General features: G+C 33.5%; 4 protein-coding genes and 1 pseudogene across 4 annotated transcripts; 1 reads left to right on the top strand and 4 right to left on the bottom strand.

The window, feature by feature from the left end:
* Positions 1–19386: 19386 nt before the first annotated feature.
* On the bottom strand, positions 19387–20147 carry LOC120158772. Its single transcript, XM_039169534.1, has 3 exons — positions 20103–20147; positions 19911–19984; positions 19387–19588 (listed from the first exon to the last, which is right to left on the bottom strand). The coding sequence occupies exons 1-3, from the start codon at positions 20145–20147 to the stop codon at positions 19402–19404; spliced, it is 306 nt and encodes a 101-aa protein (XP_039025465.1). The 3' UTR covers positions 19387–19401.
* A 547-nt stretch (positions 20148–20694) lies between these two features.
* Positions 20695–22696, bottom strand: LOC120158770 (annotated as a pseudogene).
* A 6222-nt stretch (positions 22697–28918) lies between these two features.
* On the top strand, positions 28919–53105 carry LOC120158769 (calmodulin-binding protein 60 A-like). The gene is made up of 8 exons (XM_039169533.1): positions 28919–29252; positions 30089–30167; positions 31979–32031; positions 32139–32629; positions 33023–33183; positions 33721–33978; positions 34191–34641; positions 53094–53105. The coding sequence occupies exons 1-7, from the start codon at positions 29155–29157 to the stop codon at positions 34566–34568; spliced, it is 1518 nt and encodes a 505-aa protein (XP_039025464.1). The 5' UTR covers positions 28919–29154; the 3' UTR covers positions 34569–34641; positions 53094–53105.
* On the bottom strand, positions 35237–38847 carry LOC120158724 (uncharacterized protein At5g50100, chloroplastic-like). Its single transcript, XM_039169508.1, has 8 exons — positions 38654–38847; positions 38337–38485; positions 37960–38067; positions 37738–37794; positions 37077–37142; positions 36881–36941; positions 36508–36554; positions 35237–35462 (listed from the first exon to the last, which is right to left on the bottom strand). Exons 1-8 carry the CDS (start codon positions 38808–38810, stop codon positions 35424–35426), a joined length of 684 nt encoding a protein of 227 aa, XP_039025439.1. The 5' UTR covers positions 38811–38847; the 3' UTR covers positions 35237–35423.
* On the bottom strand, positions 49250–67125 carry LOC120158723 (histone deacetylase 6-like). The gene is made up of 6 exons (XM_039169507.1): positions 66541–67125; positions 50385–50825; positions 50148–50290; positions 49905–49995; positions 49691–49833; positions 49250–49459 (listed from the first exon to the last, which is right to left on the bottom strand). The coding sequence occupies exons 1-6, from the start codon at positions 67078–67080 to the stop codon at positions 49408–49410; spliced, it is 1410 nt and encodes a 469-aa protein (XP_039025438.1). The 5' UTR covers positions 67081–67125; the 3' UTR covers positions 49250–49407.
* Positions 67126–72089: the final 4964 nt, after the last annotated feature.

Genomic DNA, 72089 nt, shown 5'->3' with positions numbered 1-72089 from the left:
GAAGTAAACTACGTGCCTATGTGAATATGTGAAATGAAATAAAAGATAATGCCTATGTTATATGATATGAGAGCTAGGGGTATAGTTGGCATGCTAAGAGTCGAGGGTTCTATGTGGTCCTTCGGGATATATGTGTAATCCTTTGGAACATATATGCGGTTCTTCGGGACATATATTTGGTCATTTGGAATATATATGTGATCCTTAAGGAGTGGTCCTTCGGGACATCTATATGGTCCTTCGGGACATATATGTGGTCCTTCAGGACATTTCTATGTGGTCTTTTGGGATAATTCTATGTGCCCCTAATGAGAATTTATACGAGCTGTGGTGACATCATATGTGCACAACCTCAATGTACTCACATATCTTTAGTTCTCATAAGTGTACATGGGCTATTAAAAAGATATAACATAAATAAATTCTATGTGATGTTATGTGTTTTGCTGTCTGAAATGTATGATATGAGGTGTATAAGTGTTAAGTACAATATTAGATGATCAGAGGGGTTAATGAGAATAATATTGATAATAATAAGAAGGTGAATGATGATAATCATAGTATATATGGATGTATGCAACGATTATATGAATTGTTATATGATTTTGTATGATAATATTGTGTGGATTGTTCATGCATGATTACGTAATTAAAGTTCCATCATACGTTTTATATGCCTCACTAAGTCATCGACTTAGCGTGTGCATGTTCACACGTAGGTTCAGTGAAGAAAGAAGTGGAGCTTGGATAGGCAAGTCAGGTCAGCTTCTCCTTTCCAAAGATCAGATCAGAAGAGTATTTGAATATTATGTATTTTGTTATTGGAATGTAGTTGACATGTAATTAAAGAATTGAATTGTATACGCTCTGATAAGTTTTGTAAACCTTTTGATTGAATTTGTATAAATTATGCACTTTGATTTGATAAAAGTTAGAATTTTCAGTCTTTTGTAAAAGTAAATGTTTTGAAAAGTCAATGTGACACCTCAGACTCGTATCCGGGTCGGGTACAGGTTGGGGGTGTTACATGTTGAATATCGAATGATGATTTTTGTCACTACACTTAATTAATAGAACCTTTAATTTTACGATTTACATGGAAAGTACTTAGGATTTCACTATGATGTTAAATATAATTCAACATGATTTTGACTTATTGATTAAGAGACACTTAATAAACTTAGGTTGCTTAAAAATTGGGTAAATTGAAAAAAAAATAAAGATAATAGTATCTCACTAGAGGTGCTAGAAACTGGCTCTAGTTGTTACACATTCGAGAATTACTAGAGGTGCCCGAAACTGGATCTAGTTGTTACACATTCAAGAATTACTAAAGGTGCCCAAAACTGGTTCTAGCCACTAATATTAAAATAAGAAATTGTTAGTACCTACACTAACAAAATAAACATATATTAACATAAAAATTATTGATTATGCAATTAATGCATATTCAATATAAATTCCATTTCGCATTTTCAATACTAACTTTAACACTTTAAAAATACAACTTCAATCCTCTTACTATCCACATCCATTCACTAATCCCAATATTCATCTCAATTTCACATTCTTGACCAATAAAATGAATTCTTTTAGAATTCACCCCAACTTTTCCAATTTATTCAAAATGGTCACTTGCCATTTTTCTTCAATTAACTTAATTAAAAATTCCAGCATAATACCTCAACAATTACATAATTTTGACTTAAATTCTCAACTTTTCCATATTTATGATTTGGTCCTCAAACTTTACCAACTTCTTAAAACGATCTAATTTCACCTTCTAATATCAAATTCAATATTCTAACATTAAATTCCAGCATAGTATATTGATTATTGAACAATTATACTTTAATCCATAAATTTCTTAAAATATGCAAATAGGTCCCTACACTTTCACAAACTTCCAAATTGGTCCAAATCACAATTCAAAGCATGTAGAATCATTCTAATATCATTTCTAAGCTTAGGGAATTTTTTCAATATTTTCCCCTAATTTTTTTCTTCATGGTCGAATATAATAAAGTGTATCTAGTTTGAATTTTAACTTGATTCAAACATGAATTCATCTTCTAAACATCATTCCCACGCAATCTCAAATATTTCCATATCATATTCAATCCAAAATCAATCTTTCCTTCAAACTCTAGCCTTTACCAAATCCTTGTACATGTATTTCTAATTGATTTTATTCATCATACATGCTTGGAAACAACTCAACATCTACTTAATCAAAAATTCATCCTTAAATCATTAAGATACAACTTGTTCTTCATCCACCCTAATAACCAAATAAATGATCCAATAAAAAAATCATGAAGTATTTATACCAAATGATAGACAATTTGATGTAGATTAATTCTTTGTTTCACACTTTAGTCCAAAAACCTAACAAAATGGCTTAAAATGAAAAATAAAATTTTTCTTACCTTAGCTATGGAGGAAACGGTTTAGATGAGGAAGAAGAGAAAATTATTGATTTTCCATGAAAATATCATGATGCACTTGTCTTAAAACTAATTAAAATGAATTAAAAATTTATTTTATGCTAAAAGACCATTTTACCCTTTAAAAATCATTCTAATTGCCAAATTACCATGCCAATTGTCCATTTCTTCATTCAAAGTCAAATATCAACAAAATATTCATTATTTCCAGTTTTGTCATTGTAGTTTTCCCGAATTTACAACATTGTCACTATAATCCAACAATCTTGGTTTAACATGGAAAATCAATTTAAACCCTAAAATCCATGTTAAATTTCACCAATTAAAAATATGAAAAAAGAAATTATTAACCTTTTAATGTCATCCTTCAAAATTTCCTGAATTTTTTATTTGATCCAAATATTTATCGAACTTTATCGCTTTATAGGTTTTTATACAAACTCCGAATCAAAAATCTAATTCCCACGAAAAATATCATTCTTGTGAAGAAATATTCATTCACGAGATAAAACTTATTGTTAGGAAAATTACCATTTTAGTCCTTAAACTTTTCTTAAATTTTTGCTTTGGCCACTAAACTTTCAAAAATTATATTTTTGTTACTTACCTAATTCTTTGGGTATTACAATAAGATTTTAAGAATGATTAGGAACCTCAATAGGGCTTTGAGGGGGTTTATGAGTCAAATTCATGCCCAAATAGGGTATTTTTGGGTTCGAGTATCAGTACTTGAAGAAAAATATCAATATTGTTCATCATATAGCTTAAAATATAAGATTTTAGGAATATAAGTATCGATACTCATCCAAGGAGTATCAATACTGTTTTAGTTTTGATACTCATATGGTAGTACCAATATCAAATGAACTCAGCAAATTCTAATAAACTATTTTGGTATCGATACTCAAGGGATTATCAATACTGAGGGTAGAGTATAGATACTCCCAAATATGGTATCCATATCTAGGTAATTTTCAAAACATCAAAGAAAAATTTGGTATCGATACCTCAAAAAGTATTGATACCCAAGATCTGGAGTATTAATACTAGCCCAACAGTATTGATACTACCCACCCTTCTTAGCCGATAATAATCATATAGTATTAATACTTAAGTGCGACTATTGATACCAGCTTACATTTTTGGACAAGAAGCCCAAGGAACTTAGTGATAATGTTGAGGGACACAATGCCACTAATACAACATCAAATAAGACTACAAGTGAGAACCACTGATAAAATACAATTATAGCTAGAAATAATATCAACTAGCCTTGGTCGATTCTTGGGAAACAGTTAGGACACCCGAGTTATTGTAGTAGACGATGATAGTTTCGAAATATAGAATGTTTGGATATCCTTAAGTAGTGCGCGAGGCACTTGAGACTAACTAGGGGCACAAGGCCCGAACATTCGCGAGGGATAGGTTAGCCGAGTGTTGTGTCCAGTGTAGAGATTTCGAACCTCCCCTAGGTAAACTAGAGGGGTGTGTCCCGATATGTGTAACCCTCTGACCATACAATTATGCCTACCTTAGAGTAGCGTGAAGTATACGAGTATACTCACTTTCCTTATTACACTCGATAGCATGAGCATTTAATTAACACTTCTAGTATGGTTTAGTTGTTAGTGTGACACTAGGATAGTGAGCTCAATTTTTAGAATTTGTTTCCGTGTGCAGGTCTTTAGAAGGAGAATTTGAGGAGCCTATTATGCAACAAACATTCCAAACAGTATGAAAACAAAGTATGTATTAAGTCTTACTTCTTAAAGGGCATGTATTATTCATAGACCTTCTTATACTTGAGTCATAACTTCGTTTTTAAATATCTGGTTGTATTATTTTGACATGCTTATTTTAGGAGCTCCCGATGTAAACTTTATTTATTTATGTTGATTTATTTTCTTTTTGGAAGGGTTTTAATTTATGATTTACAATGCTTTAAATAAAATTTTTGGGTTAGCCACTCTGGTGGTCCCGTGTGACATTTTAGTCAGTAGACTTTGTGTCATATTGGATTAGGATCTTATAATTTTTGAAAACTTTATCTCATGGGGTTGGTTGGACTTAGTTAGCATTCCTCCCAAGGTTAATCCAAACCTTGTATGTGATTTCTTTAGCAACATTATCCTAGTCCATGAGGAAAATAACATTAATAAAGTCATTGGAATAGAGTCGTATCTTATGGAAAAAAAACTTTTACTTTTAGTCCCTCTTCCATTACTACATATTTAAATATAAAAATGATGATGTTCCCTTCAAGGACAAATCATATGTTCCAATGGAAATATTTCCCAATGATAGCCCTACCTCCCTTGAATTACCCAATCATCTTCTTTTGATCCTCATTATTAGTTTTTTGCCCTTCTAGTGGTAAAGCTACTCATATGTACGCTTGTGATCATTGGTTGTTTTATCATATCAAGAACAACATTCGTTCTGATTTTGTCATTATCATATTCTTAGAGCTTGTCGATGTTGTCTTAAAAGGGGTAAATTACACCAAAACTCTTCCCTACTGTTTTATCCTTAGTTACTAGGGAAAAACTTAGAGTGTCAACCACCGTTAACCTTCTCATTCCTCTTGTTAGTGTCATCGATCTTAAATCGGCCCACAAGGCCAATTGGGATTTTGATGAAGATTCTGGTGAATGGGGTCCTTATCGAAGACAACTCTTGGACGACTTTGAGGAATAAGGAAATGAATTGAATGAGCCTCCGGTTCCACACCTCAAGATGAGATCTCTATGAAGATAATGTATGATGACATAATTCAAAACATTGGGAACTTGAATGCTCATATGACTAATATCGATCATCACTTGGAGTCTCTTGAGAATGGCATTCGCTCAATACGTCATCACTTGATGCCTCCCTCTCCTACGCCTCCACATCCAGAAGAATATACATTCTTATATTGTTTTAGGACATTTGCATTTTGACTAAACTTATGCACTCTAAGGATTTTTTTGGTACTTTATGTTATTTTACGTTTGGCACTATTTATTTTAGTACTTTTGTTTGAACTACTCTTATTGATGATTTTATTCTTGTGAACTTCATTATTTTATGTTAAATATAATTTGATCTTATCTTTATTATTGAATATTGTGTTCTCTGTTACACTAACATATTTTCACTTTTGAAGATAAATTTGATTTTGTTATAACAAAAATGTAGAGAAATATGTGTTGGTGTAAAATTTGCTAGCCAACAATTATTTTTACTAAAGGAGAGATTTTATTTCATTTTTCACAAAACTAATTTAACAAATCAATTTTAAAGAAAATTTTCACTAAGGGTTTTGTTATATCAGAAAGGGGGAGATTATTGAACCAACCTTTGATTTTGATATAACATGAACTTTTAAATGGTTCAAGTTGTTAAAATTTACATTTTATGATTCTATAAATAATTTTTATAAATAATTTTCAAGTGTTTTTAAGTGTGAAAAATAATAATAAGTGTTATTGATTAATTTCATATTTTAAAAATATAAAGCTCAAAACACTTGATTTTAGCCAAAAAAAACCCCTTTCAATCTTGAGACTATGTCATTCTCGATACCAATATTCCAATATGTTTTATGGTATCGATATCATGGTGTTTGTATCGATACTGGTAGGTGAGTATCGATACTCACATGAATAATATTGATACTTGTTGTTCAAAGGCTATAATTTTGGCCGTTAAGATGGTTGATATTATTGAATCCAACAACTCTCACTACAACAAATTTATCAATTTATGACAAAATTTATATATGACATTATAAATAATGTCACAAAATATACTATAAACATGACATTTCTTTGTTTTCTTCATATTTAGTGATCAATGATATACATTTCAACGACGTTTAGACAAATTAGTGACGTTCTAAAATTGTCTCCAATGAAATAGAAGTATTAGTGACGATTTATTATTATGACGATTAGATTTAAAATAGTGACATTATAAATTTTCACCAATAAATTTTATTTGTGACAATTTGATTCGTCTTATTTTATAATAAATAAAATGTGATGTTTTATTTATGTCACAAAAATTAAGTTTAACCTGACTAATGCAATTATTTTTCATTCATTGTTATATATCTTGTTTTTATATGGCGATTTAAAAATGAGATAATATGATTGTGTCATTCAATGTTTAGCACCAATAATTATCATAAAAAAGTTGTCAAAATTCTTTTAGTTTCATATTAGATTTGTCACTAATTCAAAATTTTATTAGTGAGAAAATTTAAAATATTTTTAGATTTTAGACTCTAATCTCGATCGCTCTATTAGTTTCCTAAAATTTGTGTGGTCTATAAATATTTTATATATGTATATATATTTAAGAATTTTTAATATATATATATATATATTCAAAAAGTCCCAACCATACGAAATAAAATTAATTCAATCATTAAATTATTATTAAAATAATAAAATTATTCTTTTGAAAATTTTGAAATTTATTCAAAAAAATATTAGTAAAATTATAAAAAAAATGTTTTTAACTAAAAATATTACAAAATTATTTTAAAAATCATAAAATAATAAAAAATTATTATAAAATATTAAATAATTATTTAAAATATTTAAAAACAATATAAAATATAAAAAATTATTAATTTTTAAAGATTAGTTTGCAACACAATGCGGTCTTTTATTTTACATAAATGTCACGTCTTGATTTTAGGGTCAAAATTTTGAGTATTAATTATGTTAAATTATATGATAATTTTACATTTGAAGGGCTTGATTGTTGTAAATTGGATATTAGTGGACTCAATTGAATAGAAAATATACTAGTTAAAGACTAAATTTAATTATTTTGAAATATAGTGTCCAAATTAGGACGATAAGGATTGTTTTAAATGCGTGATAATATTAAGGTTCCATTTCGTGAATCCTAAAAACATATAGGGTCACACCCTAAAATATAGCCATTTCATTTTATATTTTAATAGCCCTTGTTTCATTTTGGTTTTCTTTAGTTTTTTGCTCTCCCTCCCATTCTCTCCCTCGTTTTACTCCGGCAAAACTTCATTTGCCTTGCTCCGACGTCTCCGTCATTAATATCCTCTTCAAAGCTTGAAGTTCTCCATCGTTGTCACCAACCACGTTTTCACCGTTGTATTTGTTGTCGTCGTTGACACCTTCTATAGCCCTAACTTGTCCTTGCCGCTGGTGATTCACTTCAGTTGCAGCGTCCTTGTAGCCGTGTGGTTCAACAAACAACAGCGACCATCACCTCACTTAACCACCTCTACTAATTCGACGCTTGCTTTAATTTGTAACCCAAGTTCCCATAAATTGTGAATCCTGATCTGCACACCAAAATTGTTGCGTGCCTTCTGAAACGTTTAATTGTGAGGTAAAGAATTATTATTATTATTATTTATGAAAAATATATATGTTGTACATGTATCTGTTCGATGATATTATTGATATTGGTAAGTTTGATGTTCTGTTTCATGGGTTTTGCTCAATCTGGATTTGGTTTTTTTTAACAATCTTGAGCAGTGAATATGATTTAATTCATTATTAGAGTTTTGAGATAGTTTGTTGTCTGAGTATGTTGAATTAGCTTCTGGGTTTTTCGTTGTAAGTTCCAAATTCTTATACAACATTGATTTCTTTATAAATGAGAGGGGGAATCATTGATCAAATAGATATTTTTATGATTAAATTATAAGCAGCTTTCTGTAAAGTATACTTTTAGTCTTTTGTGTACAAATCAGACTTATCTTTTATATCTTTTTTCAAAGCCGGACCATTTGGTTTTCTCTCTATTCCATGGAGTTGTGCAATTGGACAATGTGTTGATGACTAGATATAATAAATGTGCCAAAAAAAAATGCATTCTGCAGTGATAACCTTATGGTCTGTTTACCAGAATTGAAGGACCAAATGCTGTAGTATGAATTTGAATTATGTACCATTGAGGAATGCATTTGATTTGAAACGTTAAAACTCACCTGCAGTTGAGCTGTTGAAAAAGGTTAGAATGACCACAATTTCATGGATTTGTCTTGCTAATTCAGACTATAATTACTGTCAGTTTGAGCTAATTAATCTTCAGTGTTCAGTTAGAATCTATCAGATATCCTACATCCATTTGAATCAGAACAGTAAAGCCTTTTTATTATGGAAACCTGCTTACAACGTAGACAATTTAGATCCACCATCTCCATCGCATTAGATCTAGTATTTCCTTTTTTGTGTGTGCATTGGTAAGTGGGTGTTGTCGAACAGAGTTGTTATATTTACTTGGATTACAGACAGAATGAAAGGGGAAATACTAATTGGCCTTCGATTAATATATTTATATATCATTACTTTTTATAATAAGTGGTATATGGTTGAGAATAAGAAAAGCATTAGAAGTTTGACTGAGTTGGCATATAGCAATAATGATATTTTAATAGTATTTGATGTAGATGTTAATTTTGGAGTTATACCAATTTTTAGTATTATTTTGAAGGGATTAAGAATTTGATTGAGAATTACTAATTCGATGATCATTTCTGTAGGATATGGTCGAGTTGGGCTAGGAAAGTCTTAAACCCTCGGCTCGAAGGAAAGTTGATTGAACCGGATCATTTATGTTGTGGTTTTTAAAATATTTTTATTGCACTTCAAAAGTTGTATTGTGGTTTTTACTGATTTATTCTAGAAAATGAATTTGGTTTTAAAATATGTGATATCCTTTAGTTGTACGTCTAGTTCGGATTTTAAGTGTTATAGTAACCCTCTGATGGAATCGAGCCAGGGCACCATCTCCGCTTCACCCAACACATAAGTCTCATACTTGCTCCTCATTAATTCCAAAATCTGATAGCTTTTCTCCGGTAATGCCTCTTGTCATTTTTGATAACTTAAAACACACATATTTCGTTGTCTAGTATTATAAATAAATATAATGAAATTTGAGGTTTTTCTCCTTTTTATACTTTGGCTAGGCGGTGAATGAAGAGAAGGCAAGATTGAGAACACAGATAGATTCAAGGCTGCCAAGGTGTGGGAGAAGATGTAACTCATGTATAATATAATGAAATTTGAGGTTTTTCTCCTTTTTATACTTTGGCTAGGCGGTGAATGAAGAGAAGGCAAGATTGAGAACACAGATAGATTCAAGGCTGCCAAGGTGTGGGAGAAGATGTAACTCATGCAAGAGCTCTGAATCCATTCACAAGCAAACATGGATAGTTTTTATTTTAATTGGTAAAAAATATAGGATATTATTGTAATTTGAAAAATGTAGACCTTTTCATGTAATTTATAAAAATTATAGGTATTATTGTAATTTATGAGAAGTTTTTTCTTTGATTTTAATTTATAAATAGTTTTGGTATTTATTGTAATATTAAAAAATTACTTTTATTGTAATTTATATAAATATTTAAAATTTTATTGTAATTTTATAAATTTTATGTCAATAATATTTATTTTAGAAATTTACATAAAAAATTGTGATTATATTGTTTTGTCATTTGTACAGTAAATTTTAATATTATTAGTGATGATATAAATAATTAATGATAAAATTTTATTTTATTCAGTGACACAAGTAAATGTCACTGAATTTAAATGATAAGGAAATGTTATACATAAATGTAATTATATGTTTAACAATGTGTGACGATATAAAGATACAACGTCACACTCACACTAGACATTTAGTGATACTAGGGTGACGATCATCGGGACATTGAATTTTATGTCACAAAATACAAATAGTGACGTTAACGTAAGTATTAATGACAATATTTTCAAAGTCAAAAATAAACAAATTTGTTGTAGTGTCTAAATGGCTAGAATGATATTAGAAGACATAAAAGGGACCAAGATTCAAATAATGAACAACAAGAAAATCAATTGAAAGATCAAACCAACATCAAAAGAGATTTAGAGCTAAAATTTTCATATTCTTTGTAGCACACTTATGAGCTTCTTTGTTTATTCTTGCTCAAGTGTGAATGGGTAAGTGTTTAATTTGTTACAAACTTATTTACTTTTTTTGAAGTTTTCTTTTGTTTTCTAAATTTGTAATTCCTCTTGTGGAGAGAGTGTAAGTAAGGTTTTGGAGTATATACCTTGTGTGTTGTTGTAAGGCTATACTTTATCCTCAAAAGTTAGCAAATCTAGTGGATTTGATAAATCCTTATTGTTGATGCTAAGGTAGTGGATGTAAACTTAGTTTTAAAGTTGAACCACTCTAAATTCCTTGTGAAAAAGTTTTATTTTCGATTGTTTCCACACCAAAAATTTAAAATGTCAATTTACTCCCCTCTCGGTATATTTTGGTTGTTCGTAAAAACTAACAAAACTATCTACTCTTATCTACCATCTCACTTAAAAAGGTAACTACCCAAGTTACAATTACCCTTCAATGGTAATTACTTCACATATATAAAATTATTTAGTTTATATTATAAAATTAATTACAAAATTCTCTAACTTATGGATAAAGACCACTCTAGATAGTTTTTTTCATTAGTATAGATGATTCTATGATAATATCTTTTCATAATTTTTTTAATCTATTGATAATGTATACACATTTTATAGATACAATTGTTTAAACCAATGACCTTTAAAGAGAACAATCTTTTCTTACTGAAATCACTTGATGGATTCACGACTCTAAATTGTTTAAGTATTATATAAAAATATTTTGATATTTTCTTCATTGATATGAATTTTACAAGACTCCTCATAGCTTTATACACTATATGTTTAAATAATATATACACACAAATCATGACAATAGATCCTCGTGTTTCCTTTTTTTTCCTTCTAAACAAACTAATATACTTTATGAACAATTTTTAATGTTGGATCATTGTAGTACCATATATTTATTTTATTTAACGAAATGTATACAATTAAAATAAGAAAATAAATAAACAAAAAGTATCAAATATTTATCATATCTCAATAAGTTTACGAATAATATCATTTCAACCTCAAGATTCTTGAACAACTTAATTGGTATATTTTTGTGAGGGAATTTAGTATCATCCGCATTTTAGTATTTGTTATACTAACCCATCATAGATATAATGTTCTCTCTAATCGTTAAATACTTAAAGATTGGTACTGCATCAATAGTTTATCAATACACATAGCTTGGTATTAATACCATCAACGTAAGTTTGACTAAAGTAAACCCTCAATCATGAGAAGTTGTGATACGAACTCTAATCTTGTATTGTCAATTCCTATTTGTGATTGATATATATATATATATATTGAAAAGTAGTTATTATTGAGAATCATACAACACAAGACATATGTATGACCTCATTAAAAAATTTCCTTAAACCTAAATAAAAAAATTACATGATATCAGTATCATGTCAGTTACAAACATTTATAATATCAAACCACACATAAAAACAACCCTCTCACTGTGATAAATCCCGACATAACTGTATGACTAACAATTTGATATCACACAAACCATGAAAACCCCAATACACCATCTTTCAACACGCATCCACTCCCACCAAAAAACAACCCTCTCACTGTGATAAATCCCGACATAACTGTATGACTAACAATTTGATATCACACAAACCATGAAAACCCCAATACACCATCTTTCAACACGCATCCACTCCCACCAAAGATATACACGGGACATGTCTTGAGAAACAAAGCCATAGAACCTTACCTAAGGCTCAATGCACTAAAGTAGGCTTGCTGTCCCCTACATCATCATACCCTTCAGGATTTACAATCGATCAATCCCAGCCTTTGTTATACCATCCGTAGCACAATTTTGTTCCCTATTCACCAGATCAATCAGCCAACACACATGTGGAGCAATACGCAAGCAGTCATAGATGATACTTTTGAATGCAGCAGAGGCTAAAGAAGGATACTATGAATGTCCTTGTTTGAAATCGAGTTAAACATAGTTTCAAACAATGTGACATCGTCAATCCGGTTTATGGCTATATCGAATTGGGCGTTACACTTCAACTTTATCTTCTCCTTTTTTCTACGATAGTGATTTTCGACTTTTTTTTAACCTTTTTTTTTTCATTTTCTTGTAGGGTCAGTTCAGGATATAAGATTTCCTAAAAAAAAGTATTTTTATGGCAGTTTAAAACTTGAAAACTTTTTTTTTCTAGGATTGTTTGGCAAGGGTTTTTATCTCATTTTTATAGAAGAGGAGATAAGAGAGATTATTAGGGATTGTGATAAAATTAAATTTGAATTTAGGTATGGTTGATTTGACACATATCTCAAGTGAAGAAAGTTTTCTAACATTTTTTTTCTCTACTTGTTCCTATCTTCTTCTCTCATTCCTTCTTTCAAGAAGTGAAGTAAATAAATCTCATTGTTTCAACAATATATTACATTTTCTCTTTGTATTTTAAAAATTCAAATTAATTGTCTAAATTTTTAAATTTTAATTATTTTAAAATTTTTCAAATTGATTTTTTATCTTGATTTTTATTAACAATCATTTTCACTAAATTTATTTTCATCAATGTCTTCTTGTTTTGTCATCTTAAGTCGAATTTTACTCGGATCAGGAAGAGTCGAAATAGATGGAAATTCTTAAAAACTCAGACTCCCGACTAGTTCAGGCATGATCTTGGAGTGTTAAAAATTTCACACCACCTTGTTTAATAATAGAGTAACTACTACCTACAATAATTAAAATTTCAATTTTTTAGTAATAAAAATAAAATCACACTAAAATTAGAACATTATATGAGGGTTTTCCTTTTAGACTAAATGATTATTTTTTTAATAGTATATGGTGATTATCAATGATTTATCTAAAAATATTTTTAACAAATAAAATTTCAAGGTAAGCAATTTCAGTCAAATGAACTATTAATATTAAAAAAGTTCAAATTTTATGGTAGGCGAATTTCAAGGTAAGTATATGCCACTCTGAACAAATCCTACACCCATCACTAGTGATTAAAATAATATATGTTTATAATTTTTTTTATCTAATAATAACACACATATATCTCACAAACATAATTATTCAAACTCATAACCTTAAAAAAAATAACATTGACCATCGAAATATTCCATGAGTTTTAGTCTAAATGATTATTTGATAAGAAAAACTTCTAAGTAAAATACGGAAGAAAATGACAAGAAGCATGAAATCGAGGAATATTTGGTGAATCCTTAAAGAATAATGTCATATCATGTAGAGCCTTTCTAATTATTTTTAATGGCCTCTCATTTGAGGCACGTGGATTTTGCTTTAAGATATTAGCACAAAATTTGTGGTTACATCTTTAGTTGGCGAATTTCCCCAAAAAATCACCCTAACTAATTTTATTTTTCAGTCAGACACCCATGTAAGTATATTTCTCGATCTAACACCATTTGCAGAAAGGCGCAGTCCATGCACCACGCCTTACGCTGATGTGGCATCATGTGAGGTAAGGCGCGGCCATGCACTGCGCCTTATGCCACGTAGGGTTAGGTGCGGTGCATGGGTCGCGTCTTCCTGCCATTTGACACACGCGCCAGATAGGCGCAGTGCATAGGTCACGCCTTGTATAATTTTATCCACATTTCTCGGCTTTAAAACATTTCCTCTCGACTATAAATAAACGCTTTCACCCCGTAAACATTCACACAACAATCCTCTCAACCAAAAACATCAAACAATAATCCTCTCAACCCCTAAATATCACCCGACAATCCTCTTATCTTTGATTCAGAAGTTCGTTTGATCTTTCGTTGTAAGGTAATTTTTTTATAATATTTTTTATAATTATATATGATTATTTTAAAAAATATTGTACTAATTGTTTTCAATTAATTTTTGTGGTTGTAAAATTGGAAAACGGGAGCATACGTCGAAATATTTTTGCCGATACGGTAATAATATAAAATTATATTATTTAAATTATTTACGTTTATGTATACAAATTTTATTGCGTTATATTTTAATTCATATATTATTTATTTAATTAGGCTTGTTTCAGGTTTTTTTTTGTAGATATAAGATTGTCTTACTTTCAAACTCTAAGAATGACACGAATTTCAGCTATTGTTTATTATGATGGAGAAATTCGGGAAGATGAAATCGGCGTTGTTTTCGTATCAAATCATTATGTTAAAATATCCTTCAAGAGAAACATAACTCTTGAGGAGCTGATAACGAAGATTTCAAGGAAGGTTCATGTTGGAAGTACTAGAAGAATGTCGTCACTTCAGTACAGATTTTCAACATCATTGTTTCCGTTAACTTATACAGCGTTCGAACTATCGAACAATGATGATGTTGAAATGATGGTTGATTCTCAAAATCATTATTCAGACGTTGATATGGGGATGTATGTAAAGTTTGTTGAAGTACGTGTTGTTCGGGGTCTGTCATTAAGCTCCCACTATGGGCTGACTGAACAAGCTGATCAAGTTGACAGCTCAACTACATTAATGTGTAATGATTTTAATGCCATAATGGGAAATTCGCATCATGGTGTCATCATCCCATCAACTTCAATGAGGAGACATTCATCAGTAACTCCTTACGATCTGTATCGAGGTATGTCCACGAACAATCCGTATGGCAACATCGTGTCCAGTTCAAGGGGAAGGCATTCATCTGCCAATTTCTTGGACCTAAATATAGAGATGCCCTCGACGCAACAATCTGTGCAGTTTCCATTTGACACGATGACTTCAAGCTCTAGGGGGAGGCATTCTACTGCGAGCTTTTTCGATCTCAATATCGATATGCCTTCTAGTTCAAGGAGAAGGCATGCAAGTAGTAGGTTCTTCGACCTAAATGTGGAGAGCATGGAGGAACCATCATCTCCACCAGAAGAACCACTTCGTGAGCCAGGTGCGGATGGTGCTGAGATTAGACTATTCATTCACCCAGAATCACCGCAGTTCAACTCCGATGATGATGTAGATGAAGTTCCCACAAATGTAGCACAAATTAAACCTCCAACACACATGTATGAAGCTGACTATGGTGCAATGTACGGGCCATAATTTGCATATATGCCTAATATTGATGACTATGGATTTTACTCGTCAATAAATAATGGTGAGTTATCTTTAGGCAAAGGAGTTTTCAAGCAAAGAAGTGATGATGGCTATAAAAAAATTACAATATCCGTAATTCTGTTCAGTCCAGAGTCGACCACTCTACGACAGAAAAGTATGTATGCCACTGTGTCCGACGTGAAAACGGATGCAATTGGATGGTTCATGTATCGAAGAGGAAGAGGAAAAACAATAGATGGGAACTAACGGTATACAACGATCCTCACAAATGTTGTGCTAGAGGGATCAACCAAGATCATCCCAACTTGGACTCTGAAGTGATATGCCAAGCCATCATGCCCATGGTAAAAGCAAGCTCCCATATAGTTATTGTTGTGTTGATTTCAGCTATACAATCGCAGTATGGGTATTCCGTCTCATACAAAAAAAGTATGGAAGATAAAGCAGAATGCCATTAAAAACTTCACGGCGAATAGAACTTCCAAGTTGGTTTAGGGTGGTGCGGAGGTTGAATCCTGGGACAATTGTGGACTTTGAAACTTGCCATGCATACCATAATGATCAAGTTCTTAACGATCAATGCCAATTCTACCGGGTTTTTTGGACTTACCCACAGTGCATTAATGCTGTGAAATATTGCAAGCCTGTGGTCTAGATTGACGGGACTTTCTTGTATGGAAAATATAAGCAAGTTTTACTATTGGCAGTTGTCCAAGATGGTAATCGCAACATTCTTCCAATTGCTTTTGCCCTTGTTGAATGAGAAGATACAGATTCTTGGGTTTTTTCCCTCCTAAACTTACGTTCACATGTTATCACAAGGGAAAAAATATGTGTCATTTCATATCGTAGAGCTGGGATCAAAGTAGCAATGGAGTCTTTCGGTCCAATGTGGCAACCACACTTTATCCAACATAGGTATTTTATCCGACACATTGCTGAGAACTACCATGGAAGGTTCAAGAAGAATGATGAGCGCCAATTACTTGTGCGCATGGGTAAGTGAAACTGTTGTAGTTTTTTTTTCTTTCGATCATTTTTATTTTTTAAAGAAACAAAGTTAGTAAGTTCTACATTTTCTGCTCAGGTTATGAACTACTACCTCAAACATTTGAATCCATGCATCAAGATATGCGGGTGAAGAACAAGGAAAGATACGATTACATCAGCCTCATCAATAAAGAAATGTGGGCAAATGCATATGATGGTGGATATCGATATGGACACATGAAGACCAACTTGGCTGAGGCAATCAATTCGACCTTAAAAGGGGTACGTCACTTACCTATAGCGGCTTTGGTAAAAACTATATATTTTCGTTTGGGGGCGCTTTTTGCGAAGCTCAGGGGACAAGTTTAAGCATGAATGCAAGGCGGTCATGTCTATCACCCTAGATTAGTTACAGATCTACAAAAAAAATTGCTACATTAAATGGAATGTTTGTAACAAGCTTCTCTAGAACGCATGAATTGTTTCGTGTCACAGAGATGTCGCGACCTCTTCAAGAGATTGAAGCTAACTCGTTAAGAGTAAATCTACGGGACAGATGGTGCGACTAAGGGCTTTTTTCAAGCTCTGAAGTATCCATGCTCTCATGTGATAGTAGCTTGCTCGCATACCCGTCAAGACTATAATCGTTTTTTGGATCCCGTATACTTACTATCAGAAGTGTTTAAGGTATATGAATTTGAGTTCCCCATAGATAATGAGAAAGACCCTAATGAGGTTCAGAATTGGATTCCGATTGTACCAGATCCGACTTTATTGAGGGACTGTGGTTGGCCAAAATCCACTCAAATTCATTGTAATATGGATATTCGAGAAACATCTAAACAAGACAAAAGATGTGGGCATTATAGAAACCCAGGACACACTAGAAAAACATGTCCACTTATTTTGTCATCAAGTAACCATTGATGAGGAACTGATGTGGTTGTTGTTTATCAAATAATAGTTCTTGTAATTTAATTCACATTTACTTAAAGTTAATGTCATTTGATAACCACTGAATAATTTAATTATATTCATTTGTCATTATGCTCTAATCTTACATTGTACTTGATGCACAAAAGCATGCTTTTGAACCATTTTCAACACGATTTTTACCCCACTTAGAATATCTTGAATGTGGCGATATTAGGCTAACTTAAAGATAAGTTGCAATACTAGTCCTTTATGCTTAAAAATTAGGAAAAATCTCTTATTTACAATCGGAAATAACACTTGAACATGCCTATGAAGCCATTTTACCTTATACTCGTTGCACATAAGCATGTTTTTGAGCCATTTTCAACGCGATTTTTACCCCACTTAGAATATCCCGAATGTGGCAATATTAGGCTCAACTTAAAGATAAGTTGCAATACTACGCCTCTAAGCTAATAAATTACGAAAAATCTCCTTTTTTACAACCCGAAAATAACACTCGAGCATGCCTATAAAGCCATTTACATTGTACTTAATGCACAAAATCATTCTTTCAAACCATTTTCAGGGCGATTTTTACCCCGCTTAGAATGTATCTAATGTGGTGACATTAGGCTCATATTAAAGATAACACTACTAGAAAAACTCCACTTTAATGACGTGCATTGCGCGTCATCTATGGGTGCAGATGACACACAAATACGCGTCGTTAAAGCCACCGACATAAATCTCAGATGACACACATCATTAAAGCCAATCTCAGATGACACCAATACCCCTTTCATTGCACGTCATTGAAGCCCCCGTCATAAATGAAGACGACACACATTTGTGTGTCATAAATTTATGACACACATTTATGACTTACATTGCGTGTCATTGAAGCACACGTCAATAAAAAAGATGGCACACATTTGTGTTTAGTGATTGTATGTCGTAAATTATATATATATATTATAGATTGACAAATAATCAAACTAAATCACATTTAATGCCTCATAATACTAAATATATATATTATATTATATATAAGCAATCCATTTGCATACTATATATTAACATTAAGTTATCAACAATATTGTAATCATATATCAATACAAAATATCTCGGCATAATAAAGTTTTCCACATAAGATACCCATTCTTTGTGAATATCATCAATGTCATCATCGTGTATTATTCTTTCCCATCGCCAAACTAAGTAAAAAATATGAAATAACTATATAATTTATACTTATTTAAAGTGAAGTATATTTCAAGTACAGATAGTTTATTAGTACAAATTTGCATGTTATTGGCTATTAGCATAATAATAGTAGAAGATTGTAACCAATCTGCTGCAAAGTTTCTTTACATAAAAGAGGTAAAAGTTTCAATACATAACAAATGTACCTTGGGACTGAGATCGGCTGAAGCCACCTTAAATCATCCCCGCTGAACAACTGTTCCTTCTGAAGCATCCTCTGATATGCAAGAAGCAAAGATAACAAAACAGAGTTCATTTGATTACAAATAAGTTGCATCCCTTCTAAGCAGAAATGAAAGGTAAAAAAACCAAGCTATACCAGATGTGTTATTTGCTTCTCTTCTCTGGCGGTACAATGGACCACTGTAGTTGCGTTCAGATGGAAATTTAGGTTGTGGGAAGTCCCTGCAAAACAAAGTTGATAAAATTGAATATAAATTGGCATACAAATCTTTGCCATTAAAATTAATGGTAATGGTGACAGACAATTATTCCTTTTAACTACAGAATATAGGAACAATAACCAAGTAGAAAAGTCCCAGTGTACCACATTATACATCTAGGATTCCTCTAGACTTGCAATCCACATAATCCAGAAACTCATCATATCTAGAGCATGATAATGGGGAAAGAACATCCTATATTTCACAAAAAGTCATTTCAAGCAATGTATGTTTGGTGATAACAGTTTAAGGTTCAGGGTAACTTCACTTAGAAGAAAGCTTACCTGTCCCCATCTCCAGTAACCTTGTTAAGAGAAAAGGGTATTAGTGTACCGCTCAAGTCTTTTTAAGCTCTGGAATAACCTGGCGTGTGAAAGAGCCACTTTGCCCGGAATTTTCACCCTCGTGTCTTCCAGCATCTTGGTCCATGGGTCTTGATGACTTTGTATCACTTTCCAATGGCATAACACCTTTCCAATTTGGACCATTTGCACCCTCACCTTCACCAATGTCAAAACAGCCTCTGCACCAATTAAAAAGTTACAAAAAAGGAAACTAATTACCCAAAAACAATTACACTGACAACCTTCCCTTTTTCAGAAAAAAATAGTTTTTTGTCTAATAGATAACACATATGTTCTTAAACTATATGAGAAGAATATGGCAAAAAGCATATAATTTTAAAATTAAATGACACTTGTGACAAGAAATTGCTTTCTATTTGAGACAATTACGACTTGGAGGTCCTTTGAATGAGACAGATGCTAATAAAAATGTCATCTTAATTATGTTATAATAATGAATTGTTTAAATAGTAAGATCATGCAAGCATAAAAAAGCCATACTTGAGTGCCTGAAGTGGCTTAATAGGAAATGAAGCAAGTGAACTCTCCAAATCATGAAGATCATTAATCCCATCCTGAAACAAGTAAAAGGGGATGTAAATCTGATGTACAAGCTTAACCAAAGCATCAAGTAACAATGGAAAGGATGACAACTTAATTATACAGAAAACATTTTAGGGCTATAACTGGTACCTCCTGGCTGCTTGCAGCATTGGAATTAGTAGTTTCAGAAGACATCTTCTCAACTGAAAAGTTATTTTTACATCTTTTCTTATCTGGATGAAAATGATAGAACAGTATAAGAAAATCCAATTTTTTCGTCCAGTAAAAAATGGAAACTAAAAAGTTAAATAATAATCCATTCTACCTGTAGGTTTCTTTGATTTGGATCCAATAAATCTGTTATTTGCTCATTGTATATCTGCAAAAGAAAATTGAAAGTGAAGTGATAAGGAAAAAGAATAGTACAACGCTAAGCAGTCCAATTATGTCAAAACTAATAATCAAAATAATTCAATTAACTCTACCTCAAGAAAAGAACAGCGGATTTGATACTTGAGATGTTTATCAGCCACAGTTCAAAAAGAGAGTAAACAAGAATAATTTCAGTTTACACAATGACTGCGGTTATACGTAATTACATATGTAATTATATTAGAGAAACAACAACATTTGGATTAGACTGAGAATACATGAAAGATATATAATCCATTCACACATTTATATGGTTGCAGACTTAACATAGCAATAAAATCACTACAAACAAAGATGATAGGCTAACTCCTTATACCTCTATCTCTATAGCCTTGAAATCCTCTTGAAGAACAGATTGCAGAGCCAAAATAGCAGTCTGTACAATAGTAGGAAAATAAAACATTAGACAAATGCGATAGTGTTAGCAAATGTTAAACTTGTGACATTTAACAACTTCCTTCAACATATATAAAGGATAAAATATATATATACCTGCATTGTTTCCTCATAAGTAAAAGTAGAGTCATTCTTCATCTTCTTTTCCAAGAAATTAATTGCCTCTTGTTCTTTCGATCCAACACTGGTTGCATGCAGAACATCAGTAAAAAAATCAATCTAGATGGATAATACAAACCCTAAACCAACTAAAATTTAACCAAATTATTGTGGTCGCATCTTGTACTGCACTCTCAGCAAAAACAAAACTTCCATATAGAATATAGTCAAAAAGACCGAGTTGAGAGAAATAGTTATGAATCATAACCATAGTACTAATATATGGCTTCTGGAACCAGACATTTAGAACCAAAATCAAGAATCCAAACAAGATGAGCGATAAAATCAACTTGCAAACTACCTTGTGACCAGAAAAAATGGCCTGCTGGATCACACTTGTAGAGTTGGGGTCCCTTTTCTTCGTCAATACTCAAAACCATGGCAACTTCACATAAAAGGAAACAGAACATAGCAGAGTAAGTTATCTAGAATACACAATTACACATAAGCATATATCTGCTTGCATGTGTGTATTAACAACTCAAAAATTGCAAATCTCCCAGGGAAAAAATAAAGATAGAAAAACTTTTAAAACAAAATTGTAGGATGTTGAAGAAATCATAAGTTTACCAACTCCAAGAGGCCTCATATAAGCATGTTGAGTATAAACCTGTGATTTGTCTACAATCCTATACCAATAAAGCATGAGAGGCTAAATTAAATGTATGATCATCAAAATGGACGAGAACCATAAACATCAAAGATAGATCAATTTTCAATAAGGAATTCAAAATAACAGTTAAAATGTGGTTGGTCGTGTGTATTAATTTTGGAACCAAGACTATACACATGAACCAGTAAATAAGGATGATAAAGCCGCTTCAACTTTGATGTTAAAACGAGAAGGATCTTAATATTTTTCAAATATCTACTAGCAGAAGTAAAAGCGCATAATTTTATATCCAGTGTGTATCCAAATGAATGATCTCTTCAAGTCATTAAGCTTGATCAAACATTATCCAGATAAGATATACAGAAAATACAAAATCCAAATTTTCTAAAACAACTAAATATTGTCAAGTTCAAGAGAATATAATACAAGTAACTATACCATTTGGACAATACATCCACATGCATCTCATATCCATATCTGAATCGAAACTCAGCTGCTTCATTCATTGCTTGTTGGACCAAGGTCCTTGCATCAGTTGAAGAGTGGAAATACCAATTATCATCAGTGTGAAAAGAGATATATCATTATAGCCCAAAATCCCTTATATCCACAAAACCCTGATTCACTAGTCAACAAAACAAAGATCTTGGCAATTCGAACAAATAATATCTAAGAAAAATATTTACCAAAATAAAAAAATAGTATTTAGCAAAAAAAAATAAACCTGTCATGCCAGTAGCCAATAATCCAAGGAACTTGGTAATAGGGAAAAGATGAGTGACACTAGTCTAATCTAATAGCTTGTCCTGCATAGCATTATTCAAAATTAAATACCCAAATCGAAGAAAACCTTAAAATCAATTTAATCCCAAAAATAAAGAAGTAAAGGAAATGTAAATGGGAGAGTACGGACGAGAACTTTCTTCTGGGTAACAACACAGACGAAATCTTTTCTTCGAACACCAATGGATGTGATCCCATATGCTTTCACTGCCTTAAACGCATACTCTTCTCAGTTTATTCCAAAATCAAAATTTAAAAACAAATAATAACAATAATAAAGTTCTTCCAGATTCCAGAATAATAAAGTTAAAATAAACATACCAACTTGGAAAATTCGACCTTCAGGAGAGAAGATACACATACAACTGAAACAAAAATACCTCCTTTATGTAACCATGAATAATCATCAATACCCGCCTGCAAAACTTGCAGAATAGCATATATGTTGGGGAGGAAAAAATGGAAATAAAAGAGATGAAAAAGGATTCGATGAAATACCCGCTTGCCAGCGTATTTGTTGATGTGAATGGGTTCAATGAAAGGTTTCATGAATCTAAGCAGACCTTTGATTCCCATTGTTTATCCCCTGTTGTTGGTTTTGGGGATTAAGGTTTTTTTGGGGAAGAGGGAAGGGGGCGTTGAGAAAGCGGGAAAACATGCATAAGTTAAATTATGGGGGGAAATTAAAAGACGACTTTTATAGAGGACACACAATGAAAAGTGTACTCCATGTTTTTGCTAAATTTTTTAGATTATGACTATTAAATATGACACTCATTATTGTAAGTCATAAATCGTTCAAATTTTAAGAAACGTGATATTTTTTATGACACATTTTTTGCAAGTCATAAATTAGCGTGTGTCATTAAAGGTATATTTTCTTGTAGTGTAAGTTGCAATATTGCGCCTCTACGCTTATAAGTTACGAAAATTTTGCAGTTTACACCCCAGAAATAACACTCGAACACGCCTATAGAAACTGTTGTGTGGGGTGGAAATACAATTATTAAATTTTATCAAACTAATAGCAATTTGGTATTTGAATATAATTTTAAATACAACAAATTTTTAAAAGACAAATGTTTTTGATACATAAATTTACTATTATTATTAAAAAAAAATTAAAAAGCACTAAATGATCATCATCATTCGCTTGAATTAAGTAATAAACAAAATTAACAAAATAAATTAAGTATTAAATGGTAAATAATAAAAATATTACAATAAAGAAAGTCCAACAAACAAATAAATACAAATATAATAAAATATCAAAAACTATCGTATAACTGGTTCTGACTCCTCACTGTCATCATCGTCGTCGTCGTCGTCGTCAAGAGCATATACATTTTGTTGATGACGATGACGATGTAGCACCTCTATAGAATAAAGACCCTGGAGGTATATGACTGATTATCCCACCGCTCATAGAAAACTAGGAAAACTCATAAAACACATACATCGATGAGTAAGAAAACTGTACAGGAGGTGTCTATACGGCGGCCATCGGTGCTGAGGCTGCACCCGCCAAATAACCAACATATGAACCCTAAGTCAGATCTACAAACATAGAACCATAATATCCTCTAGGAGGGGTCATATAACTCTGTGACGGTGGCGGCATCTGGTAAGGGAAAGACGGTGGCGACATCTGATATGGCGGTGGCAGTATCTGATATGGTTGCGGGAAGTACGTCGTTGCAGACGGTGGTTGCTGTGAAGGTTCTGGTGGTGCAGCTGCCGACGAACCGGAAGCACATGCTCTTCGTCCACGAGTCGGGGGACGATGGGGTTATGACGGTGTACGTCTCTGTCGACGTTGATGAATGATTTGTCCTCGTACATCCTCGAAAAGTAGAAACAATTTCCTGTTACTGTTGAACCACTCATAATAACCATTTGCAACTGTCAAATAGTCAACATAAATGGGTTCTCTATGGGGAATACGCCAATGTCGATCCTTTCATATCATGACCCATTCATAATGCTTCACCAGCCAATCTATATCCATCTTAACTCGTTGATCTGTGTTATGCAACTGGTCAATATTTTGAGGTGCTTCTGGAATTAGTTGTACAAAACCAAATTACCGGAGCAAGCGATCAGTGGGGTGCCACTCGACAATCGCATAACAGATCAAAGGGACCATCACCATCCAAACATCTAATGGGCCCTTTAACTCAGGTGTGACGCACATCCTCATATCATCATTATAATTAGGAGCTCATTCAAACTAAAACAAATATATATAATTCTTATCAAAATAATAATCTAATTATATAAATATAATAAAAATATATTTTCAATCCTTAAAATGCATACCTCTGTGTCAGCCTTCTGATCGATTAGTAGCCTGATTATTTCTAATTCATCATGTAGATCCCGATGATTTTTCATGTCAATAGACCACCTATTCAAAGAAATAATTTTTATTATACACTGGATAAAATGAATAATATACGAAATCAGTTTTGTAATTACCACAATAGTTGTGGGAATACGAACGGGTTCTTCACAACAGGACATAAAAAGGGCAAGCGATACCATGCCCAAGACTGTAGCAGAATGAGATATCTGCCGATAGCATTTTTCTTGTAGTCAGTAGCTCGACACATCTCCCTATACAGGAATGCCAAAACTGTCGAGCCTCAACTTAGTGATCAAGCCAGATGAAAATCGCTAAGATGCCGCAACCACGTACAGTGAAATTGGTTGCGCGATTTGTTCGGCATCAGCAACCATCCTATCAGATGTAGTATGCATGCCCGTGCATACTTTTTAACTTTATCCTCTGAGGCGTCTTCACTCAAATTCTGGAAATTTGCATGTAACCAATTTAACGGAATCCGACCACCGTTAAAATTTCGCGGGACACCTCCTAAATATTCCTGGCACAGAGTATTCCAGTTACCGTGCGCCATCCCTGAAAGTACATCTCCATCCACCGAAAGCCCCAAGTGCATGGAAACATCCTCCAACGTAATCGTGCACTCTCCGCACGGAAGATGAAATGTGTGAGTCTCCGGTCTCCACCGCTCCACTAATGCAGAAATCATGTTTGGTTCTATCCTACAATGGCCTTCATATCTAGCTATGTGACCGAATCAAGCCTCGACTAAATACGACCAGACACGGATTGGTATCGCTAACTTAAGGTTCTGGATAAAAGGATCTAATATACAGTCGCTCTCCTAAAAATATTAATAATTACAAAAATTAATTTATAAACTAATAATAAAAAATTAAATAAATAAATTATTATTAATAATTTAAATTAAATTAAAATGTAAAAATGTTACCGTGTCAGCAAAATATCTAGATATATGATTTCCATCCAAACGAAGCAGACCGCCTTCCATTTTATAACTGTAAAAAAATTAATTAAATAAAATATTAAATAATTTAAATAATTGAATAAAATACTATTAAAATATTAAATAGAATAAAATATACCTTATAAATAAAATTTAACGAGCTATGAGAGAATTTAAGAGTATTTGAGAGAATTTGAGAGAATTTGGTGTGATGAAAATGATTGAGAAAGGAGGTATTTATAGGGTGGGATGAGGTGTGAACGGTTGGGGTGGGGGCCAAATTTAAAGCGAAGGCACGACCCATGCACCGTGTCATTCTGACGCGTGTCAGCTGGCAGGAAGGTGCGACCCATGCACCGAGCCTTACCCTACGTGGCATATGGCAAGGCCCATGCACCGCACCTTACCCAGTGTGGCACCACGTCAACGTAAGGCGCGGTGCATGGGTTGCGCCTTTCTACAAAAGGTGTTAGATCGAAAAATATACCTAGTGTTTGACAGAGAAATAAAAACAATTAGGGTGATTTTTAGGGAAATTCGCATATTTCCTTTGGGTATTGTTATTTAGTTCTCTTCGAAATGAAAGTAGATTTGTTATGAATTGGTAAAGGACAAGTATTGGTTAAGTTAGGTTGCAGAAACGAAGATCCGAGGAAGTAAGAATAAGACTTCCTTCTGATTTTGACATTCACCCACCACTTTCTTTTATTTTCACCATGATACCGACATAAGATATTATGTTAAAGCACCAATCAAACAATTATTATAATAAAATAATTATTATTATTTTTTGATATTTTAAATTTGAGTACTAGAAATGTTAAATGTGTGAACGTTTAATATCAAATAATTCATAATTTTCTTTGAACAAATATTATCTTGTACGTATCCCAAATTAATTAAAAACGACCATTATGTTAAAAATTATGAATTTATAAAATTTTAAATAAAAATAAATTTACAAAATTGTATGGACGAAGATAGATTATTAAAGGGAACAAATACTTCAAAGATTATTAAAGGGAACAAATACTTCAAAGATTATTAAAGGGAACATATACTCCAAATTACATGTCTGATGATATTAAGGTAAATTATACTGTTATTTATTCCTTTAATGTTTAGAATATTTGACTAAATTTTATCGTCGTCTTCTGATACGTTTACGTGTCAGTTTCCTTAATCAATTAATATATTTCTTAAAATGGTAATAACATTTGTCATGATTTTATTAATAAAAAATTAAGAAAAATGTGTATGATTTTGGAGAAGATCAAAATCGAAGATCTTAAAAAAGAGATCTAACCATTAACCACTAGGTTAAATTAATTTATAAAATAATAATTATATCAAATATTAACTTCTAAAATAAAAAATCCTATTTTTTTTTGCTTTGAAGCCGTTGTTATCGTCGTCGCTGTCGTCATGATTGTTGTCGTCACAACCATTGTTGTTGTTGTTGTCGTCGTTGTCACTGTTGCTCTCACCGCCGCTACTGCTATCATCATTGTTGCCACCGTCACCATTGTTGCCGCTGGGCCAAAATAAGAAAAAAAATTAAGATTTTTAATTTAAGGATTAACATTTGATCTAATTATTATTTAAAATAAAATTATAAAAAATAATATAATTAATATTTTATTTTAAATAATTTATGTCTAGATTTTTAATTAACTTATAACACGTTGAGTATTTATAATTTCATAAATCAAATTAATGGTGTATCGATACTCATAGATAAATTAATTTTTATTACATAAACACTAGTAACAAAAGAGTGTTTTTGAGAATGTTTTTCTGGATGCTAAAATCACTCTTCACTCCTGGGTTAGGTCGAGCACTTAACTTTTGACTCTAAAATCGTGGTTGAAAAAATTACCTTTTCACCTAATTTTAAAAATTAAAAATTTCAGTTTTTAACCCTCAATTACTCAACTTTAGTACACATACATGCATAGTTATATATTAGTTGTTTTTATTTAGATAATATTAATTATAATTATTTAATTATGACATGTAATGGTTATGTTCATATATAAATTTAATATTTAAAATGTGTTCTATATTCAAATTAAATTTTATAAATAATTTAACCTTAAATGAAAAAAATTAACTTACACCGATAATAAGAATTGATAATTTATTGGGACCAAATATTATTCAAATATAATTTAAAATCTAAATTATTTTAATTACTTAGAAGTATTTAAACATATTATGTTGTTGTAAAAAAATATATAATTTGAGCAATAATATTTTTATTTAACTCAACAATTTATATTAATTATTTAGAAATATTTATATTTTATATATCAAAATACTACCAACGAGTTGCCATATATTTTTTATATTTTTATAATAATTTATATATTTCCTATATCATAATATTAACAAATTTAAATATTACTTAAACTGATTTATTTTTAATTCATAATGTTATGTTTAAAATAAATATGTTATATACAAACAATAAGATGTTCGCAATACTGGATTTCTTAAGTAAGGTTAAGAGTTGAACCCTGACATTTATGAATGAAACAAACTGGATTAGGAGGGACGTCCTTGCCTATGCAGTAGTTGATCTAGATTAATTGTTCAATAGATAAAATACTAATGATTAATTCAAAAAACAAATATGTTATTTTATTAAAAATACTTTTTGATAACCAACAATTAGTTAGTCATTTGATCTAGTGGAATGAGCTACTAGATCATTTGTCTTAGATTAAGAATTCAAATCTTAATGCTTGTGAACGAAGTAAATTAGATTAGGAGAGTCGTCCTTATAATATGTATTTGCAAAACTTGAATCGTAATAGTTTATCAACTTTAACAAAAAAGAATAAGAGTGAAACATATGAATAATTAAGTGACAATTTTATAATTTTGATAATCGAGAGACTCAACAAAATAACATATTATAATTAATTACTATATTTTAATTTTTAAGACACAATAAAATAATATCATATATACTATACCTTTTGTATATAACCTTTAGTTATTCAAAAACACTATATAAACATCATTTTTTTACTAACATTCTTAAAAAAACACTTAAAAATAGTGTGAAACTCGCCAAAAAAAATTAAAAACACAACTAGGCAGTTAAAGTTTTAAACCCAGTCAGAGTAAAGAGGTGGGCGAGAGAGAGAGCCAAAGAAACAATCAAAGACAATGAAAGAGATTCAAGTTAAAGTAGCATCCCAGAAACAGCCAAATTCAGATATTGGATAGGAAGGTGAGCTGGGAAACATGTTTCCATTGTTGGTTTCCTTTCTCCTTTCCATTTTTGGATTTTACTCCTCGGTTTAACATTTGTTATTGATGAGGTGAATGAATAGTGTCTCCTCTTGGCGGTTCCGTTTTCAATTTAAGTGCCGCATGTTGGGTTCTTCTTCTGTCTTCTTCTTAGGGTTTCTTAATGAACCTCACCGCCATCGTTGCCCATCATCCAAACGCCTTAACTCTCGGGGAGTTTTCGTAGTTAGGGTTAATAGTTTTAATAATGTCACAGAAGAGGCCCCAAGAAGATGGTAAGGCTCGACCCTCAGAGGCGTTTAGTCCTGATCAGGATAAACGGAGAAGGGTTCCCACATTGAGAAAGTACACGCCTTTCCTTTCTTACCTTGATTTTTATTTTTATTTTCCTTATTAGTTCATAATTGGGGTTTATGGTTAGGTAAAATTAATTTCTAAATTTGTTTGGTTGGTCCTCTGTGTTTAATATGGTTGAAAATTCTTAAGCTGAAGTGATTGTGAAGACATGTGAGAGGATATTCGTATTGAGTTTATTTATTGGTTAGTAAAGTTGTTATTGGCAATTTGTAAAGTGATTAAAATTACCTTTACTTATGTTGAAACCAACTAGAGAATTGAACTAGGCATTTGGTTTTGCTTAATTGATTACGGTTTGCTCTCATGGACTTCACTTTGTTGTGATTTGTTATTGTAAACTTCAATATGATTTTTTTTGTTAAATGGTGTCTTTTTTTTTTTGGATTGAAGTTCTATGCGGTCATTTATGGGTTATTTATTCCAATTTCTGAATGATATGTTAGCACAGTAAGAGATGGTCAAAAGTTGTTGTCTTATATGTACATGCTTTAACAATAGGTCCGAGGTTCCAGAAACTCTTGGTATATTACCATGGAGATTTCACTTGGCACTGTATGTTCCCAGAAGGAAATACTTGATTTTTATATCTGAAGCGATAAATATGAGAACAAAATGATATTCATGGTCATGGATATAAATTTTGTTCTCTTGGTGTTGGATATGGTGTGTGATTTTTCTTGAATACGTTTTCTTTATCTATTAGTTGAATCTCACTTGCACAGCTATGCATGTTTTGTGTTGAACTGATAATATAGTCAATCTAATATTATGCACCATTTTTACAGTGTTTATTTTGGTTGCTAATCTGTTTTTAATGATGGTAGTGTGGTTCAAGAGGTGATGAAGCTGCAATCAGTCCAGCACTTGCTGGAGCCAGTTTTAGAGCCACTAATTCGTAGGGTGGTATGTTTTCTTCCCTTCATCATGTTATTTCAAAAGTGCTCTTAAAGTTTTTATCATTCTCCACCATAAAACAGGTTTAGATTTTTATTTACATGGTAAAAGAGAGTATTAATGAGCTTTCCTTTCCATCCAGCGTGTCATATTTTCTCATTTAACATTAAGTTACAAGTATATGTTCATAGTAGATATTCTCATGTGATGGTGCTTCACTGCCACGAAAAGGGGACAATGCCTTTATCAAGCTTTGAAATCACACAATCTTCATGTCCCGTGCTTAATGAGGTTTACTTCAGCAGTTATTGTTGTCTATGTACTTGGACTCGGGAGTGAATAATTCCTGATACAATTTTGCATACATCATTGACATTGTCATGTTCAGTTTTTTCGTTTTTCCTTATATTTGGTAGGTGTAAACTCATTACCCATTGTTGGAGAAATAAGACAAAGCTTTAGGTCTTCAAGGGAGCACATCAAAGGGGTCTATACATACATGTTGGACACAACACAACTTGAACCCATAAACCTGAGGTTCTTGGATCCTTCATGTATATCTGTTAATTTTACGTCCAACTTCTTAAGTGGAGTGGAATATTACTCTCACAAGTGAACCTCAAAACGCACGTCTTCGAAAAAGAAAGTGTAGGACATGTGTCTTTCAAGAAAATACGGAGTGCTAGAACTTTAACAACTTCGAAAATGAAGTGCTAGAACTTTCAGGTCATTGGATCTTGTCAATTACACTTCTGTCCTTTTGGATCTTAACAGATGTCTGGACTCCAGATTCTCTCACTTAAATCAAGAACATGATCTTTAATTTTTAAAACTGTGATCTTTGAAGTTATTTTATCAAGTGGTATTATCCCACATTTTCTGAGTTCAAATTTCTTGTAATCTTATATTTGAATTTGGGTCTCTTCACCTATTGTCTACTAATATTTGGCTGGGTGTTTACTATGATATGAGAACCTAGATGTGTTATGTTTATTCCTGTCTAAGTCCATTTGAAGTTGCCATCTTCATAACAGGAGTGTTTAGTGGTGTTAACCCCTTAAGTCTAGGGTTTCTTAGGATCTTATATTTAGGTTGGGCTCTCCATTTATGCCAATTAGTTTTATGTTGGATGTTTAACAACATTATTGAAAATATGTTTTCACTCTATGATCATACCTTAGCCGTTACCCCATTAATATTTGTTGGGCTATGTGGACCTTAATGGTTAGCAACAAAATGTTTGTGCTTGCCACTATAGGGAATATTTACTCAGCTTAGCTGTCTTTTTTCTTTATTTCTTCACACAAGCTTTGAGATCAGATAACAAGAATGATAAAACAAAACCAAAGGTGTGAATTGAATTTGTCATAGTAAATAGACAGTTGCCCATTTTAAAATGATTTAAACTCTTGATACTCGATTCTAGGTCCGTCATACAGAATTGTCATTTATTCTTTTCAGTTCTACAAATTCTTTTGGCATCTTCACTCAACCTTTCTATGAATGTTTTTAATGAATTATTCTTGAAGCATGAAATGTTATACCAATGCTATTTTGCTTCATTGGATGGCCATTCTGTCAAATAATGTTGCGTTCTTATTTTTTTTTTCTAAAGTTCTAATTCTTTGTAAATGGCAACGCTATTGTGTCTTACATCTAGTTTCGGAATTTCTTTTTTAGGAAAAGCAAGCAAAAACTTCTATTATTATCTATCGGTGGCAAGCTCCCATAGTTTTTAACAGTTCTTTCTGCACAATAATTTTTAAAAAAGATTGAATATGTCAATTATCAGATGTACATTAACTATCCATGTTTTGTAGGTCAGAGAGGAAGTTGAAGCGGCTCTTAGAAAGAATTTGAATAATATGAAAAGGTATTTTATTCAATTCAAAGAAGAATAGGGATTAGAAATATTTCCACCAGAAAGCCGATTTAACTTCATAGTCTATGCTAAACCATACAGTTCTTTATTTTTTTAAGGAATGGAGGGAAGGAGGTAAATTCTACTGAATCAAGAAGTTTACAACTCCAGTTCTTAAATAATCTATCTCTTCCAGTGTTCACCGGAGCTCGAATTGAAGCAGAAGAATGCTCTGCCGTTAAGGTGGCCATGGTCGATGCACTTACTGGACAAATAGTTTCCTCTGGCCCCGAGGCTTCTGCCAAAGTAGAAATTGTAGTCCTTGAGGGAGATTTTGATGGTGATGAGGGGGATAATTGGACACTTGAAGAGTTTAAGAATAATATTGTAAGAGAGAGAGAAGGAAAGAAACCTCTTCTTGCAGGAGATGCATTTCTAACTCTTACTGAGGGAATTGGATTAGTGGATGAGATATCATTCTCAGATAATTCAAGCTGGACGAGAAGCCGTCGTTTCAGACTTGGTGCAAGAGTTGTGGATGGTTCTGATGGAACTAGAGTAAAAGAAGCAAAGACAGAATCCTTCATTGTCAGGGATCATCGTGGTGAATGTAAGTATTTATTAATTTGTTTTTGAAAAGTAGGTACACGTTTATTGTATAGAACAAGATATAGAATTATTCAGGCTACAAAATCAGATGATTGACTTTTAGTAGTGTTGCTTAGCACAGTCACTAATTGATGATGACACAAGATGTTGGATAAATTTTATTATCATTTTACTTAACTTTCTCCCCTTTTTAATTTATTCTTAAACTTCAAAGATCAAAATAAGCTTCAGGATTCCAATCACAAGAAGAAAAATAAAGTTAAATCGACTTCTTTTTTCTTTTCGTTGGCTGTTTTCTTCAGAATTTCTGTATGCCTTGACATGGCTGCTTTTAAGTCATTATGAGAATGAGATAGAAGCTAGAAGGAACTAAACTTTTGGTTTCTGGTTGCAGTATACAAGAAGCACCATCCTCCATCTCTTTCTGATGAAGTATGGAGATTAGAGAAAATTGGCAAAGACGGGGCTTTCCATAAGCGCTTGAGTCGGGAAAATATCAACTCTGTAAAGGATTTCTTGACCATGCTCTTCATAGATCCTCCAAGGCTGCGGCATGTAAGACTCAATGACTCTTTCTTTTTGTATGCTTAGCATCAAAATTAAAAAGAAGACAAACTGATTCAGTTCAGTTACGTGATTGTGCCCAATAAGTTGGTAGCTTCTTTATTGTTAGAAGGCTTTAAATTTTATGGTTTTTAATCAGTTTTTAGCCAGCCCTTAAGTTTGAGCATGCTCGAGTAGCTTTCCAAAAAGGAATTCTGTTGTGTATGGTATGTTGGATTAGACCACAGGAATATGTTCTGAATTTTATACCTTAAAAAGTTCCATAGTTGGAGATGTATCAACTTAATCTTTTATTACATTTAATTTCAAACGTCTTGTAGTTTCTGTGCAGTAGACTGTTTGTGTTCATCTATGTTCAATTTGTACATCAGTTATAATTAATAAAGATGTGAATCGGAAAATTAAATGAAACCTAGCATCGGTAGAGATCCATGTTTTGAGTTCTCCAGGTTTCATGTTGTTTATTAATCAACAATCAGGATTTTGATGATTTTAATATGCTAATTGCAAGAATATATGTTTACGCAGATCCTCGGCACAGGTATGTCTGCTAAGATGTGGGATGTCACCGTGGAGCATGCTCAAACATGCGTGCTCGATAAGAGAGTGTACTTGTATTGCTCTCCTGGTTCTCTACAGAAATTCGGTGTAGTCTTCAACATTGTCGGACAAGTGACAGGTCTACTCTTGGAATGCCAGTATATTACACTAGATAAGCTATCTGAAACCGAGAAGGCGTTCTCTACAGAAATTCGGTGTAGTCTTCAACATTGTCGGACAAGACAGGTCTACTCTTGGAATGCCAGTATATTACACTAGATAAGCTATCTGAAACCGAGAAGGCACACTTACTCTTATCCGATTTTGTTTTATCTATTTATTCATTTTGCTTATGTCATTAATGGCATCTGATTTTCTACTACATCAGATTGAAGCCCAAACCTTGGTGATTTCTGCATTTCAACACTGGGAAGATGTTCTCTCTTTCGATGATGAAGTTCTTCACCGTTTTCGACCACTATTCGTGGGGTATGAGTGGCTTAGACGATTATACCTGCATGTATCGAAACATGTGTCTTAGATCATATGACCCACTGAGATATCCTGGACGAGTCACTAATTCCCTAATATGTGACACAGATATTAGTCAGTCTTTTTGCGATGAAGATCATCTTCGTTTTTTCGATAATGATCTCCAGCAGCAGAGCCTTGGTTTGGAATCACAAGTGGATCTACAAACTGCCGTCGACGGATTCCTTCTGCAACGTAATGTTGCTGTTAAAGCACAGAGGAGATGGACCAAGGTTTTCAGTGTGCTGAAATGGTTCTCCATTAAAAGAAAAGTTAAAGAAAAATTTCGAGGTCTTCAGATATAGCCATGGACTGCCATATTTTTTACTGATTCCATTTTTCTTGTGGATTTCAGAGAATGCAACCTTATATATAGCCGTGCTACGCAGAATTTGGCTAATTATCTGTTGTATATATATATATATATATATAGTGCTTTGGTTGAGATATAAGAAAAATAATTATAATACGAAAAGATATCCAGAAAACAAAATACAGTACCTTAGATTATGACGTGTAAAAATATAGGATTAGAGATACGATGCAAAGGATTGCCTTGCCTGCTCTATTGATGTCTGCCTCCGTGAGCATCAGCAGCAGAAGATTTTGAATGGTAAAAGTTTTCTGAAGCATATGCAAGTAGGATGTGTTAAAGTAAATTCTGCTGTGCTGATTAACTGAATGTGCTATGTTTGGATATATAAAAACTATGTGCTATTTTCTAATTCATATTACATATATTTTATTTATACTACATGAAATCCATATAAATATAATATATCCATATTCAATCGCTTCATTTATATATTTATCAACCAACCACTAACCGAAGTAATATATTTAAAAAAACCTTTGAAAAAAAAAGTCATCAGTGCCAGGAAGATGATAATCCAAAAATAAAGAACAAATCTGCAGGTAATCAAAGGCTAACTACCAAGTCCATAATCTTAAAAAGCAGTATTCTCAAAGCACGTCTTTATAATTAAATATGGCAATTACATGAACCATATACAGAAGTTTGGGGTTTTAGATTTGTACTGAATGTTTGACCGATTGAATGTTGTGTATTATGTGTGTGTATAATAGGGAAAAAAGTTTCACAAATGATAAATATGCAAATAGTTACACTAAGACCTATCATCAGCCATTGAGAGGAATCTTTATATCTTGCAATTGCTGTTGTCATTGCACATGTCAGCCTGTGAAGAAAAAACAAAACAGATATGTGACACTGTGAAGCACATAATACAAGGCAATGACATGAAAAAATCAGAAAAATAAAATACAAACTAGAATCTCTTCTATTCTATTTATGCATTTCTTTCTTTTTTCTTCTATTTTTTTTATATATTCTTCACCTTTATTTGGCAAAAGATGAAAAAGGTTAGAAAGGATTTTAATCCACTGCCTGAGATTCATCATAGCAAGGCATGCTAGTGTAAATTATTATCATTTCTCTGTCTTCCTCCCTGATAAACCCTATGTAATTAACCTTTTAGTTTGTCAATTTAATGGTCTTAGAATAGTTAGAACTTAAAACTTCAAATCATTTTGTCGCCATCGATAGACTGGACTCGGAACAGGATGTTGATAACTTCGGTTGTCTGGTTTTCGAAAACACATCAAAGGAACAAGGGACCACCCGGTAGCTTATACACAAAAGCAAAGAATATTCACAGCATAGCAAGAGAGAAGTTTAACTGCCACAGGCCCAGGTTATCACCAGCTACAGTAATGTTTCACATTTGTTGTGTTCATAGCATTTGCATAGGTTAGCTTTTAATATATCTAGCAATTTTGGGCAAGAGACAAAAACATGAAAAGAAAATAACTAAATTTTTCAAAACACAAACACATGTCAAAATCTAAATAACACGGATTACTAGAGTCAAAACTTATGCAAGTATATGATACCTCAAACAATTCAATGATGCTAAAAGTAATATGAGCGCAACTTGAATACATGGATTATCCAGTCTAGCTTAATAAGCCACACAGTTAAAGGATTAGGACATTTTTACTTCCCGAAGATAGGATTAACTGAAAATCTGAGAAGAGTGGATATGGGAATAATAGCAGTCATGAATTCATGTGTTTCAAAGACATCTGTTTGTTTATATGATAAACAAACATAGAAAGGCAAAACCTGATAAGTTTGCCTAGTAGACATGTATGCTACTCAGCTTATCTATTTTGTTGTCAACAGTAGAACCTTGAAACCTCATACAGTAACAGAATGCATACCTTGTTCTTTCTTCTTGTCTCCAAGACCTCTTCTAATGGTGGCCGGCCTGAAACAAGAACAGGAACCATTAAAACATGAGATACCGGTAAAATTTACAAGCCAGCATTTGAAACTTTCAACCAAAGAATAAAGAATCTAGAGAAAGAATTGCATTAGCTTCCACTCTTAGTGCATTCATTTCAAAAGGCAATTGAGTTTGATATGTAGGATAAGATGCAAGTGCAATCTGTAACCAAATATTAATGGCACAAATTAACTAGACTTCACAAACGAAAGCTAAGAACAGGGGCTCAGAAATTCAGTTCCATTTTTTTATCTGAATGGAACTCAAAGTATACAGAATAGAGAATTTCATGTGCATCATATATTTACCAGTAATTTGAAGACGATACTTAGCCCAAACACCGTAGATGGAATCAGCAATTGTTGCAACCTGCAAATTATGGCATGGATTAGGATTAGACACTGTGAACACAAAAGGAAATATTTTCTGTTTGTCCTGAAACTACTAGTTCCAGAAAGGCAGGAGCAGATAATAGAACTATAAGATAAGGAAGCATAAGCTTACAGGTTCATATTTGGTAATGGCATAAACCCATCCAAGACCAACTTGCTCATACAATTTTCTAAATGCCTGCGAGCCATCAATAACATAAACAATGTTTTAAATTTATTCACGACCAAACTTCTATAGAGGAACATAACTAAAAACTAAAAGAAGGAAATAAGGGGAAAAGGTGGTCGGATTCAATTAAAGAAATCTTTTTTAAGGATCAATTAAAGATATTTTAAAACTACTCTTTTCAACTTGTGCTAAATATAATAACACCAGATAGCACTTCAATTAAACTCCTTTTGTACAAATAAGCACACCTTTTATGCCTATAGACTATGTTGACCCTACAAATACAAAAAAAACTGTAATTTTTTCCAATGCTCCTACGTCATACCATATTATATATTATAATCTGTTTCCAAATCTAACAGTATTCAGGACTCCAAATTATGAAAAGAAATCCTGGTTTGCAACTTCTCAGATTCAATGCTAGTGTACCTAAGTTGTTTTTAGTTTTACCCACTTTATTACCATATTTACTTCCATCTAGATTACAGTCTAACAACTTATAACTCTAGACACTAGAGAACATTCTTCTCATTGCAACATTCAGCAAATTAGGCTAAGTATACTTCCAATACAGGAGAGCCATTGTATAAATTAAGAAATATACCTCAACATCTGTGACAACAGTTCCATCAGAGAGAATGGCATGAATTCTTCCCATAACCTAAAAAGCAAACAGAAACAATACAAACCATGTTCCTTGAAAGAATAACCCTTGAAATTTATGGAAAAGGGGTTCAATAACCTTGGAAAAATAGAATAAAAAGGTAGACTACACAAAGTAGCTAACTTCTCATGTGGATAAAAAAGAAGTACAATGTGAACATACAGTTTTGTAGTCCAATCCTTGATTTTCTTCAGGAGAATAATCATCAGAACTAATGTCAACAAACTTGATAGTGCCATATTGCTTATTCCTCTCCCTTAGCATATCAACCTAACAACGAAAAAAATGTTAAATCGAGTGAAAAAAAAAATCCCACCAAATATTATCTTAGTATTAAATTGCGGCCACAATGCAGTGTAACGGCTGCATCATAACGGTTACCGTGACTACAACATAAAAACATAGTTATTTTTAGGTAATAAATCACGTCGTACCATTCGCAACCACGAGGCTGCAGCCGCAATGATGACCGCAACCGCAGTAATATGAATATTACCATAAGCAAAACATACACAAGAAATATTTGCAGTATGATATACCTCACGCATGCAAAGCGGACAATCGCCATCATAAAGCATTTTAATCTTCCAATTTTGCTGGGATTTTTGTTCATCATTTTCTTTTCCTTTCTGGGATGTTATAGTATCTGCAGTTGCCTTCTGTACCGCCCGAATCTGATTCGTAAATCCTGGAAAGAAAATGGTACAGAAGTTGATAAAAGAAATCAAAATCCCAAACTCTTTTAAGAATATGTTAACCAAAAGGAATCAAAATTAACATGCATACATACATGTAACTAGCTATAAATGAAACCCCAAAAAAGATGATGAAGCATCAAAATGAAGGGCATGCATACCAGTTTTGTAGTTGGGAATAGGTTCAAATCTTTGGAGAGGAGGGGAAGCGAAATGATGGGATCGCAGCCTGGAAAAAGGAGAAGATGAAAGGAGAAATGGGGTGGTTCTTTGTCTTCCGATGCAAGTTCCAGCAATGGCAGCCCCTCTTAACGCCATACCGCCTATGGAATTTGCTTTTTTGGTGTTCAAAATTCAAGGCATGGGTTCGTTTCTTCGTCGATATTAAAAGCGACCTCCAGCTTCTGTTGTAACGTGGCAATCGCATGTTCACCAATATTACAAGACAGAACCCAGGAAGGCAACGACTATAGAACAAAGCGAGCCAATAGAGTCGGATCCAGCTGATTCATATTCTTTAGGCTTTGGTTCAAACTACATGAATTTACATTTTAGAATCCAGTTTTTCTATATTTTAATTTTTACAGCTGGATTCTTCTGAATTTAAATATTTTGGATATAATTTGTAATAGTTTATAAATTACACAATTTACCATATCAACTAACTAATACCATGCTTTTGTTTTAAGGGTAAAGTATAGTAATAATCATTGAACTTTTCTAAAGCTTTCATTTAGGTCTCCCAACTTTTAAAACTTGCAATACAATCCTCCAACATTTAGTCCGTTTGCAATATGATCCCCGCCATTACACTGCCATTAGTACGTTTGCAATATGATCACTGAACATTCAAACGCTTGCATTTAGGTCCCCTAACTTTTAAAACTTGCAACATAGTCCTTAATTTCATTCTAAACCCTAATTTCCTTTTCAATCTTGAATTTTCTTTTTCGCTCATTTCTTCTCATTTCCAGCTAACTTTTCAGTCGGAGATGCATGGGAAATTCTAATCTAACTTTGAATTATGTGGAGGTGTTGACTTGAATAAGGGTCTATTGAGAGAAGATCTAACCAAGGGACTATCGGGACAATCAACGATTCAAGGTGTAATGTTAGATACAAGTCATCTCAGGTGAAGCATAGATGTTCGATGAAATGCTTGTGAGAAAAAAATGGGGTTAGAAATGTAGAGTTGATAAATACTACTAAGATGAACTAAGTATCATTGTTGAAAATCACCAACAAAGCTAGAATTATTTTGTATAAATGACATAATAATTTATTCGTTTGGTCCTTGTGGTTAAAGATTTTCCAACAGATGATCAAATATAATGAAATCCCAAATAGCACATTCACCTCTCAGTCTCTTTCGCTCACATGCACTCTCGTTTGGTTTTTATTCTTCAATTTTCCGCTATGTAAAATTGTAAATCTAAGTAGTGTTCTGTCTTTCAGCTTTTTATTTACAAAGAAAAAATGGAGGAATAATTGCTGGAACACAATACCGACTGCGTTTATTTCTTATCCTATCCCCTTACTTGCAAGAAGGTATTTATTTTCTCTTTTAGGCTATCTGGAAGTAAGCTTTTCCTCTTTCTCACTTTCCCATTTTCAGCTCGCATTGTGTTTTTTTGTTGGAATTTTTATGTTTCTGGAACTGCATATCAATGATCTGGATATTCAGTGTTAGTTTTGAACCAAAACCATTTAATTTTCTTTGTTTCTTCTTAATCAAAAATTTTAGTACTCCGTATGAAAGATATTCAGTCCATCAGAATAGAAGTGAAAGATGGTCCTAGGCTAAATTGTTTTGATCTTCTTGTTTGGTTTTTCTTTAAATCAGGGAATTGGTTGTGAGTATCGACATAGTGAAATCGCAAGGCTCAATCCGAGAGACTACTGGTACTAGTTTACTGGGAATTGTATTGATTCGACCTATGGTTTTCGGCGGCCTGTGAGCTCGTATTTTTTTAATAAGTTCATGTTGATTATGGGACTGTTATATTGTGAACGAATTGGGTTTTTTATACATGTTTTGGAAATTTTACAGTTGAATTGTATTGAATTATAACTTTAGAAGACAATTCAGCATGCACACAACTTGAAAGGCATTATGACATGGTAGTATATTTGGAGCAGCTACTTGACCCTGTCATGATGCCTTTCAAGTTACGAAAGAGACTGAGAGGTGAATGCACTGTTTGGGATTTCATTATATTTGATCATCTATTGAAAATCTTTAACCACAAGGTTTAAACGAAAAAATTATCATATGCCATTTATACAAAATAATTCTAGCTTTGTTGGTGACTTTCAACAATGATACTTAGTTCATCTTAGTAGTATTTATCAAGTATGCATTTCTAACTTCATTTTTCTCTCACAAGCATTTCATCGAACATCTATGCTTCACCTGAGATGACCTGTATCTAACATTACACCTTGAATTATTGATGGATCCGATAGTCCTTTGGTTGGGTCTTCTCTCAATGAACCCTTATTCAAGTCAACACTGCCACATAATTCAAAGTTAGATTAGAATTTTCCATGCATCCCCAATTGAAAAGTTATGCTGGAAATGAGAAGAGATGAGGGAAAAAGGAAATTTGAGATCGAAAAGGAATTTGGGGTTTAGAATGAAATTGAGGGCTGTGTTACAAGTTTTAAAAGATGGGGGACCTAAATGCAAGCACCTGAAAAGTTTAGTGACTTTATTGCAAACGTACCAACGACAGTGTAATGGTGGGGACCATATTGCAAATGGAGTAAATATTGGAGGACTATATTGCAAGTTTTAAAAGTTGGGAGACCTAAATGAAAACTTTAGAAAAGTTCAGTGACCATTACTATACTTTACCCTTGTTTTAATTATTAAATTAAAATTTTAATTTAATTATAAATACTATAAAAGCTTATCATTTTAATTGCTCCTCATTAAATTGATGTGATGATTTTTTAAATTAATATAATAAAATTTAAATTTTCACCATTTATATATTCTATTAATTTGATCAAAATTTTAAATAATTTTATAAATTTAATATATTTTTATAGTGTAGATCGTTATTCTAACAACTAAGAGTAAAATAAATAGTAAACTATATTGATGATCATTTTTATTTATGGTTTGTCTTATTTTGGTCATCTATTTTTAAAACAATACATTTTAGTCATTTTGTTTTCGATAGGTCTTATTTTAATCATTGAGATAATAACTTCTGTTTTATAATGTGAAATGTTAATAAAAATGTTATTATTAAACTTGATAAAATTACTAATTTAACACCTAAAATTTAAATAAAATTCAAATTTATTCTATTTCCTTTCAAATCCATCCCTTCATGAATAAACTTCAATAGTTAGAAATAGGGGTTTTAACTTCTTGATTTTAATCGAATTAATAGATCGAACCATATTAGTTTCGTTAAACGATCGACCACCAATATTAATTTAGTCGAAGAACGATTATTTTTTTTATATTTGGTTAACAATCAGCTTAGTTCGAAATTGATTAATTAACAGATTTACTCAAAAATATTAAATATTTAATATATTATATATTAAATATATATTTTAATTTGAAAGACATTGAAAATTAGAATAAACTATGTATTTAGTACCTAAACTATTAGTTTTATTCTGTTTTAGTAACTAAACTTTCATTTTTTTAAAATCATACCTAACATTCAATTTTCCTTTCATTTTAGTACTGACGTTAAAAACTTAACGTGTTTAGTACCTAAACTATCAATTTCATTCCGTTTTAGTACCTAAACTTTCATTTTTTTTAGAACTTAACGTTAAAATTTTGAGCATGGTATTAAAATGGAAAAAAAACTAAAAATTTTAATAGCGAGGTACTAAAATGAAACAAAAACTAAACGTTAGGTATCGTTTTAAAAAAATTAAAGTTTAGGTACTAAAACAAACCAAAACTTATACTTTATGTATTAAATACGTAATTTACCCTAAAAATTAATACTTAACTATTTTTTTTAAACCATACGAGAATGTGATGATTGAGATAGACTAGAGAAATAGAGAAGAAGAAACATAGAATAGAGCAGCAGAAATGAGATGAAGAAAATCATAATTCATTCAAAATATGCTTAATTCCTCCTTTACAAGTACTCGTTTTATTTGTATACACAGTACTATAGAATCTAACTAAGCCAGCTGACTGTCATTGCATAATTGTTTCTGTTATCCTCCTCAAGTATTGGGCTTCCAATTGAGCTAGCTGTTCTTCTTTGGATTACTGCTCTCCTGTTGGGTGATTTTCTTCCCCGTGCCTCTCACATGCTCACTTATCAAGTAATTAATCCCCAAATCATTTTCAATCCCTAACCCTTGACTCCCTCTTTCCCCAATTTTCTCTTCGCTTTCTCGTTCTTCTCCCCCAACTGAGACAACACCCGCCGCTGGAGATGATCATTGTCCTCAAGGATCAAAGTTTGGAAACTGGCCTCTAAGAACGATGTAATCTTCCCAGGTATCACTCGTCTCGTCGAGGTTTGTCCATCGCACTAGTAATTGAGTAACATGTTTGTTTTGTTAATTCACGATTCGTCTGCCTAATATCTTATATATGGCTTGATTCGAAACTGACCATCTTCATCCACTGTAGGAGGATCCTTTGAGGATATTGCTGAGTCTCCAACGTGTTTCTTCAAGAGACTCATATGAAAAACCGGATGCAAACGTGATGTCTCTGGTAAGTCCAAACGGTATGCAACCTTTCCAATTTTCTCCTTAATTTTGTAAGGTCCATAATATTTGGCTGATAACTTCAAATTTTTTCGCAGGGCCAAGGAAATTTGTCGATAAGGTTACAATTTCAGGTAAACTTCATCCCCGACTGCAAATACCCTCTCTGAGTTTTTCTTGTATGCTTGTTGTTTCATTCTATTGCTTGCATTTGCTAACTGTAATTTCACTAGCTGTCGAATATATTCTCTGCTGCGCATTAGTTCACTGACACACTATACTTGAGTTTTTGTTTTCCATACCATTGTAGGAGGTTTGTAGCCATATAATGCTTGAAAGAGTGTAAATTTTAGGGCAGTGTGGTAGGTGGTATTATACAACCACTCTGCATGAAGCAACCATTTAGCCTACTGCTTTGGTTGAAAAAAAACATAAGCCCCTTAGATATTGTTCCAAACACTGGTTAACCCTTTCTGTTTGGCCATCAGTCTCTGGATGGTAAGCAGTACTAAATTAGGGTTTTAGTACCTATTTGCTTCATTAGTTCTCTCCAGAAGAGACTAGTGAATGTCTTGTCTCTGTTAGAAATGGCCCTTTTAGGCTGGCCATGAAGCTTATAGACATTATCCAAATACAGTTTGGCTACATCAGCTGCAGAGTAAGGATCTGGCAGTGCTAAAAAATGGTTGTATTTAGTAAACTTGTCAAATACCACCAAAATACAATTTTTCTTCAATGATATAGGTAAACCCTCTATAAAGTCTATAGTAATTACCTCCTAGGCCTGTTGAGGAATAAGCAGTGGTTGTAGCAGTCCTAGTTTAACAATATGCTCCACTTTAGTCTGTTAACACACTGTACAAGACCTTACATAAGTTTCCACTATAGCTTTAAGCCTGGGCCAATAGAAATAAGCTCTAATCCTTTGATAGGTGGCCTGGGTTCCTGAATGACCTCAATGAGGTAAATCATATAGGGTTTGAAGGATTTGTAGTCTTAGAGCCCCAGCAGCACCAATATAGATCCTATCCTTAAATCTAAGGATACCCTTAGAATATTTCCACCTAGGATCAATATTGGGATTAACAGTTAATATAGAAATCCATTCAGTAGCCATTAGATCCTCATAACTTTCCTCAACTTCCAGAACCCAGCTAGGAATGACTAAGGTAGTTCCCATAGCAAGAAACTGACCTTGGTCTTCCCACTGTCTAGATAGGGCATCAGCTATTACATTTAACTTGCCTTTCCTGTATTGAATAGTGTAGTCCAATCCCAATAATTTAGTTAATCCTTTCTTTTGAATTAAAATAGTTAATTTCTGCTCCAATAGGTACTTTAGAGGTTCATGGTCTATTTTGATGACAAAAGGATTGCTCTCTAAGTAATGTCTCCACTTAGAGATTGCTAAGAGAATAGTAAGATACTCTCTTTTATATATTGAGATGGCAACATGTATAGGACTAAGAGCCTTACTAAGATAGGCAATAGGTCTGCCATCTTGAGATAAAACAACACCAATGCCTCCTGAGCTGGCATCTATTTCCAAGTAAAAACTCTTACCAAAATCTGCTAAATCTAAAACAGAGGCAACACACATAGCTTGTTTCAGGTTTTCAAAAGCAGTTAAAGCTTCAGTGGTCCACTTAAAATTGTCTTTCTTAAGCATATGTGTCAAAGGTTTACTGATTGTGGCATAATCTTTTATAAACCTTCCGTAATATCCTGTTAATCCCAAAAACCCACACAAAGATTTTAAGGATTTAGGCACAGACCAGTTCCTCATAGTTGCCACCTTATCAGAATCAGTAGATACTTCAACAGTTGAAATAATATGGACCCAATACTCTACTTGAGTCTATCCAAAGAAACATTCGGACATATTGGCAAATAACTAATTAGTTTTCAAGACTTCCAAAACTAGTTGTAAATGAGAAATATGATCTGTCATAGAGGTTATGTAGACTAGGATATCATCAAAATACACCAAGACAAATTTTCTAAGGAATGAACTAAACAATTCATTCATTAGTTCTTGAAATGTAGCAGGGGCATTAGTGAGACCAAAAGGCATTACCCTAAATTAATAATGGCCCTGATGAGTTCTGAATGCTGTCTTGTATATATCCTCAGTCTTAATCCCGATTTTCCAATAACCAGATCTTAATTCAATCTTTGAAAAATAGACTGCTCCATGTAGTTCATTCAGTAGATCCTCCACAACATGAATATGAAATTTATTCTTCACTGTCATGCTGTTTAAATTCCTGTAATCTACACAAAAACCTCCAAGTACTATCATTTTTTTATTAGGAGACATAGAGAAGCAAATGGACTTTTGCTGTGTTGAATAATAGAGGAGGAGAGCCTATTAGCAATCTGTTTTTCCACTTCAGCTTTTTGATTATGGGGAAACCTGTAAGGTCTTAAATTAATAGGAATAAACTCAGGTTTGAGAGGAATATCATGGTCATGGTTCCTTGTAGGTGGTAGACCTGTACGCTCATAAAAAATAGAGTGATATCTTTCTAAGAGAGGTTGGATAGCTGTAGGAATAGACTTTGAACCCTCGGACATATTTAACAGTACCATATGTCGCAAAATAGCTGAATCTGAGACTGTCATCTTCAATAGTATAGCCCCTGAAATTTGTTGCAAACAATTAGATGGTTGTTGACCCTGTATGACAATTTGTTCCCCTTTATGCACAAAACTCATTGTCATTTTGTTGAATTCCATCAAGATTGGACTAAACAATTTCATCCAATCAACATCTAACATCATATCACTTCCCTCCAATTGAAGGAGTCTGAAATCATGTATAAAAAAAGTGCCCTTGCATCTTCTATTCTAACTCATTACATCTTGTTGAGCTGTAGAGTTGTTGTCCATTAGCTACTGCAATAGCCAAAGGATGAGGAGTAATTACTTGAATACCAGCATCGGCCCACTGAGGTGTTAAAAAACTGTGGGCACTACCACTGTCAATTAAAATATTTAATGGTCTACCTTGAATGGTCCCATGAATCCTCAATGTATTATGACCAATGCAACCAGTAATAGCATTCATAGATATTTCTAGGTTCTCATCTTCTTGTAGAATTTGCTACTCTGAATCAGTTGGTAAAATTTCTGAAGGTATAACAGTCTCATCCTCAATCATCATGTTTAATTGTTTTGTTTTGCACTGATGACCTGGAACAAATTTTTCACCACACTTAAAACATAAGTTATTATATCTTCTGTAACATATTAGGTTCTACTTCGGTGGTATAATGGCTGAATTCTTTTGTGGTAATGGTAGTCGATTTGGCTTAGAAGTAGGTAGAGGGTTTGGGTAGGGTGGGTTTCTAAAAGATGGTCTCAATCTTTTATTCTCAAATTCAACAGAAAACTCATATAATTTAGCTTACCTGTATGCCTCAGAAAGTGTCTCAGGGTCTAAAGCCTTGACTTTGTGTTTAATAACATCTCTTAACCCACTAATAAACAGAGAAACAAAGAATTCTTCACCTAAAGTGGGGTTTTGTAAGAGCATGTGAGACTGTAATTCTTCAAATCTGTCTTGATACTCTTCAACAAACCCTTTTTATACTAATTTTGTAAACTCCTCCACTATATCAACAAAGGACCTGTCACTGAATCTATGACAAAGGTCTGCCTCAAACTCATGCCATGTCACATGATGTTTTTGCATAATATAGTCATCAAACCTAATTTCAGCTTTACCTGTTAAATACATCGTAGCCACCTCCACTCTTTGCTCATCAACAAGACTACAAAGAGAAAAGTTACTTAAGACATTTTTTATATCCAACCTCGTGGATTAATTCCTTCAAAAAATGGTAGCTCAATTTTTGGTCTATGCCACATTGTTCCTGGAGTATTAAAAGACCCCCTGTGCCTCTTTTATCTACCTCTAAGCCCATTATATTATTTCTAACAGCACTGTTCTCACCCATTTGCTTATCATTTTTAAAACTAGTCAGATGAGCAGGCAAATCATCTGGTTTAGACTTGAGAATCCCAGGTTCATCAGGTTTATAAGTAAACCTAGACTTATCAGTTATCACTGTAACCTTTACAGGTTGTTTTCCATACATGTTAGATGAATTAGGGGTCTGTACTTGGTCATTAGCAGACTGGTTCTAATCTTCATTTTCACCAGTCAAAATCCTCAAAAGTTTCTCCACATACCCTTGATTCGTGGCCATTCTAGACTCCAAAGAAGTAATACGATTCTCCTGGTTCTCCCACCATTTAGGAGTCTTAGTTTCATCTTGGGATTATTTAACCAAGGTTCTCAAATCCTCAAGTTGTTTCTGTAATGCAGCAAAATTGGGTGTTTCAGACATTGTTTGGTTTTTCTTTGGCATTCCCAACGTCGATTGCCAGGAAAAATTGGATCTGATACCAATTTGTGATGATTGAGCTAGATTAGAGAAATAGAGAAGAAGAAATGTAGAATAGAGCAGCAGAAATGAGATGAAGAAAATCAGAATTCATTCAAAATATGCTTAATTCCTCCTTTAAAAGTACCCATTTTATTTGTATACACAATACTATAGAATCTAACTAAGGCAACTGGCTGTCCTTGCATAACTGTTTATGTTATCTTTCTCAGGTATTGGGCTTCCATTTGGGCTAGCTGCTCTTCTGTGGATTACTGCTCTCCTGTTAGGTGATTTGCTTCCCCGTGCCTCTCATGTGCTCACTTATCAGGTAATTAATTCCCAAATCATTTTCAATCCCTAACCCTTGACTCTCTCTTTCCCCAATTTCCTCTTCGCTTTCTCGTCCTTCTCCCCCGATTGTGACAGAGACCCATTAAATTGTCAGTGCCTAATTAAATTTTAACTCAAATAGAAAAACATATCTATTAAACTCAAGTTAATCCAACTTAAAAATATAAAAAATATAAAAAAATTATAAATCCTGTACAAGTGTGTTCTGCTAGTGTTATTCTATTGTTCTGGTTTATTTATTTGAATTACTTTGAATGCATGATTATGTCATATGATTTAAAAGCATGATTTTTGGTTACCGAAACGGTTATGTATTTTAACAAATTGGACCATTGTTTTTTCTTAAAATACATGCATATTTACTTTTATTGTTCTAGGAATGATTATTATACGAGAGATTTATTTTAAGGACAATCTATATTAAACTAGTACTTTTTTACGGTATGTAACTCTGCTTTATGCTGAGGATAATTTCTTATTGTAGATCCTTATACTATATAAAGAAAGTAATTCCTAACTAGGCGTACAGATGTGTATAATGTTTTGAAAAACCTACACATTTCTTATTATTGGATGAGGATAGTGTTTATGTTTTTACAATTTATATTTTAAATGAATTTTCGTTGTATTTTTAAACTCTTAATGATTCATTACACTTTAATTAGTTTATTGGCTTTCTAACTCATCCTATACTTTTACCTTTTTAAATGTTACTGGATAGTAAATTTTAGACTTGGCATTTAGAGGATCAATCGTTTCCCCTTAGTAATCTATTTGCCACTTTTTTATTTTGGTAAAAAATGTACTACTAGATAATATATTTATATATTACTTCAGATATATCTTATATAATGGATATTTTATACATGATATTTATAAAAAAATTCTAATACATATATATATATATATATATATATATATTATTTTATTGATAAATAAATATTACTCAATTAATTTTTATATGTGACTGACAAGATCTGTAACATCTTAAATGAATATATGAGACTACATATACATTGAAAATCACCTCTTGTTAGTATTGTTATCATTGTGAAAGAGTTTGATATTAAACTTATTATATTACTTAAACTTGATTCAATATCAGCTTCAGGATATACTGTGTTCAGTTTCAGCTTCTCATACCCAGTGGTTAAAAATATTAAAATAAATAAATAATAAAAGTGCACGCCAATTAAACCATGTTTAGGGCCAACTAAAATCGACTTCAACGGATAAAAAATCATTTAGTAGAGTCACGTCAAGTGCCACTTTAGTTCTAACACGTCATACTTGGAACACAAGGAACCTAAATGATCAAACTTTCCTACCCTACTATACCTCATCAAAGAATACGCTTGCTAACTTGATGTCAAAAAATGACCAAATTGAACCAATATAACTAGCTCAAATTATACAGACCAAGGAACTAAATCCAAGCCTAGAAGCAAAGCGTTCCTTCCGTCTCAAGATAATGACTGTTCTGCTTTCACTTCTTTCAGATCTTGTGATACCTCCCTGACAAATTACAAATTACAAATTACAAAACAAAAAAGTAAAAATAAAAAACTGAGAAGACAATCAGATGCACGGGGTTGCCTATTAATAATGGAATTTGATCTCATGAAATAGTGATGGTAAAAGAATACCTTGTACAAAAGCATTTACTTTCAACTATGGTTAATGAATTAAATCTTGGGCAAGAAATGGTTGATCTATAGTACAGCCAGTCAAAAGACAAACCCTTACATCATATCAACATCTGTTGTATGTTGTTTAACATCAGAACTGGAGAATCTGTGTAGAGGTTTCTCATCATCTTCAGGGTCTGACTCATAATCAACCCCATTCCACATGCGAGGTTTTGGTCTTTCATCCATGTCCTCCTCTGCCTACAGCCAAAAGAATCTTCCATATAAGATACAAAACAGAGATAATCAAGTAATTGTTGTTGGCAACAAACCTCCTCAGGTGGTTGGATGGTTGAAGGTGTAGTTTGAAAAGGAACACTGGGTGCATGAGACAGTCTGGAAAGCTGCTCTAATAGCATGTTCCTGAAAAAGAACAAATTAACATTCGATTAGAACAAGGTTACAAGAGTGAGGAAAGATTTATGGACATACTAAACTAATTACTCAATAAGCAAGCACAAGGTTTGGTTAATCCTTGTTTTTTATATAAAAATAATAATAATTTCCGATCTTACCTTATCTTCTCCATATCTCTAGGTGCATTCAGGTTCTCCATGCTTCCCACTTCAACATGAAGTGTATAATCTGGACCAAAATACTCATAATATTCATTATAAGGCAGCTTATTATCAGGCTCAACCCCAACTGCAACAGCTGTCTGAGATGAAGATAAAAAAACAATTTAGAGGAACACTATTTCATCAGCAATGATATTTACAACATTTCACTAAAACTGTGTGAGAGAGAGAGACCTCATAGCACCAGCATCGGGCAACATTGCGGATAGTATACCCTCCCCCACCCAAGACCATTAGAGGAACATTGAAAGATCTAAGAAACCGCAGACAATCTGCATGACCCTTCACAGACAAGTTAAAGCAACCCAATCTGTCACCAGACAATGAATCTGCTCCACATTGGAGAACAACTGCATCTGGCTGATACACTTCCATGACCTTTTGGATTACAGGACGAAACAAACCCCGGAAATTCTCATCATCCATCCCATCATTCAAGGGAACATTCAAAGCATAGTATTTGCCATTACCCACCCCAACATCCCTGATGTGTCCAGTCCCAGGGAAGAAATCCCCAAATTTATGGAAAGACACGGTCATAACTCTGTCAGTGGTGTAAAATGCCTCTTCTACACCATCACCATGATGGACATCAATATCTACATACAGTACACGCTGCAAAAGGACATTGAACTCCAGTATTTAAATGCAAGTCCATTAAGAACATCATCAAAACTCTGGCATTTGTGGAAAATAAACATAATGAAGGTACAAAATTCTGCTCTTAAAGTTGAAGTATTCCTTTGGATCAGTTATGGAAGAAATTTACATAAATAAGTTACAATTCCGTTCTTGCATAATAGGAAATATGTTCTATAAACAAATTGAGCGGCTAGATAAGAACAACAGTACAATCAAAGTGGAACAATAAAAACACAGTATTATGTGTTTGCATTTGGCAAGACATTGAAGCTTTTTGTGTTTGCACTTCCATCACAGAATTCAGCTATTATTTCAGTGAGAAGTGCCAATATTCCCTTGAGAAAACACAACTCAACAGTATAATATAACCCAAAAAGACAGTCAACTGCCAAAATCACAGTGAAAACCTGGATTACTTCCAGGAAAACATGTCATGCAAATCAGACAATAGCATGTAGATTAAATTTACTAGAAATAATAACATGAGTACCAAATTGATCAATAAAAGAAAAGAAGCCAAAATTTATCAAATTTGTATGGTCCCCATCGCACCTACATAACCACCTGATGACTTGTAATAGTGGAGGGATCCTAGTCAAAGAAACTTCTTTCTAACCAGGTGAGGAGAAAGTTGTTGCATAAACTGTAAGGTGATACCAGTAATGTAGCTACATAACATCAACTTCTGGTTTTGGATGTTCATTTTAGAAAGACATATCCCAGACCCTTGAATCAAATGGTGGAGCATGATGGGTTGGCATGAGCATTTTTTTATACACTAATTGGAAAGATAAGGTCAACCTAGTGTGCTTTGGAATAAGATAAGACAATTTTATTAGATAAGTGGCTAACGATGACTCACGTGACTTTAGCAAAGGATGCCAAGAAAGCAATAAGGGAGATTAGATCAGAAGTCTATAAATATATATTTGATAAATTGAACTCAAAAGTCGAACATGATGATATTTATAAGCTTGCTCAGATGAGGGAGCAGAAGGCTAGATATGTTGGAACTTGTCAGAATCAGCCTTATAGAAGTCTCATTTGTTTAGGAATATTTTATAATAAGAAAGGATATGTCTTAGGACTCTTTGTAATCTCTATCCATAGATAGAATTTTATCTTTACCATAAATATCCTATTAGAAGTCAGCAACTCAGTATATTTAAACTATTTTAATATCCTAATTCAATAATAAGATTTCTCTTGCATTACTTCTTTTTTCTTTGCCTCTCATTCAATTTATTTTATTAGGTTATAACATGGTATTAGTTTAGGTTTTATTCGTTGGTAGAAAATTCTTTTTCATCCATTAAAACATGTCGGAAATACTAGGAGAATAACCAGCCCTATCACACATGAATCTACCGTCGACAATTTTGCTATTACAACAGGTGAGTTGCAAAAATTTCACCCAGCCTATAGATTAGAAGGGAATAACAACTTAAAGTGGTCCTAGTTGGTTTGTACCTTTTACAAAGGCAGAGGGAAAATAAGCCACTTACTAGGAAAAGGTCCTTCACATGGAGATCCCAAATTTGCAGCTTGGGATGAACAAGACTTACTGGTAATGTTCTGGTGGTGGAACTCGATACTACCAGAGATCAGTGACACTTGCATGTTTCTTGGGACTGCTAGAGATATTTGGGAGGTTGTTCGACAAACAGACTCTAAGGTCAACTGATGCTGCACAAATCTATGTGATTAAGAACAAAATCTCATCCACCAAACAAGGGTTATAGCAGGAGTTGGATCATTATCAAGGCATCCAGATGGGTTATAGCGATGATGCAGCAACTCTAAAGCGGTTTGTGGAGAAAAACTGTGTCTATGAGTTTCTTATAGGTTTGAATGTTAACTTTGATGTTGTGCGAGTGCAGATTTTGGGCATAAAAAACCTTTCATCCTTGAATAAAACAAATTCTATTATAAATGCAGAAGAAGGCCGTCAAGGTGCTTAAATCGCAGGAGGAGATGGTTCTACATTTGTTACAAAATCCATTATCCACCCCCTACATACACTCGAGAAGGCTTTATCTGAACATAAATCGTGATTCTCTATTTTGCACATATTGTAAAAAGCCACATCACACAAAGGAGCAATGCTGAAATCTTCATGAAAAGTCAATTGACAAACCTGCTCGAGGTATAAATGAACATAGTCAAGCACATCTGATAAGCTCTTTGTCGACTGATACAAAAAAGAAGTCCTCTCCTACGTTTAACGTTAAGGATATTAAGAAACTAAAATACTTGTTGGGATCTCTTGCTAAGTCCTCTTCGTTAGGCACTTGTTCATTGATGTTTTAAGGTATTTCCTTTACCTCTTATTCTATTGTCTCATAAAGAGTCTCTCCTCTCACAAAGGTGCTAGATTTTGGAGCCACTGACCACATGACCTATTCCTGTAAACACTGTCCCACTTACACTCCAATCAATAGCCATTACAAGATTACCATAGCTGGTGGAACTGTTACCACTATAGCTAGGAAAGGGGACATTTATCTTACTAAAGACCTTGTACTAAAAAAATATTCTACATGTTCCGAATCTCTTTGCCAACCTTATCTCTATTCATAAGTGTTAAAAAAGGCGCAAGGCTCATAGGGGTTTTATAGCCAAGGCAGAAGGCGCGCACCTTATTGAAGTGAGGCGCACATTTAAAAAAATAAAAAATATACAAGTTTTTTCCAGTTGTATAATCAAACAAAAAGAATAGTTCATGCAATATAAATAGCAAAGAATATTCATTATCAACATTTTATGTATTAAACATCACTTTTGTTTCATTAACCATTGAACCTTGGGAACCCAAGCAAAACCTCCCTTCCTTCCTTGGTCCACAATTCCACATAAGAAACTGAAACAATAAATAAAAGTCTAATAATGAGTTGGCGTCAACTTCTTACTTGTCTCCTTTTTTCCCTTCCACCTCGCACATCTCAACAAACGTGTTTTCCTCCTTGTTAACACCACCTACACCCTAAATCCCTCATCTATCCACCCTATTCCTCCATTTTAGTATGTCTAAATTGTGTTTCCAAGATTTTCTTTCTTTCTCATGGATTCAAATTTCACCATGTGCTAAATGTGTTGCTCAAGAACCTATTACTATGCAACGAAACTCATTACAACCTATCTTTTCCTCCCTTGATTTTCAATTCATGCATTCATGCCTCTCTCATTTTGCCTGCTCAGTCGGTTATCTTTTTTAAGACCAAAAATAGCCTCTATTCATCCCCCTTTGTTTCTCTCTTTCATACAAATAGTAATTATATAAGGTAAAACACCCCCTTTTATCTGTATTTCAAGCCAAATTTTCATGTGTCTTCCATGAAACTCTCTTTTCTAATCACCCCCACCATATTTTTCTCTTTTCTTCATTGACATTTCATTTTTACTTCTTTTTTGTTGTTGATATATAAGTTAGTGTGCAAAAAAAAAAAAAAAAAAAAAAAAAAAAAATTGAAAAGGCGGCACCTTTCTGCGCCTAGTGCGCCTTAGGCATGCCTTGCTGCACTTCATTGAAAGCGCCTTGCCTAGACCTAATTAGGCGCTTCACCCTCGCCTCGCCTTAGCGCCTAGGCACACCTTTTTATATACTGATTCATAAATTAACCACCAATTTGAATTGCAGTGTAACCTTTTTCTTTTGCATTGTATTTTTCAGGAAATACACAAAGAGGACAATTGGACCTACTAATCAAAAAGATGGTCTGGAGAAGTTCCCATATCTACATCATTTCTTTCTAAGTCTATTACGTCAAACCAGAATAAAATATGGCTTCAAAATCATCGTTTAGATCATCCTTCTTTTAGGTTATGTTCCCTTCTTCATTTAAAAGTATTGTTGTACAAAATGTAAGTGGGCCAAACACAAACATATTTCTTTTCCTAAAAGAAATAAAAAAGTTATTGTTCCTTTTACTCTAATTCCTAAAAGAAACATATTTGGAGTTCATCTACCATTCGAGATGTTTTTGGTGCCCAGTTATTTGTCTTTTATAGATGATTGTACACATTCCACATGAATTTATCTCCTCTAAATTTGATGTCGACATCTTTCCTAACTTGTATAAATATAGTTCATACTCAATTTTTTGTAAAATTAATAGATTTAGGCCAGACAATGCAAAAGTTCTCTTAATCAAAATTTTCCAATTTTTTCAAGGATAATTATTCATGAATCTTCATGTGTTACCGTTCCAAAACAAAATAGGGTAGTTAAATGTAACAATTTTAGTCTTTTAGAAGTCACTAGAGCCTTGTTATTTCACAAATATGTTCCTAAAAACTACTACGGAGAACATGTCTTAACCGCTGCCCACCTTATTAATAGGCTTCCCACACGTGTTGACATGCAAAGTCCAATTGATATCCTCAAGTTTTTTTCTTAACTTCTCTGCCTCGCATAATTTAATTCCTCGTGTTTTTTTGTTATTGTGTTTGTTCATGTTCGTTCTCATCTTAGGGAAACGTTAGATATCCATGCTATATTCAATTTCATTGGCTACTCATCTACACAAATTATAAATGTTATCACCCACCTTTCAAAAAAAATTGTTAGTGCTAATGTTATGTTTATTGAACATAATTATTTTTTCACTCTAATTATCTTCAAAGGGAGACTTTGATTGAATGTAATATTATGAATACATCTTTGGCTTGTCCTAGTTATTTTTCTAAATCTACATCATTACAGTTAACGCCTATTCTTGAGTTTGCTCTTGAATCCATTCCTGATTCAGTTATCGAGCATGTTCTTTATAAGCCCATTACTTCACCAAATAAGTCATTTATGATGAAAAATATAGAAAATCAACATAATGTTCAACTGCGGGATCATTCCAGGAAAAAGACACCAATTTCTCTACTAGTACATGTACAATCTCTCATTTGTACCATTTCTTACTCACCAAAAATTGTTTTCAAACAGTTACATTCACCTACTCATGATCACTTACCTAAAATCAACTCCAAGCCAAATGATGAGCCAGTTGAACCAAAAAACTGAGAACTCAAATATTGAAGACTTATGAATTGCCCTCAAGAAGGGAACAAGAACTTGTTCTAAACATCCCTTATACGTTTTCATGTCCAACAGAAACTTATCTCAAAACCATAAAGTTTTCCTAACCAATCTCCATACAATAATCATACCAAAAATCTAACTGAGACATTGAGTAGTAAAAAGGTGAAAGGCTGCTATGAAGGCAAAAATGAAAACCCTTGAAAAGAACAGAACATGAGAAATAATTGAACTACCAAGTAGGAAGAAAACAATGGGATGTAGATGAGTGTTCTTTTTAAAATATAAGGCGGATGGCACAATTGAAAGATACAAAGCAAGGCTTGTGGCCAAAGGATGCACCCAAACCTACGACATGGATTATGACATTTGTTCCAGTAGCAAAAATGAAAACCAAGAATTCCTTTATCTTTGACATCTAATTTTGAGTGGGATCTACAACAATTTGATGTTAAGAATGCATTCCTCCATGGTGATCTTAAAGAGAAAATTTACATGGAAATTCCTCCTGTTTTGAATCTAAGCAGGAAATGGTGCGTAGATTGAAGAAAGCACTTTACGAGCTCAAATAGTCTCCACGGGCCTGGTTTGGGAGGTTTGCCAAAACAATGATTTCACTAGGATATAAGCAAAGTCAAGGTGATCATACCTTGTCCATAAAGCATTCAAACTCTAGAAAGGTTACAACATTTTTAGTATATGTAGATGACATTATAGTTAGGGGTAATGACATTGAAGGAAAGAAGAACTTGAAAGAATGTTTTTGAAAGAATTTAACATCAAAGAGCTAGGAAAGTTGAAATACTTCATAGGAATTAAGGTGGTCCGTTTGAAGCAAGAAATCTTCATCTCTCAACAGAAATATTTGCCTGACTTATTGAAAGAAACAAAAAATGGGTTGCAAACCAGTTGAGACCCACTCGAACGTAATTATGGGTTATGTGATGCACCCAAAAAAAACCTATAATGTAACACCCCAATTTAGGGGCTAAATTTAAGAAATTATAAAGTGATGAATTTAATTGGTATTTTTGGAAGGAATCGGGTATTAAATTATAAGATTTCAAAGTTAGCAGACCGTTTTATGAAGTGCATAAAGTTCAGTGGCTAAACTCTTGGTTTACCCATTGTTGATATATGTTGAATTATAAATCTCTTCTCCCCGTGCGCAGATGCATATTTTCCAGTTTTCCCCTCTCCAACAACCCAGCTTCCAACTCCGATCTACTCGCCGCCCGACCTCCGATCGACGAGCCGAAACCACCATCGTGTTCGTTGTCAACCGAGGAACAAAACCCCTCAAACCTTTCATCGTGAATCATCTCCGTTCGTCGTTAATTTCAGTCGGAAGTATCGTCGGTAATAACTCGGTTTTAGTTGGTTTTTCACCGATTCACAACGATCAGGTCATCCGTTTACGACACCTCCCGCACCATCGTGTTCCTTATGCCGTTCCGAGTCCACCGGTGTCCTCCCTTTTCTCCGGCGGCGGCGGCGCGTGTGGAGGTGAAGCGGTTAAAGTTTTCGATTTGTTGAAATCGAGCTCTCCGTCGTTCAAAATTGTGAACCGAGCTTTGTAAGTATCTCGAAATCGCTCAAAATAATTTTTAGAAATTTTTCCGGGATTTTATCACTGTTCACGCGCCCCCACGCGCCGCCACTGCGCGTGGGGAAGACAAAAGTGACCGGTTTGACCGGTTTTAGTGGATAGTTGACCGGTTTGACCGGTCATAACCCGACCCGACCCGACCCGTTGACCCGTTGACCGTTGACACGTTGACCGTTGACCCGTTGACCGTTGACCCACGTTGACCATTGTTGACCAAAACTTTGACCGGCTTTGATCGAGCATTAAACGACCTTTGACTTCGACCGAGTATACCTATCCTGACATTTTTCGACGTTCCAAATCCGATTCCGCTGTCCGTTTTTCGAAATTCAAACCCGAAGACCTTTAAATTGCCGGTCAAACCCGTTGACTTTGATTTTGACCGAATATTCCAAATTTCCGAAAAGTCATATTTTATGCTTTCGACGTCCTGAATCCGAATCCGAAGTCCGTTTCGCCAAATTCGAACCCGGTAAGCCGTCTTTCACCGATTTATCACCCAATTCGATCCGTTTATCGTAATTAAGCTTCGTTTCTGATATAATTTATGTTGATATGTATCTGAGGAATTATTGGAAGTTGAATTGAAGATCAAAGGCGTTCGAATGGAATTTTTATGGTCGATCAGTATTGCACGGAAATCGAGGTAATACTTTACTACCTATTTATGCTTTATGGAACATGTTGATATTGGTAAATGCATGAATAAGATAATGTTGGTCACTTTTGTGGAGTTGAATAATTTATTCACTCGATATGATTGTGGTAGAAATTCTGTAACTGAATACGGATCGAATGACTAAGATAAGAGATTGATAATTGTTAGAATTAAATTACAAGTTTGTGATTGGTGATAAAGAAATCAGCTCTGGATTTGTAACTTATATTTTATATCATCAAGGGTTAATGTTAAAGATACTTGGATGAAAAATTATGAGAATACTCCGATATGGTAAAATTACGAAATTACCCTTATATTGGAAAATGATAAGAATTGCCCCTGGAAGTTGGTTAATAACTCTGAAAATACATATTGATCCGATATAACTACTGATGTGCATAAGAAATGTTAGTTTTATTTGGAAATTATGGATAATCGGTTTTAATCCTATGAGAGTTTGTGAAGGAATCATTTCAAAATCAAAGAATGTTCGGGAAAGCAATTGATCATAGGATCTCTAAATTATAATTATTTTCGTTAAGTGCTAATATTGAAATTATTTGGTTAAGAAATTACGAAAATGCCCTTGAGAGATAAATAGTCTGAATTGACCCTGAATGAGAGAATACTTTGAGGATTTGTACTTAACTCGATTAAGTACGAATTTAATCGTTAAGATCATGTCTTTGTACAGAAAAATTTATAATATTTCGTTTGTAAAATCTGAGAAGACACTTGACCCGAAATATTCGAGTAAGGAGTAAATACTTGAAGAGTAATTTATTGGAGGTATTCTGCTGATAGAATTGTTCGAAAGGACTGAAGTAAATGATAAGATTGAATTAAATAATAAGACCGGATGGAAGGAAATGATTGAAATATTCTAGAATTGTAAAATGACCAAAATACCCTTGGAATGGAAATGACTCAAGAATGTCACCAAGCTCATGAATGAATGGATATACTCAAAGCTTTGTAATGAATAGAAAAACGTTGAGAACCAAAATGCCCTTATGACCTAGAATAAGTAAATGTATTGGATTAATTAAGAAATCCAAATAAACATGGATGTTGTGCTACCAATAAAAGTTATGGAACGCAACTTAAGTGATCAACCAACGCTAGTGCTATATCATTACCTGAATGATATAATTACCACTTGAATGTTTGTTCGTCTTCTCAAATTTGGATCGATGATAATTCTGGAAGTACTTGGTTCAGCTCAACTTTAGAATGCATACAGTACTAATAAGTGGGTGTTCATGAGATAAATCAACCACGAATACCAGAATGACTTTATTATATGACTAAATTGAATTGAAAGGAAGTGCAACATGTATTTGAGATTCAGAAATGTCTGAACTATTCTGGAAAACTCTAAAGTAACCGGGATAAACTTGCTTACTAAATGAACTAAGTAACCTCAATGACCGAGGATTAAATAGGTGATTGGATGAGTTTGGAAACACTGTATGAATTGTCCTTATGGGTTATGAACATGAATCAAGTACGTCCATATTTTCTGATATCGTTGAAACATGGAAATGTAATAAAGACCGTTGGAAGATCTATTCAGCGATAATTATGGGGATGATCTATTGATATGCATTTTGGTATTAAAGAGTGAATGCATTGGAAGGATAATGAATTGATTTGTTGACATGCATCAGTCTGTGAGTTGTGTAACTTGAGTTGTTTGATAATACTATCGATAGTCATAGATCGTAAATGACTTGAATCTTCGATTACATATTTTGATCTAAAATCAATTCGGTCATGTTTGAAAACGCAAGTAATGCAGAAGGAAAAGATTCTGAATACCTCATTTGGTACAATTAGGTTGAAATCCTATGAATTCAAAGTATATTCCTGAATACCCCTGATTGTTTGGGTAATGGAATCACTCGCAGTAAATCTGAATTTAGAATTATTATGTATAAAGGTTCCTGAACGTTTTTCTGATGCACGTGGAAACTTAGTGGAATTCTAAAGTATCAATTTGAAATGTCTGATTAGATCGGTTAGAAATTGATTCTCTTCAATAAGATCTTATTCCTGGAATCCGATCAAATTGCACAAGTTCATGTTATCCATACTGATGACTACAAAATGCCTTTGATAAATATTGGGATTTCTCTAGTGTGTTCCTTATATTTTAATAAATTGTTTTATTGTTTTAACATGTGGTACACTGAAATTTATGGTTACTGTTTTATGGATGCGCCGACTTAATGGTGATGGCTTATGGATTTGTATCACGGTATAAGTTGTATCTTGGATATACAGTTTTGTAAAGTACAGCTCTGATCAAGCTGGAAAATTTTTATGGACCTAATGTGACTCTTAGGTAGGCTCTGCGGCCCTGAGATCATTCTCGGGTAGGCCCGTGGCCCTAAGATGTGTTCTTAGGTAGGCCCCGTGACCCCGAACTTTCTTGGGTAGGCTCTCAGGCCCTAAGATGCTCCCTTAGGTTAACTCTTTGTAAGATGGTTTTAAAATACGAGTTTAAAAAGCTCCACTACAGTATGCTTTATGGGATTTTACTGAACTATCATTTGATTAGTGTACCTATTATGATTTTATCGTACTGATAGAACACACTAGATATCCTGTTCGACCTCATGAAAACGTGATAGTATGAAAGATTTCTTATGAACTGAGATTCATGGCTTCTACTCGATGAACTTCTAAGGGAACCCCAAATTATTCTGCAAGCTGGTATACATATGATTCAATAAGGAAATTATATGGCTTTCCATTTATCTACATGTCATGTAGCATCATCTGGTAGTTCTGTATTACTGAGCTTTCCAAAGCTCACTCTATTACTCACCTTTTCAGGTTAAAACAATTGTACCAGTGCATCTATCGACTTCAGTAAGGGAGTTCTTCCGGCGTGGTTGCAGAGTATGGTATTTGTGATTAGGGGGCATGTAATTGTATTTTGATTTATATACGAGTTTGGAAATCTGTTTTATTTTTAAATAGTGATAAATGATTTTATAAGTTTACATGTTCTGATAAAAAGTTTTAAAATTTCCGCTATTTTTACGGTGGGTCGCTCCGGTGACCCTAATGTGACTTCCCGAATCGGATCGGGCTACCCGCATCGGTCTGGGGGGTTACATTTAGTGGTATCATAGCTATGGTTTGAGTCAAGATTTTTCAAAATAGACCGGCCGGTCGAATGTCAAAATATGTCTGATCAATACATGCCCCTAGACTGCAATCGTACCTCTCTGAGCTGGAACTCCAGGGCTGAGCCCCTATCTGTAATGAACAAACTGAAGTTTCTATCTGTTAAGGCTATACTTGTACAAAAAGGAATTCCAGTAACATCTGTTTAATCGCTGTAAAGTACCTCACGAGCCGTGTGTGAATTATTCATCTGAGAAATTCTGACTCGACTCCGGAAATGAAATTGGGATATGTTGTTGCTATGTGAGCCTATTCACGTAAACAAGGCTGAAATGATTTCTCAAGGAAATTTTCGTTCAGATTATTTTATAGAAATGAGGGAGAGTTCTAATAGGAATGTATACTCAACTGGTTAAGGATTAGTGGAGGATCTGTATTTCTATAAGAGTTACATAAAAGATATGAAAGAACTGATGGAAGTTTATTTCTGCAATTATGTGACATGAGTGAATTTCGAGGACGAAATTCTTTTAAGGAGGGAAGAATTGTAACACCCCAATTTAGGGGCTAAATTTAAGAAATTATAAAGTGATGAATTTAATTGGTATTTTTGGAAGGAATCGGGTATTAAATTATAAGATTTCAAAGTTAGCAGACCGTTTTATGAAGTGCATAAAGTTCAGTGGCTAAACTCTTGGTTTACCCATTGTTGATATATGTTGAATTATAAATCTCTTCTCCCCGTGCGCAGATGCATATTTTCCAGTTTTCCCCTCTCCAACAACCCAGCTTCCAACTCCGATCTACTCGCCGCCCGACCTCCGATCGACGAGCCGAAACCACCATCGTGTTCGTTGTCAACCGAGGAACAAAACCCCTCAAACCTTTCATCGTGAATCATCTCCGTTCGTCGTTAATTTCAGTCGGAAGTATCGTCGGTAATAACTCGGTTTTAGTTGGTTTTTCACCGATTCACAACGATCAGGTCATCCGTTTACGACACCTCCCGCACCATCGTGTTCCTTATGCCGTTCCGAGTCCACCGGTGTCCTCCCTTTTCTCCGGCGGCGGCGGCGCGTGTGGAGGTGAAGCGGTTAAAGTTTTCGATTTGTTGAAATCGAGCTCTCCGTCGTTCAAAATTGTGAACCGAGCTTTGTAAGTATCTCGAAATCGCTCAAAATAATTTTTAGAAATTTTTCCGGGATTTTATCACTGTTCACGCGCCCCCACGCGCCGCCACTGCGCGTGGGGAGACAAAGTGACCGGTTTGACCGGTTTTAGTGGATAGTTGACCGGTTTGACCGGTCATAACCCGACCCGACCCGACCCGTTGACCCGTTGACCGTTGACACGTTGACCGTTGACCCGTTGACCGTTGACCCACGTTGACCATTGTTGACCAAAACTTTGACCGGCTTTGATCGAGCATTAAACGACCTTTGACTTCGACCGAGTATACCTATCCTGACATTTTTCGACGTTCCAAATCCGATTCCGCTGTCCGTTTTTCGAAATTCAAACCCGAAGACCTTTAAATTGCCGGTCAAACCCGTTGACTTTGATTTTGACCGAATATTCCAAATTTCCGAAAAGTCATATTTTATGCTTTCGACGTCCTGAATCCGAATCCGAAGTCCGTTTCGCCAAATTCGAACCCGGTAAGCCGTCTTTCACCGATTTATCACCCAATTCGATCCGTTTATCGTAATTAAGCTTCGTTTCTGATATAATTTATGTTGATATGTATCTGAGGAATTATTGGAAGTTGAATTGAAGATCAAAGGCGTTCGAATGGAATTTTTATGGTCGATCAGTATTGCACGGAAATCGAGGTAATACTTTACTACCTATTTATGCTTTATGGAACATGTTGATATTGGTAAATGCATGAATAAGATAATGTTGGTCACTTTTGTGGAGTTGAATAATTTATTCACTCGATATGATTGTGGTAGAAATTCTGTAACTGAATACGGATCGAATGACTAAGATAAGAGATTGATAATTGTTAGAATTAAATTACAAGTTTGTGATTGGTGATAAAGAAATCAGCTCTGGATTTGTAACTTATATTTTATATCATCAAGGGTTAAATGTTAAAGATACTTGGATGAAAAATTATGAGAATACTCCGATATGGTAAAATTACGAAATTACCCTTATATTGGAAAATGATAAGAATTGCCCCTGGAAGTTGGTTAATAACTCTGAAAATACATATTGATCCGATATAACTACTGATGTGCATAAGAAATGTTAGTTTTATTTGGAAATTATGGATAATCGGTTTTAATCCTATGAGAGTTTGTGAAGGAATCATTTCAAAATCAAAGAATGTTCGGGAAAGCAATTGATCATAGGATCTCTAAATTATAATTATTTTCGTTAAGTGCTAATATTGAAATTATTTGGTTAAGAAATTACGAAAATGCCCTTGAGAGATAAAATAGTCTGAATTGACCCTGAATGAGAGAATACTTTGAGGATTTGTACTTAACTCGATTAAGTACGAATTTAATCGTTAAGATCATGTCTTTGTACAGAAAAATTTATAATATTTCGTTTGTAAAATCTGAGAAGACACTTGACCCGAAAATATTCGAGTAAGGAGTAAATACTTGAAGAGTAATTTATTGGAGGTATTCTGCTGATAGAATTGTTCGAAAGGACTGAAGTAAATGATAAGATTGAATTAAATAATAAGACCGGATGGAAGGAAATGATTGAAATATTCTAGAATTGTAAAATGACCAAAATACCCTTGGAATGGAAATGACTCAAGAATGTCACCAAGCTCATGAATGAATGGATATACTCAAAGCTTTGTAATGAATAGAAAAACGTTGAGAACCAAAATGCCCTTATGACCTAGAATAAGTAAATGTATTGGATTAATTAAGAAATCCAAATAAACATGGATGTTGTGCTACCAATAAAAGTTATGGAACGCAACTTAAGTGATCAACCAACGCTAGTGCTATATCATTACCTGAATGATATAATTACCACTTGAATGTTTGTTCGTCTTCTCAAATTTGGATCGATGATAATTCTGGAAGTACTTGGTTCAGCTCAACTTTAGAATGCATACAGTACTAATAAGTGGGTGTTCATGAGATAAATCAACCACGAATACCAGAATGACTTTATTATATGACTAAATTGAATTGAAAGGAAGTGCAACATGTATTTGAGATTCAGAAATGTCTGAACTATTCTGGAAAACTCTAAAGTAACCGGGATAAACTTGCTTACTAAATGAACTAAGTAACCTCAATGACCGAGGATTAAATAGGTGATTGGATGAGTTTGGAAACACTGTATGAATTGTCCTTATGGGTTATGAACATGAATCAAGTACGTCCATATTTTCTGATATCGTTGAAACATGGAAATGTAATAAAGACCGTTGGAAGATCTATTCAGCGATAATTATGGGGATGATCTATTGATATGCATTTTGGTATTAAAGAGTGAATGCATTGGAAGGATAATGAATTGATTTGTTGACATGCATCAGTCTGTGAGTTGTGTAACTTGAGTTGTTTGATAATACTATCGATAGTCATAGATCGTAAATGACTTGAATCTTCGATTACATATTTTGATCTAAAATCAATTCGGTCATGTTTGAAAACGCAAGTAATGCAGAAGGAAAAGATTCTGAATACCTCATTTGGTACAATTAGGTTGAAATCCTATGAATTCAAAGTATATTCCTGAATACCCCTGATTGTTTGGGTAATGGAATCACTCGCAGTAAATCTGAATTTAGAATTATTATGTATAAAGGTTCCTGAACGTTTTTCTGATGCACGTGGAAACTTAGTGGAATTCTAAAGTATCAATTTGAAATGTCTGATTAGATCGGTTAGAAATTGATTCTCTTCAATAAGATCTTATTCCTGGAATCCGATCAAATTGCACAAGTTCATGTTATCCATACTGATGACTACAAAATGCCTTTGATAAATATTGGGATTTCTCTAGTGTGTTCCTTATATTTTAATAAATTGTTTTTGTTTTAACATGTGGTACACTGAAATTTATGGTTACTGTTTTATGGATGCGCCGACTTAATGGTGATGGCTTATGGATTTGTATCACGGTATAAGTTGTATCTTGGATATACAGTTTTGTAAAGTACAGCTCTGATCAAGCTGGAAAATTTTTATGGACCTAATGTGACTCTTAGGTAGGCTCTGCGGCCTGAGATCATTCTCGGGTAGGCCCGTGGCCCTAAGATGTGTTCTTAGGTAGGCCCCGTGGCCCCGAACTTTCTTGGGTAGGCTCTCAGGCCCTAAGATGCTCCCTTAGGTTAACTCTTTGTAAGATGGTTTTAAAATACGAGTTTAAAAAGCTCCACTACAGTATGCTTTATGGGATTTTACTGAACTATCATTTGATTAGTGTACCTATTATGATTTTATCGTACTGATAGAACACACTAGATATCCTGTTCGACCTCATGAAAACGTGATAGTATGAAAGATTTCTTATGAACTGAGATTCATGGCTTCTACTCGATGAACTTCTAAGGGAACCCCAAATTATTCTGCAAGCTGGTATACATATGATTCAATAAGGAAATTATATGGCTTTCCATTTATCTACATGTCATGTAGCATCATCTGGTAGTTCTGTATTACTGAGCTTTCCAAAGCTCACTCTATTACTCACCTTTTCAGGTTAAAACAATTGTACCAGTGCATCTATCGACTTCAGTAAGGGAGTTCTTCCGGCGTGGTTGCAGAGTATGGTATTTGTGATTAGGGGGCATGTAATTGTATTTTGATTTATATACGAGTTTGGAAATCTGTTTTATTTTTAAATAGTGATAAATGATTTTATAAGTTTACATGTTCTGATAAAAAGTTTTAAAATTTCCGCTATTTTTACGGTGGGTCGCTCCGGTGACCCTAATGTGACTTCCCGAATCGGATCGGGCTACCCGCATCGGTTTGGGGTGTTACATATAATGCATAGAGGGTTCTATCAAAGACTGGTTGGAAAGTTAATATATTTGGCACACACTAGACAAGATATAGCCTTTGCAATAAAGTGTAGTCAACCAGTTTATGCATAATCCGAAAGAATCAGATCTCAAGGTAATAAACAGGATACTACAATACTAATAAGATTTTTTTTCTTTTTCAACGAAGCTTAATAACCCTAAATTTCTATGCGAACATTAGCTACTAAATAAGAACAGAAATCGGAAAACAGAACTATTTTTTTTAAATGATGTTACCTTGTGAAACTTCAGTAGCTCAAGAATCCCAAGCACGATATCATTAACATAGCAAAACCCAGAAGCTTCACTTTTCTTAGCATGGTGCAATCCACCAGCCCAATTGATGGCGATGTCGGCATCCCCTCTATTCAACTTAACGGCGGCGCCAAGGGAGCCACCGGCGGAAGCCTGGCAGAAACCAAAAAGCCCATCGAACACGGGACAATCCTCTCCAACATTGAAACGCTTTAAATGGCGAGAATAAGTGGGGTCGGACATGGAGTCGGGAGAGACGGCGTTGAGGAAGTCGACGTAATCCTCGGTGTGGAAACGACGGATATCGGCGGGACCGGCGGGGAAAGGACGGTTAATCTCCATCCTACGGTGGAGAGAATAATGGACGATGAGGTTGTGTGTCATACGGATCCTGTGGGGTTTCATCGGGTGACCCTGGCCGTAATAGTAGTCACCAATCGTCGGCTCGTAGAAGTATGTCACACGCCGCTTCTTCCCGTCGGGTCCCGAAGGTAGTGAGGCGCCGCCGGCAGAGTCTCCCATGGTCCAGGCAAACAGTTGTTAGTGATGAGAGTCAAAGCCAACAATCTTTCCTCTGAGAAACACAAAAAGCTAGTAGCCCAAGAGAATGCAGCAAGGACTGCTCTGCACAATTTTATTTTTGTTAAGCGGTGAGAGTTTGTAAAAGTTACAAGGCTAAAGACCCCACTGTTCTTTCCATAAGATTAAAACTGCAATCACAAGAGACGTTTCATTTAAAAAAAAAAAAAGTTTGAAGTTTGAAAATAATATTACTTGAAAGGATATTATACATTTTAAGTATTAATAGTAAAATTAAATTAAATATTACTTGAAAATTTTTTATTTAAGTAAAATTAAAGTTTTACCCCTAATTTTTAAATTAAATACATAATAAGTTCTTATTATTTTAAAAGTATCTTATATCTCTCAATATTTGATCCTAACTCCGTCCTTAATAAGAATGAATATAGAGTCAACGCCATATTTCAAAATACATCATTAATATGATACACCAAAATATATCATTAAATAAATTATTCTTATTAAAATATTAAAAAATATTTATGTGATTAATCCTTTATAAAAGTTTACTGTATTTTTAAAATAGACAAATTATTCAAAAATATTTCTTTTGGGGTTCGTCCTTGTTCTTGTATGGAGATTGTCGGTGTGTTTGCCAACACCGGTAGCTATTTCATGGATTGCCACTTCAGATTGATGCCCCTGTACGCTTGGTGCTAATATTATAGTGTCGACTTTTGTGTTATCTACTTCTTTTGCTTGCGAAGATGAACCCGTTTGCTTAACACTTTCCTTGTTTTTGTTACCATGACCCTCAATATTAACAGCCTGCCATTCAATTGATGGAACCTTTACCAACGGTTCTTTGGAATGAATTTTCATTTTCCTTCCATGCCCATAATTATTAACCTTTGGAGCTGTGATCACCGTTTTACGCACGAGACGTCGAAAAAATAGATGTACTGACTTTTGAGAAATGTTTTTTTTAAAAAAAATCGAATTAATTTAGAAAATATTTGAGTCGTCGTCAATCTTTTAATTATGTAGGTCGAATACCCAGAATATGTCTTTTAAACAAATTTTAGAAAAATCATTAAAAGAAAAAAATTGGTCTGCGTTTAACCCATAAATTTATTTTTAATGATTCAGGAGTCAATTACGTGTGGGGAAGAGTAAGCACCCCTACAACGCCCAAGATTGATACCTCTCGATTATAAGTTGTCAAAAACGATGAAATTTTACAAATTTGAAATCGAAATTTAAATTACGATACTTTTTATTTCTATAATTTTTTGGAATTAGTGAATTCATTTTTTAAAATATTTGTTCGGTGAAAGATTAAATTCACTCTATTTTATTTAAAAATGATGTCCTTTTGGTACGTGAATTAATAAAAATTAAAATCCAGTTATGTTGGACATAATTTCGTTAACTCATGATGCAAGACAACATTTCCTTGGAATCTTGTGGAAAATGAGTAATCAAATGCATGATTTATGAGTGCAATAGTAATAAATGTAATGTACAAAATAGATGAAATATCCAAGTAACATGACAAATAAATAATAAACGTTAAAATATATTTTTTTATTCGAATAACCCTTAAAAAGGGCACTCCAGGTCTTTGAGGGTCTTTCATAAGTTAATCGAACAATCAAATATTTTAAAGCTTTTCAAAATATCAAATAGATCGCATTGTTAAAAATATATTCATATTTTATTAAAACAAATACGATATATAAATACATTATTAAAATAAATAAATATAAGCTTGACACATAAATAAAAAATGTGTTCTTTATATTTATATATACATATATATATACACGTAAACACATACGTAATTTAGGATTAACAATATATAAAATTAACAAAATAATTTATGTTAGATGGATACACCTTTAAAGTATAACAAATGAATATAGGGCTTAATCAAAGTAAATAAGGAAAATAGATAATAATTATGGGATTAATCCTATTTTATTTCCTAATGATTTAACAAAATCAGTGACTAAAATGAATCCACAACAAAACACCAACACTAAAAGGTATAAACATACATATAAAATAACACAAAGACTAAATTTAAAATACTAAAAAAAGACAAGAAAAATGTCGAATTATGCATCCATAATATTTTATACTAAAGCAGTGGTTAAAACAAACACAAACAAAACTAGAAGATCTTAATATATAAATACAATAATTTGAGCAATATTGCAAATAAAGACTAAAATATAACAACGCTAAATTAATGAATTAAACTAGCCATTTAACCAAACAATAGTAATAAAGCATACAGTGACGAAAATATAAAAATGACAAAACTCGAAGTTAAAACTAATAATAACTCATGTTTCATTTAAGGACAGAAATGGAAGATTACAAAACTCGGATGGCATGGAACACGATTTACCCCACGCGCTGAAACGAGTTGCCCTATCTTGTGTTAAACGGCGTCGTTTTACAACAGCAGGGAGGGCACCAAAATGATGTCGTTTTGATGGGCCAATAAATAGGGTCCTTTAGGTTTTTTTTTATTTTTTCATCTTATATTCTCTCTCTACCCAGTTTCTCTCTACCTTATCTCTAAATTGGGAGTGCCTAGTGGTGGTGTCGTCCGTCGCTGGCCACCGTATTGACTGTCGTCATCAGTGGCCATTAGCCACCAAATTTCACCGGGTGACTCGTCTCGTTGCGGTGAGTCCAGATCGGGGCCGAGAACTCCTCAGCTTCTCGGGCTCTAATCTTCGTCGTCCGTCGTTGGATCGAGCCACAGTTGAGGTATGACTTTTCAGGGGTTGTTTCGGACCTTCTCATCATTCGGATTGACTGATGGAGACTCCCATCGTTGGCGAGAGGCTTCGAACAAACGATAAGCTTCTCACATTTTCAATTATCTTTCTTTTTTTTGTTTGTTTTTGGTTTTCTATGTTTTTTTTTCAAAATCTGCTCTTATTTTTTCTCCATTCTCCTTTTTTTATGTTAATTGCTGCATGCTATAAAAATGGCCAGAGTTGCTTGTGTGTTTGGTGAGGGTTCGACAGAGGAGTATGACTATGGTAGGGGGTGTCCGGTTGGTGAAGAAACAGGGATTAGGTGTGATTTGTTTCTTTTTTTTGTTTTTTTATTAGATTTGATTTCTTATTTTTTTTTGTTTTTTATTGGATTTGGTCTGATCTGCTGAGATTTGGAATAGGGGATTTGTTGAGGTGGCCGGCGACAGTAACAATGGTACCGATAGTGGAGGTAGAGAAGAGGCGACGCTGGCAGTTGGGGGTAGCTAGGGTTTTCAAGTTTGGGCTAATTTAGGGTTGATTTGGGTTATAGGGTAAATGGGTAAGCTGGGTTTGTAATTTGGTTTGGACCCAGGTTGTTGGGTTTGTAATTGGGCCCAAGTTATGTAATAATAATAATAATAATAAATATATATAGTACGGAAAAAATGGTGATTATTGTAACATCCATCTCCCGTATACCTTTTAGTACACGACGTACAGATGTCACATCACTTTATACAACAATTCCTCATTTGAAAACCCATAAAATTTTGTTTTTCGATTTCTTAAAACATAACATTTTTAATATACAACCAAAACATTGATTTTAATATGTTACAAAGTTCTGTTTAATTAAAAACTTCAGAGCATTCTTAGTACTTTAATTACATGCCAAATAAGTTTTCCAAAATACAAGGGATTGTCCTATTGTCACTGATGAGTCAACCTTAATTGATGATCACCGTTGCTACGGCTGCACTCCCTACTCAGCTAATCTTTTCCTTTACATACGCGTGAAATCAACACACATTAAATAGGTATTTAGTGAGACATAATATTGTAAGAAAACAATAATGTATACTTAAGCATATCATGGTAATTTGATTTCAAACTCATGCGTATCATCCATAAGGATTAGAAAAGTCCTTATTATTGAACCAAACTTCTTTCATACTATTATCATAAACATCCTTAGTATGTCCAACATACCTTTCTTTCTTATACATTTTTTTCTTTAGTAATTATTCGTAAATTTTAGTTATGTCATCCTTTCATACCTTAATGCATCTTTTCTTGCATTTTAGTTATGGCATCCTTTCAAGCCTTAATGCATCATTTCATGCATTTTAGTTATGGCATCCTTTCACGCCTTAATGCATCCTTTCATGCATTTTAGTTATGGCATCCTTTCATGCCTTAATGCATCCTTTCATGCATTTTAGTTATGACATCCTTTCATGCCTTAATGCATCCTTTCATGCATTTTAGTTATGATTCATTTTAGAGCATTTCATATTTAGAAACTCATTCATAATATATTTTCCATGCGTATAATGATAACATATTAATTAATTTAAACATAAATTAACTTAAAATGTTCTAATTTGAATCATTGCAAATTTTATTCATCTAAAATAATTACAATAAATGTACTCACCTGATAATCTCCGCTAATAAGGTGTAGAGATGTCGGGCTAATCAACAACTTGATCCGTCCCCTTTTTCTTGCTAGATTCAAGAGCTTGATTACGATCTACACAAGCATCCATTATGTACACATAACATACCAATGTTAGTATACTCCTTAACATTATACTTTAATAATATTCAAAAGTACCATTATTTCAATTTCTATAACAATTTCAAACTATCTTCTAGTTCCAAACTCAATAGTATCGGTACTACTACCCTAGTATCGATACTTATATACTATGGTACCGAAACCCTCTTTCAGTATCGATACCATTTCTATATTCTGTGTTGACATGGTAGCGATACATTTCTCTAAGTATCGATACTACTATACTATAGTATCGATACCCCCTTTCAGTATCGATACCATTTTGACATTCTGGATCCATGGTATCAATACTTCCCTTTGTTAGTATCGATACTCCATCAGTATCGATACCACTTGCATCGTTACCGATAATGTTCGTCATATTTCTACCTATTTACACCTATAGTATCTATACTGTTCTATCAGTACCGATACCCTTACCAAGATTT

Source organism: Hibiscus syriacus, unplaced genomic scaffold (genome assembly GCF_006381635.1).
Source record: "Hibiscus syriacus cultivar Baekdansim isolate YM2019G1 unplaced genomic scaffold, ASM638163v2 tig00111330_pilon, whole genome shotgun sequence".
Lineage (NCBI taxonomy): Eukaryota > Viridiplantae > Streptophyta > Magnoliopsida > Malvales > Malvaceae > Hibiscus > Hibiscus syriacus.
The sequence above is the reverse complement of the archived record's forward strand: the minus strand, read 5'-3'. Positions and strand labels throughout refer to the sequence as shown.

Coding starts and splice junctions, on each gene's coding strand:
- LOC120158772 (XM_039169534.1), bottom strand. CDS start 20,147: ATGTCTTCTGAAACTACTAATTCCAATGCTGCAAGCAGCCAGGAG. Junction 19,985..20,102: donor ATGCTGCAAGCAGCCAGGAG/GTACCAGTTATA, acceptor TACTTGTTTCAG/GATGGGATTAATGATCTTCA. Junction 19,589..19,910: donor AAGCCACTTCAGGCACTCAA/GTATGGCTTTTT, acceptor TAATTGGTGCAG/AGGCTGTTTTGACATTGGTG.
- LOC120158769 (XM_039169533.1), top strand. CDS start 29,155: ATGTCACAGAAGAGGCCCCAAGAAGATGGTAAGGCTCGACCCTCAGAG. Junction 32,630..33,022: donor CAGGGATCATCGTGGTGAAT/GTAAGTATTTAT, acceptor TTCTGGTTGCAG/TATACAAGAAGCACCATCCT. Junction 33,184..33,720: donor ATCCTCCAAGGCTGCGGCAT/GTAAGACTCAAT, acceptor ATGTTTACGCAG/ATCCTCGGCACAGGTATGTC.
- LOC120158724 (XM_039169508.1), bottom strand. CDS start 38,810: ATGGCGTTAAGAGGGGCTGCCATTGCTGGAACTTGCATCGGAAGACAA. Junction 38,068..38,336: donor GTCCGCTTTGCATGCGTGAG/GTATATCATACT, acceptor TTTCGTTGTTAG/GTTGATATGCTAAGGGAGAG. Junction 37,795..37,959: donor AAGGATTGGACTACAAAACT/GTATGTTCACAT, acceptor TTTGCTTTTTAG/GTTATGGGAAGAATTCATGC.
- LOC120158723 (XM_039169507.1), bottom strand. CDS start 67,080: ATGGGAGACTCTGCCGGCGGCGCCTCACTACCTTCGGGACCCGACGGG. Junction 50,291..50,384: donor CCCGATGCTGGTGCTATGAG/GTCTCTCTCTCT, acceptor TCTTCATCTCAG/ACAGCTGTTGCAGTTGGGGT. Junction 49,460..49,690: donor ACAACAGATGTTGATATGAT/GTAAGGGTTTGT, acceptor GTAATTTGTCAG/GGAGGTATCACAAGATCTGA.